Source organism: Leptonotus elevatus, chromosome 1 (genome assembly GCF_054856555.1).
Source record: "Leptonotus elevatus isolate MCC_2025b chromosome 1, RoL_Lele_1.0, whole genome shotgun sequence".
In the NCBI taxonomy this organism is placed as follows: Eukaryota; Metazoa; Chordata; class Actinopteri; order Syngnathiformes; family Syngnathidae; genus Leptonotus; species Leptonotus elevatus.
This window is the reverse complement of record NC_141239.1, coordinates 54693646-54764806: the sequence shown is the minus strand read 5'-3', so window position 1 is coordinate 54764806 and position 71161 is coordinate 54693646. Positions and strand designations below refer to the sequence as shown.

The following is a 71161-nucleotide window of genomic DNA, read 5'->3' as shown; positions in this document are numbered from 1 at the left end:
AAGTGCTCTCTGAAAAAAAGAGTAACATTGTTTTATGTAACAAAGCAGCCGCAGTTATATGGCCAGGTCAAATACAAAACGAACCGGACCTGTGTCAGTGGATCTGACACCGGAGGATGTTGGTTCAGACAGAGAGGGAAACAAAGCTGTTGTACTGCTGGATGTTTCTCTTTAAGATGTCGGAGCAGGGGCCGAGGACTCTCTCAAACCGTGGCCGATCCAGTTTGACACACTTGAGGGGTCCACATGCAACAACAGTGGCGGCACGAGGCCGGTTCATCAGTAGGGCAATCTCACCTGAAAAGAAGATAGACACAGTTTAATACTGGCGTATAAAATGTTGTTCCACTCTGCTATTTTAATTTATTGTAAACAATTTTTATCCACCTTATGGTCAGCAAGTTATTTTTAATTACAAATGTGTACTTAAACTGTGATTACAAATTACCAGTCTTAAAAGCTGAAAAGGGTCAACTGGAAACTGTGCAAATATGACGATGACTTTTGAATTCTTAGTTCTCTGTTCTCATGTTCACACGTGAGTTACTTAAGCTCATCATACACACCAGCCAATGCAAACAAATTACAGTCGGTGGCTGACTCTGGAACACCAGGTGACTTGCTGCAATGGCAAAACAGTAACCCCTGGTGTTCTTATTGGAGAACAACGTTTTGAGGTGTGGTATTATTTAACCACAAACAAGGCACAACTGCCAAGGGAGGAAAAAAGTGTCCTGGCTGCTGTGGTTATATGGTGCAAATACAAATCGGAAAAAAGGATTGAGTGTGAATATTTGAGAGGCTGTTGAAAAGTAAATCCATTCGTTATCTTGACAAAGACTCTCCATGTTTTGCTTTTTAGCCACAGTTACAAATAGGGGTGTGAATTGCGTAGTGCCTGGCGATTCGATCCGTATCACGATTCATAGGTAACGATTCGATTAAATGCCGATTAATCCCGATACAAATCTATAAAATGATTATTGCGATTTTTTCTGGAACAAAAATAAAAAAAATAATATTCAAGCGCACATACTTGCACGCGCATGAGCTTGACACAGAGGCTGCAGTTACGTTTTAGGCCAGAGGTGGCAGTCTCAAGTAAGAAAGTGACTAACTCCACAATGCATCTTTAAAGTAGGTATAAATGTATTTGGACACAATGTATTTGGGATATTTCAAAGTAGTGTAAAGTCCATCTGTGTATTTAAGATTTGATAGCTCCAAAGTAAACATTCTACTGCAGCCATAGTCAATTAGCAGCCCGCGGGCCACGTGGCCCAGAATCAACCCCCGGGTGGCCCAGCTCACATGAATTAAATTGCATTCAAAAGGGTATCTTGGTTTGCAAGATTTCAGAAATTCCTACGCTATTAGACACAATGAATGCAACACTCTTGTAGCCTAGCAAAATTATCGCCACATTGTAGAGCATTGTTTTGAAACGTGGCTAGTGGTGCGAACATGAATAGTGCCAAAATACAAAATTCAACTTTGAAACATAAAATTTGTAAATTTGTAAAGTTTCAAGTTCAGATATAACCAGAAACGATAACAGCTTGGTTACTGTGTTTTTATGCATTTTTTGATATGCCTTCGTCATGTTTCCAAATTTGAAAGGGAGATGAATAAAAAGTGAATTTTTTTATCCTTATTGATTTGAAATTTGGCATTATCAGCAAGTAAACACTTGGTGCCTCAAGTGTCTGGCCGGGCGACATTTCTTGATTTGAACAACTGAATTTGTAATTGTTCTGTTCTACTGGTCAAGTTGTAGATGACTAACGTCAGTATCTGAGATGGGTCAGGCCAGGTCTTCTACTACTTGACTAGAACTTACCAAAGTAATCTGACGGTCCAAGTCTGCCAACCTCCACAAACTCCTGATCCACGGACCGCCTCTGCAGCACTGCTGCTGTTCCCTAACACCACATAAAATGTTTTTATTTCAAACAAATGTAATGTGAAGATGCATGATATATACCGGTAGTAGGTGGACTGTCTAATATCATCATCTTGATGTAATGTAAATGCAGTCTAAAAGTGTATCTTTACTTTATGGCGTATGAAGAGTGTCTGACATAATTGCTGATAATTGCTGATGATTGCTGGGTGAATATTGAATCGGAATTGTGCACTTGGACGTGTAGTGCAAATCCAGTCTCAGAAGATGGTGCGTACCTCCAAGATGATGAAAAACTCGTCACCAGGCTCTCCTTGCACAACAATTTTCTGGTCATCCTCAAACTGCACTGTCTCCAAGGCATCAGCCACAGTCAAGCGCTCCCATTTGTCCAAAGACTCTGTTAACATGGGAAGGAAATATCAAGCACTCACTAATAAAGTCTAAAAGAAAAGCCAAATTTGTAACATCCAAAACTCACCTAAAATCGAAACTTTGCTTAGGAACTCCTCATACATCTTACGTTTTCTTAAAGTGCTTCCCTATAAATCCAATTCAATACATCATTGATATGTACTGTAACATATCGCTGGCATCGAGCCGCAACCTTAAACCTCAATTTCAGGAGACCCCAAGAATGCATGTTTGTTCAACAATTAACATTGCATCATCAACGAGAGCAAGCCATTAGATTGGTCAATAATTTCATAAAAAATAACACTCACCCATGTGAACTGGCCAATAGTATAGATTTTTGGAAAAATATAAAATTTTCCAAATTGTGACTTGAGGTTTCGGCCCAACACCAGCGATATACATATAGATAGTAAAACGTAATACACAATGCAGTTATTACCAATGCCATGTGTAAAAAGCACTGCTTACCATGAGTATTCTCCTGTAACTGTCTCTGTCAATACCCCACAGCTTGACATCGGAACGAGCGCGAACAGAAGCTGCGCGAGGGGTCCCATAGATCAGAGCAAGCTCCCCAAAACTGCCACTCTCACCAATGCTGGTCACCCACTCATTGTTCACATATACCTACAAGGAAATGCACAGAGCTTGCACTCACTGATCCACCACAATTAAGTAACATGTACAGTATAATTGCACTTGACCTTGTTTGATGGTACAGCCGCTTTTGGAATCTTTGAATACGGCTATCGAGGCCTAAGTATTTAAACTGAGCATATGTTTGAGTGGGCTTTTCTGGAGGAATTCTACTGAGACTTAATACCTCCCTCAAAAGTATTGGAACAGTAATGTTGTTTTTCATGATTCATACATATAATTAAAGGACATCTGAAAAAATCTGTTATTCATATGTGTACCACCCAGTTTCAAAAAGGTTAGTAACCCCTACTGCTGAGTGTTTTTTCTGCTGTACAACATACTTCATTGAAGATTAATTAGCCTGTTCCAGAAGAAGCTATGCAGACCCAGGCCATGACTTTACCTCCACTTAATTTGACTGACCGGCTTTTAGATTGGAGATCACACACAACAGCGCTTTTCATTCTAAACGCTTAAGTGGTTCCATCAATTTGGGCAAAGGTTAATATTTGTGTCATCAGTCCATAAAATGTTCTTCCACTTTTAATGAAATTTCCTTGCTATTCCACTTGTTAATGAATAGAGGTTAATGCTGACGTTAATAAAATAATGTTTCATTCCAACTCGCAAAATGTTTCAGTTGGCATCGGCTTCTGTTCGCATCAATCAACCCATTGTCATCTGCAAATTAGTACAACAGTGGTTTATTCATTTTTCCAGGCCTTAATGATGATTGTATCAACTACGGCCAATGTTTGTGCAATGGCTCTGATTGACATAGGCAGCTCTCTAGTTCTCATAAACCCAAATGTGAAAATGAGCTGCATATTACTTATTGTATCAGTAATCAATGTAACAATTTAACTGAGATACAAAACACACCTGCCCAGTCAAGTTTTTCTTTTTGTACTTTTGCTCATGAAATATTTGTGAAAAGCTGGAAAAGCCTCACAAAAGATGAATGAAAACGTTTAGTGATGTCAGTGGGTTACACACTTGATGCAGTTATTGCAAGGAAAGGATTTGTGACACAGTATTAAGCTTTACCAATAAGCAAAACATTTCCATGTTCATCAAAAAATATGCTACTTTTGAATTCATTTCATTATTGGATTTTGTGTACAATGTGATTAGTCGCAATTAAAACTGTTAACCATTGCCCTAGCCTTACAAATTATGTGATCTTCTAGTTTAAATATTCATAAAGGTATTGGCTGGATTATTCCAGTGAATACTTTATCTTGTTTTATGGGGGAAGTCGCTGTCACCTGCAAATGAGACATTCCTCCCCTTTGTGAGCCAACACGTGAACAAATTTCTCAATTTCATGTTCCTTCGCATGACATGGCTACATGACATGGCTACATGACATGGCGCGACGCAGATTTCAGCCCCTATAAAGACAGTAAAAGCATTGACTGTGTTTTCACTCGTAGACGCAAGAAGTTTTCCAAATTACATTTGTCAATTAAGGCCGGCGAATCGCCACACAGAGGCTCCAAAACTTTTTTTTTAGCTAACATTTTTCTTTGGTGACAATATGAGGCAAACACTTTTATTATGATCCTACATTTACACTTTTATAACAAGGTTCTCACAGAGTACCCAGAATTGAATAACGTAAAGAATTTGGTTTCAAACACAGTCTAGTCAAATGTTTCATTGGCTGTATTCGCCCTTCACATCAGACTTCAGAGAACGATACAATATACTGGTGTGGGCATTTTAACAATTGTGGCTTGCTGACTGTTTCAGTGTGTCCCCTTTTAATCACCTCAGCAAATGTAATATGAGTAAAATACAAAAGTAATCTTACATCCATTTCTCCCTGGTCGATAACATAGAAGTTGTCTCCCTCATCACCTGAAACAGGAAAAGATACTAGCGTCAGAGCGACTAGACACTATACTTACATTGCATTTCCATGTAACTGAATCAACAATACGGCTTTGGGATAGCATCTTTACATTATCTGCAAATATGCATTTCAGGCACTGCTAGAAGAGCATCAATGTAAACAAAATTGCACTTTACACATTACAATATACACAAATAGATAATTATCAATATGGATTACGGACTGATATGAAATCTTCTATTGTGATTGATTTTTCATCCCTATCACCCAGCCCTATCATCACAAAAACTGCAGACCAAAAATCAGCTGACCTTGAATGATGACTGTTTCTCCAGCAATGTAGTTGACAGAAAACATGGCATCAAATATGTCACTGAAAGACCAAAAAAAATGGTTTGATGAGCAGGAAATGTTCATCAAAGATTGTTTTGCGTTTTGTCTAATGGAATGGTGTGATACCTTCTCTCATTGCTGTCCAAGTGGGCAAAGAGGATGTTCTTCTCCATGGCTTTGCCCAGAGCCGCCATAGTCTTGTAGTCTTTTGGAATAACCTGGTGGAGAGAGAGAGAAAACAAAGGGAGGGAGGGAGGGAGAGAGAGAGAGAGAGAGAGAGAGAGAGAGAGAGAGAAGAGAGAGAGAGAGAGAGAGAGAGAGAGAGAGAGAGAGAGAGAGAGAGAGAGAGAGAGAGAGAGAGACGTCTAGTGTGAAAATCCCCAATAGCCAAATACTGTATATATACATACGTACATACAATATAATTTATTAATTTGTTAATTTTATTTATTTAGCCATGTAATGTACATAATTGAGAACATATTCTGCTTTGCAATGCCAACCTGGCAGCAGAGTAAAATAATTGTACACAAAATGGACAAAATATAATGGGCCTAAATTATAACACTCAGCTTGAAGAATTTGCTTGAATGAACGTCATCTGTTGCAGGGAAAAGGGCCAGCAACTGCATAAGCTGCTGTGAATCTTTGATGTCAAACAACCTTCACACAAAAGGTGATCATGCAAAGGAACATATTCCAGGCTGCTGTCTGCGCACTAGGGACAGACCAATTATCGGCCGGGCCAATTATCGGCGTCGATATTTAGAATTTTGACAAATATCGGCATGGGCCATTTTGAAGAATCATATGGCCAATAATAGATGTATTTAAAAAAAAAGTTCACTTCAAGGAATTCATTTAAATGTAATTAAAAAATACAAAAAATTTTTTAACTTTTCATATATGCTTCTGACCCTGGGAACTCTCGGAACCTTCTGTTTTTGTTTGAAATTAAAACTAAGATGAGTAAAAAAAAAAAATGTAATACTTCAGAGATTTTGAAATACTTTATTCACTGTAGAAAACAATTGTTTAAGTTTTTATGTAACTTTTGAAAACATGCTACTGCCCCGCCCTGGGAGATCCCAGAACTTGTTATTCGATTTTTAAAACAAAGATGTCTATTGACTAGGATTTTTTTTTTTTAACTCCAATATTTTACAAACCCTAAAAGTTGCTCAATAAACATATGCTTTGCCACTGCTACTAGTTACAAAAACATTCCTTTGGGATAAAAAAAAGTATCTGCCTAAACCAACTCTTAACTTTTAATTAAGGATCCGTTCAATAGACCTTTACCTTTTCTGGCAAGAAAATCCAAACACTGGCCACACTTTCTGCTGCAAAACAGCCATTTCAGTACCATTTTCACTGTACAGACTTCAGACACTTTCTATTTAAGAGCATTTTTTTCCATTCAATTACCTCAAATTGCAAAGTATTTGACAGACAGAAGGGTTACTTTTTGGCAGTTGGTGACCAATCAATATTGTGCATTGCTGCCACCTGCTGTTTGTCTATTGGCTGCACATGTTGCTATTCAGCCTTTTACACTCCATGCATACATGCAAAAAAAAAAAACGCCTAACATGTTCAAAATAGAATGACCGCATACCAGCTTTTATATAAATAGGAACATTTAGGAGAAAAACAAGAAGCTTTCAATACCTAATAGAAGTCAAGTCACATCATCTTTATTTACATCGCACTTTCAAACAGCCACAGCTGTCACAAAAGCTGCAACGGTCCTATTCACTTCTATGTGCAAATTTGCAGCAGTACTTTATGACTCCTGACCTTTCTGACATAGGAGGCAGCGTCTTCCTCTGTGTACACCTCAGCACTGATGGCTCCTCTCCTGCTCCTGCCCCTCACCACAGGATTCATGGGTGGCGAAACTTCATCTTCACGAGAGTCCATGGACTTCTGCTGTGACACCATCTGCTGGACCTCCTCCTGTTAGTTCAAGAAGCATCATCAGTATGTTCATTTACATGACAATGACTTCTCATAAAGGTTATTTTAGTTAACTAAAACTAACAAAAAAATAATAAAATAAAATTCAAAAAACAATTTCATTAACAAAATTAAATAAAAACGAAAATGCTTTTAAAAAATGAAAACTAACTGAAACTACATTTTATGTTTACAAAACTAAGTATAATTATAGCAAAAATTTCCTTTGTATTAGTCTTTGGTAATCAATTTAATGCACGAGCCTATGGGGATGATTTATTTTGATATTAACCGGAATAAGGACATTTGAAAGTGTGTCACACAAAAGTGACGTCATCTAGCAGCAGCCAATAGAAAAGCACCTTCAGATGACGTTGCTCCTATGGTGTTTTTTAAATATTGCGCACAAGTAATACACACTTTAAAAAAAACAAAAAAACTAAAACAACATTTATGAAATAACTAAAACTATTAAAAACTAACAGAACCACCCTGAAAACTAATTAAAACTAACTAAATTTAAAAAACTAAACGAAATAAAAATGATTGCTAAACATAACTAACTCCAATTATTTCTTATTCTTGATCATAAAATCAAAATAAAACACAGTTTTGTTTGGTTTAAAATTGTCATTCACCCATCCAAGCCATCTTCTAGTACTGTTGGGTCACAAGTAAGCTGAAGTCTAGCTCAGCTTTTCAATAAATAAACTGTGCATGTTAAAAGATATATGGTGTTGTTGTATGACTTGTGTTGCAGATTTGTTAAGTTGACAGCAGGCCGAATCTGTCACATGCATGTCCGCCACATGCTTGTTATTAAGCCAACGGTGTGTGACAATGCACAATCAAATCACTATGTGTCTACGCTCTACAGCAACTCTGGCAAGTGTATGTCCACCTTAACTCCAACATTGTATGCTGACACGCTGCTCTCTTTCACTTATGTATACACACAATGGGAACAATGTGGCAGTTGCTATATAGTCAATGCAGCATTTTTAGAATGGATGCATGGCACAGCCCTGCTGAATCACATAATATAGTCAATTCAACTAATGTATATCAGAGTTTTTGTGCAAGAAACAACCTTCTCCAGTCTTTCAAAGAGGTCCCTGAGGAACGCCATGGGTCGTTCGGGCCGGGCTGTGCACAGCTGGACGATGCAGTCTTTGAGCACCTGCTGAATGTTGTGCTTTTGAACATAGACTTCGCACTCCCGCACCTTGCGCTCATCCTCATTGCTTGTACTACATGAAGCCATCCTTCTCTTGTGATCTACAACAGGCGAAGACAGAAATTATGAATTGAAGTTAGCAAAAAGGACAAGCTTAAAATAACTAGGGTACCATTCTTAAAAGTTTCCTAGTATCAATAATGACAGGATTAAAGTGCACTTGAGTTCTGTCATGAGAACAGATTGTTTTTAACCTTCTGCAGTTCTTGGACGCTGGTCTACTTATAATTTGTTTGAGTGTGAAATTTGTTTTCCTATGGAAAAACAGCCCAACTAGAAATAAGCTAAATCTGAAACATTTGGTTATCAAATCAAAATAAATAATTTGATAATTGATTACCGGCAATCGTTTAGCGACAGTGTCTAATTTAAAATGAGTCAAAATCCTCAGAATTTCAGCCTCTAAGCAGTAAATATTCATCAATTTCTGAAGTCCTCCATGGATGGTATTGGTACATTTTCAAAATAATAATATATAATATAATAAAACGTTTGCAAACATCTCTGCTTTTGGAAAACAATGATCACCAACCATTTTTGCCAATTTTCCGACAGATGTCATGGACCAAACTAAGAAATGAATCAAAATGTATGTTTGTGCATTTTCTGCAATGTCAATTTGAAATGATGTACTGTTTTTGAATATTTTTTTTACAATTGACAACATACTCAACAGATTAATCACCCTAATTTTTTTTTCAATCATTAGTGCAGCCCTGTGCATATTTATTTAATTATTTATGTAATTATAGTCATGCAAACATGTAAAATGGTCAGACAACAGTGTGCAGTTCTACCCCTGGTAAAAATTTCCTAGCTTCCTTTTGCCGTTATATGGTCATTAAGACAGTTTTCCTTTTCCACCTGAAAATACCAGTGCTCAAACTAGGGAAGAAGAGTATTTAGTAGTATTAAATATGGGTAACTCCAGAATTGGAGGACATTTTACGTCTCATGCATCAAATTTTAAATAATCCACATACAAAACTACTACTTAAAATGCCATTTCTGTTTAAATGTACTTATCATGAGACCAAATCTAAAAAAAAAGTTTTTTTTTTTATTAAACTAAGAGAAAAAAGAATGCTTGAAAATATTTTTTTAAACACCAACTAACTCTGGAGTACTTGTAGGCCTACACCATGCCATTTTTCTCTTGTCCCACCCCCTTACTGACCAAATTGAATCTCAAATAACACAGTTAAAATACAATTTAAATATGTTTTGTATTATTCGTATGTATTATTTGTTTCACTGCTCTGTCTTCTAAATGTGGTGACAATTGTTTTAATTAACATATTTCAAAATTCAAATAATTATTATTCATGGAACATGTGTCCCACAACATGCACACAACCCTGTTACCATAACCTTTTTAGCATGGTAGAAGAAGATAGCAGTGAATCAGATGATGGTGCTGGACTTGACATCATCAGTTTTCCAAAAGAACGGGTAGAGCAAAGGTATGTCCTCTGTTCTATTTTTTCACATTTTTATAACATAGTTAGCTTTGTTAGAATGTCTCACTCCACCCAATGCAACTCTGTTATGCATATGATCAGAATAAGAAATGTTTTCTTTACTTATTTACATAAGTAACGTTGTCCTCTTGGTCAGCAGTAACAGCTAGTTAAACAGCTAGCTTCTACTCCTGAGAGAAAGCTAACATTCGTCCAGATTTGCAACCATGTTACTTGTTGCTGTGTTTAGTGACGGGGTTGCACTGCATTAACAGGGTTGTGATTATTATTATTTTTAAATCGTACCAGTGATCTGTAAGATGAGCAACTGCAAGCCTTTTATAGTTTAGTACCTATTATTGATTAATATGTAGTGAATGTTTATTTTTCAAAAATGTTGAAGTACATATGTCCTCCAATTCTTGAATGACTCATTTACATTTCAATGTTATTGCATAGTTCGGTTGAATTTGGTAATTTGAATTATTTATATGCTGTGGTTTCTACACAAAGTTCTCAAGTTATAACGAAGAACCAATGAAGTGTTGTAATGACTTGCTAACTAACTACTTAGTAGCTGAAGTCGCTTTCATGTACTATCGCTAACTTTCACCGGCTAACTTTCTGCAAAAGCACAATAATGCTTTTTAGCAGGTTAAACCGCTCACCGTTTGTTGGTAATGAAAATCCAGTCAATGAAGTAATAACGAAAAAAAAACATGTTGCAAGTCTGAAAATAATTCGGAGTAGACATACATTATTGTGAATTTTAATTTCTGAACAACGCTAACTTTTAAACGGCATATGCTAACGCCACAAACGACGGGGAACGGTCACTACAAGCATCTTCAAACCCCACTTCTTCTTTTTTCTTATTCCTAAACATTTACACGTTACAGCTAAAAATGCAAACTTGACAAAAGTCCTTACCAAGACCCGTTTCGAGCGTTCGGTGTTTATTTTCTTTTCGGGCCGTGGAGAACTACTTCCGCTTGCACGGTTTCACGCTGACTTCCTGTTTTCAAAAGTACTGTACTGCACACCCTATGAGCACTTTCACTGTGAGGTGCTTGGTTACATAACATTCAGAAATTCAAGCCTCCGTGGACCATCCCGTGAAAACAAAATGGTAGTTACAAGTTCTAAAATCTATGGAAATATGATCAAATATATTACTACACGTTATTTATTTATTTATTTATTTATTTATTTATTTAATATTTTCCACAATGAAGAGTGGTTTTGTTGTCTGTCTCATAGTTCAGAGGTTTGGTTTCGAAGCCAGGCTCCATCTTGCACGTTTTCCCAATACTTGTAAGGATTATCTCTGGGTATTTTGCTTTCTTGTGAGGGTTAAATTACCTAATCCACCTTTTAATAGGCTGCCATCATATCACGTTGCAATTTAAAAAAATATATATACAAAAAACAAATATAGTTATGCTTGGTATGACAGAGAGAGAGAGAGAGAGAGAGAGAGAGAGAGAGAGAGAGAGAGAGAGAGAGAGAGAGAGAGAGAGAGAGAAAGAGAGAGAGAGAGAGAGAGAGAGAGGAGAGGGAGAGAGAGAGAGAGAGAGAGAGAGAGAGCGAGAGAGAGAGAGAGAGAGAGAGATTTGACATATATAAAATGTAATTAGTAAACAACAACAAAACATTTAATACTTTATCTTAAGTACATCACCTCCAAACAGCCTCTACACTACAATATAGCTGACAGTTAACAATATAATCACCAGCTATGCTAATTTTTCCTCCCTTCTTTGTTCCTCACATAGTGCAGTTGTTTTGCGTAGTCAGCGCTATAGTTGTTGTCATGGGCCAGCATTTCTGGCATTTAATGTACTGGACAGATTAAATTGACAAGGCAACATAGAAGCACAAATCTGGTTGGACCAACAACAAACAAACAAAATATTCAAACATACACTAAGTTCGGGAGCCAAGAGACATGCTATGAAATGAAGATATTAAACCGTTGGAAATAAATTAATATGTTCACGTAGGTTTTAAGATTTATGGTAATTAATTGAGTAGGGCAGTGTGGCAAATGATTAGTATATCTGTCTAGCAGTTCTGAAACTTGATGGTTCAAGTTTTTGTTGGGATTGACAACAATATTAAACACACACACACACACACACACACACACACACACACACACACACACACACACATCTGAAATGATAGCACCTGTACCCCACTAGTAGGAGTGTTGTGAATGTCTTTCTATCAATATGAGATGCTACCTCAACATTAAACGCTGACACTCAGACACACCCACTTTTCTTTCACTCCCTTCAGTAATAACACAGTCTCTTCCTTGTAGTCCAACTGCTCAGCTCCATTCGTGTCGACTGCCCAGAGTCCACGAATATATGCAGCTACTAACTACTGCATTGCTCATCTGAACTACACAAAACGTAAGTTGTTTCATTGTTTTCTCACATCCACTCAGCTCATATGTTTTCTTATTTGCTTTTGTTATTTGATCCATAACGCTGAAAAATAAATTCATTAGCAGTGTATTCTGCTTGGAGCTTGTGACTGTAATTACTTCTGCCTCTACCTGCTTAAGGAAGACTGAAAATGAATACTCCTTCCATATAGTGACACTTTGACTAACAAATCAATTACAAATAATCCAAGTTTTCTTGTTCACTGTGAGGACAAAGTTGTATAGTTAGCAAAGGCAACACAAACTCCTGTTTGCACAGTATGTGCCACTCCTCAAAAGGTGTGTATTATTATCTCAAACAATTATTCACAAGAAGAGAAAGCAGGCAAGTCTTCTCAGAAAGGACAAAATGTCAAGTGCGTACACAGAGGAAGTGATATTAAGTTGTGGTGCCTTGTAAGAGTGCCAAAAGATATTGATAAAAACATTAAGTGCATGTTGTTGCTGTTTTCTCTCCCTTTCACAACAAAGTATCTCCCTGTGCTCCTCCCTGATCTCATTCTCAGGAAAGCATCTGGGCTGGCAGCCACATTCCAAAAGCTTCTCCCATCTTTGTTCAGACATGTCACGCTACAGTTTTGGTCTGGAACCACTTTCTTGCCACACCTGGAATAAAGACAGGACACGTAGGTGAAACACTGTCAACCACTTTTACACTTGTACTTTCTATTGGAAATACATCTAAATTAAACCTTTGTGGACATGCACAATTGCGATAGCTTCAAAACTGGGTGGGCCAACAGACTGATGCATTTTCTCTATCCCGTAATTGCATTAATGCTGCCTGTGGAACCACAAGGAATCTGATTACAAAAACAGCAAATGGACTAAAGAGGTTCACTGATGGGAACACAGATGTATACTGGTGAACACTGCTGTGCGCTTTGTTGTGTCTTGTTTTATACACTGTTCAACAGACTTTACAAAAAAAAAACTCCTAGTTAACTGACTACACCACTTCTGATACAACAATTTAGTGTCTATATTTGATGTGAAAATGAAGGTGAATGAAGGATGCAGTTACTAAAATGTTGTTGTAGATAGATAGGCTCAAGATGAGCAAACCATTATTCTGCTTGACTTATATAAAATGGGTTGATAGGTTAACATGCCGTCGTTGCTATGTGAAAAACACTTAAAAAAAATTATTCTCTTTTTAGTCTGCATTCAACTAAAAACATAAAAATGGAAGAAAAAAAAGGGCGGGGAAATGGACATAAGTGTTTTTCACTTAGTGGCGACGATATGTAAGGTTGTATTATCCCATTAGGTTGCAATGTATGGCCATGACTGGATTTTAGAGTATAATTCAACCTTCTTTGGCACATGTAACAATGAATTCCTACCACTGATGCATTTGAAAATTAATACATTACAAAACTGTTGTGAATATTTGTTTCCATACAGAGATTGCAGTAAGCCCCAACAACAATGTGGTGAACATTTATGAAAAGAAAGGCCGAGACTGGATCAAGATCCATGAGCTGACTGAGCACAGTGGCCGTATCACAGGTACAACTCACTTGAGAGTGCCTGAGGGAAGGGTGGCTTCAACTTCAAATGTTTAACGACATCTTGTTCCTGTATTTTTCATTAATTACCTCTCCCAAGTCGCATTGTGTGTCATTGATGCAAAATACTTGCATATTTTCACACTTAACTCATTGAATCACAGCCATTTTCATTGCATCAACCCCTTCAATACAAGCCGTTTTACTGGATTTTGACTGATTTTGCAAGGCCCACAGTTTATTGTTTTATATTGCATGGAACCTACGAAAAGAAAGATTAGGCTCTTCTTTTATCAGAAAAAAATTGTATTTCTATCTGTTTCCGTTCTTTAGTTATCAGTGTTAGAAATATAGCTAAGTTTTGTCCAAATTCCAATTCTTGGCAAAAAAAAACAGAAAAAAAGCTTTTTGTAAAACAAATATTTCAAGCACAACTTTGACTTTAACGCTACTACTTTTTTCTTTTGTGACAGCTCAAACATCGAAATAAGGTCTTCCTGCTATAAAACAACATTCCAAAAAGTGCTTTGAGAACAAAATAACAGTTTATTGCACGTAAAAATAAACAATTGGCTGGTCTGAATCCAGCTCTGCCGCAGCATCCAGTGGTCCGCGGGTCGACGTGACCAACGAAACGAGCCGTAATCATTCGATGGCTGCTTGTTGCGTTTGCTTGACGAACGAAGCCATTCTTTGATGAGGCGATGAGGATGCTTTTTTTTTGTGCCAAAAAGCAATCCTCCAGGTTTAACTGTTTTGTTCTCCCTTTCGCTTATTTTCTACTTCCTGTCCGCTACCTCCGCGCTAATACACCACGCTAGTGACAGACAACACTCCCAGTCCCAACCTACATTTACTCCTTCTCTTCTGTAACAAGATCGTTACATGATACTTGCTGATCTTGTACTTGGTGCTGCCTGCTGGCCATTTTGTTTTTAATAACATTGCAGTCAAGCCTAATCCTCCAGTCAGAAGCTGCGCCAGACCCTCTTGTACACTCTTGCATGAAAAAAACACTTATGACGTATAAATACGTCATATGTACGCGGTGACTATGACTTTTATGATGTATTAATACGTCTTATGTATGGAAAGACTGAAATTGACTTACAGCAAAAAACAACACAAACAAAATATCCATTAAACCATATGTAAGAATTATTGGTTTTGGAGGTGGGATTTCAGAAGTGTAAAATAAATAATATGTGCCAGTGTCATGAATGAGAATTTTAGATTATGCCTCGCCCTCTTGTAATATCTTACTGTACCAAATTGTCTCCAGTGCTTTTTCAGCAATTTATTGACTGTTTCTTCAGCCAGATGAAACTCTAACATTGACTGTCTTCATACAAGTATAACATGTTCATACTCAATACACAAACATTTGTATATTCTCATGCATGAGAAATAAAGGCATTGAAATACAATGGAACGTTTAGCAGCAAATATTTTGGGAGGAATTTTCAATATCTACCCAACTTAAATGTTCATCAGTCAACTTGTCACTAGCAACAGATTAAGCATTGACTTCTAGGAATTTAACTTCATATCATGAATTGAAACTCGTCATGTTCACAGGCATTGACTGGGCCCCTGAGTCCAACCGCATCGTCACCTGTGCCTCTGACCGCAATGCCTACGTGTGGACTCTCAAAGATGGCTCGTGGAAACCAACGCTGGTCCTCGTGCGAATCAACCGCGCAGCCACCTGTGTAAAATGGTCGCCTCTGGAAAACAAGTTTGCCTTGGGCAGTGGAGCTCGACTCATCTCTGTCTGCTATTTTGAGAAGGAAAATGATTGGTAAAAGCAAAATGGAAAAAACTGACCTTTTGTTGAGTTCTCTCAGTTTAATTAAAACATTTTTTACAACTTTTTGCATTCTTTCCACAGGTGGCTGAGTAAGCACATCAAAAAGCCCATTCGCTCCACCATTCTAAGCCTGGATTGGCATCCCAATAATATTCTTTTGGCAGCTGGGTCTGCAGACCTCCAATGCAGGTATATATTATTCCATATTGACCTATGTAGGAGGGACGTGCTCTTATTAAGTAAACTCCAAGGTTTTAAATATGGCTATATGCTCAACTGAAATAGTAAACCAGTGCTCAAATGATAAAATAATGACTTCTTGTTGGTGGTGGTGTTTTTTGTTTGTTTTTTGTTGTTTGTTTTTTACAAAACATCAACCAGACATGGTGCTGAGTATTATTCAGAGCATGGATTATGAGTGTCTAGTATTTTGAGTGTAGATAGTATTATTGCATCTTAAAATGTAAACATCATTCCGTACAGACAGACAGCTTTCTAATCAACATAAAACATTTTTAACAATGGATAAAGACTATTTACTTAGACAAATCATTTTCGGCATGGGAGTTGTTGTATGTACTGTAAAATGTTGTGAAAATATAATTTTATTAAATATATCAAAAATAACCTTCAACATTTCCAACTCACCAAATTAAAATGTAATTTACCTCGAAACTTTCTGCTTGGCTTTAAAAAAAAAAAAAAGAATTTTCTCAGCCTACATAAAGGACATCGAGGACAAGCCTGGACCCACAGCTTGGGGGGCCAAAATGCCTTTTGGAGAGTTGATGTTTGAGAATAAGGACTGTGGAGGCTGGGTGCACAGTGTCTCCTTCTCACCTAGTGGAGACCAGCTGGCCTGGGTGGCCCACAACAGCAGCATCTCTGTAGCTGATGCTGCCCGGGGAAAGGAGTAAGTACGACTGAGATAAAGAGACACAGCATCGATACATAAAATAGGTCCATGACATTTTCTTGTAGCCCCACGAGAAATGTAAACTGAGTGGTTTATGCTATTCCATTGACGGACAGCTGATGGCAGTAATCTGCTTAAAATAATAAATACACTTGTGAAATAACACCTCAAATTACCTTAAATGCTTTTTCATTATTAATGATAATATTCGTGATGCTTCTGAAATAACACATTTTCTGAAATGACCTTTATTTTTGTCGTTATTAATAATAACATTAATCTATGTAGACACTAAATGTGTTTCTTTTTTATTTCTTTAAATCTTTGCATGTGTTTATATAAATGATGACTTCTTCAACAATACTATAGAAAATCACAATGTCTTATACCTCATTAGATATTTTTAGAACATGACCTGGTGCCAATGGGCACCATGTTGATGACCCCCTAAACAACAGATGGTAATAAAAATATCTGTGTGGTACACTCACATATGCACAATGATTGCAATGTATATTACACAGTTTATTTAAATACATTATATTGGTTGTACGTTCATTCATTCATTCATTTATTGTCTTCCGCTTATCTGACATCAGGACATGGGGGCCGCAATCTTAAGCAAGTTGAAGCCCAGACTTCACTCTCCCTAGCCACTTCATAAGCCTCTCAACATCCCCATTACAGGTCTAACTGTCATTGCCCACATGAGTATAGAAGTCCCCCTACAGAACAAGGGAGTCCCCAGTGGAAGCGTTCTCCAGCACCCCTTCCAAGGACTCCAAATAGCATGGGTACTCTGAACTACTGTTTAGTGCAGAAGCACAAACAGTTGTCAGGAGCCATTCCCCTACCGTGACCCTGCCAGTTGCATAAAGCCCCAGACAACTTAGTTCCTAGGATCATTGGGACACACAAGTCCCTCTACTACAGTGGTGTCAATGTCCGGTCCTCGAGGGCCTGAGTCCTGCATGTTTTTAAGGTTTCATAATTCAAGATTTTTACAAGATTGCGGGATTTTCAACATCTTTGTTGTATCAGTGTTAAGGGGAAAGAGAAATGAGAAATATGAAAACTTGAAGCTAACATACTGCATTTGTCTGTTGACATACTGTTATTTGGTGATCACTTTGTTTGTCCAGGGCAACACAGCTGACCATTGACAGTCTTCCACTGACCAGCATCCTGTATGTCAGCCCAACTGAGATTGTTGCTGCGGTAATTATTCACCTTCCATGTGCATGTGTGTGTGTGTGGGGGGGGGGGGGGGGGGGGGGGTGCGTGTGTGCGTGTGTGTGTGTTATATATAATAGCCTTTTGACCGAAAGTTGGTTGATAAGGCAATTACACCCACTGTGCAGTTTCTTTCAGCTTGTTTGAGCTTTTTATTGTTGCCTCTTTTAACTAAATTCACAGTGTGAAAATCTCAGTGCCTTGGTTTTCAGCAGGAAGTTGGTCTCAACAAAACTTCACTGCTAATTCTGGGGTAATTTGTGTTTGGAGATTATCCACTCATGCATGTGCATGTGACGCACAGATCCATCCATCCATTTTCTTCCCTTTATCCAAGGTCGGGTCGTGGAGGCTCTGGCTTTCCTCAGCCACTTTGTCCAGCTTTTCCCTAAGCACCTCATCTGGCCCCTCTCGATGCGGAGGAGCAGCAGCTCTACTCTGAGCTATTCTCTGATGACCAAACTTCTCATGATGTCGCTAAGGGAGACCCTGCTTAGGAAACTTATTTTGGCCACTTGTATCGCAGGGATCTTTTTATTTTGGTCATGAGCCACAGCTTGTTATCATAGGTGAGGGTACTAGAAACGGAGATAGACTGCTAAATCGAGAGATTTGCCCTCTGGCTCAACTGCCTCTTTACCACGGTGGACCCATACAGAGTCCACTTCACTGCAGATACTACACCAGTCCGCCTATCACGCGCTTCATTCTCCCCTCACTTGTGAACCAGACCCCAAGATACTTGAACTCCTCCACTTGGGATCTCATCCCCGACCTGGAACCTGGAGAGGGCACTCCATATTTTTCTGACTGAGGACCATGGTCTCAGATTTGGAGTCTGTGATTTTCATCCCAATTGCTTAACACTAAATGGCTTCAGTAAGAGTTGGACATCGTGGCTTGATGAATCCAACCATATCATCTGCATAAAGCAGAGATGCAATGCTGAGGCCACGAAATCTGCAGACAATGCGGACCAACATTTGACACTTGTCATACGGGGATGGAACAGCCCATATCAGGGGGTTCAGTACACCGTATTGCCAAAGTGCCCAGCACAGAACTCCAAGAGGGACATAATCAAGTGCCTTCTCCAAGTTTAGATTGGGTGGGGAACTCCCATACACCCTCAAGGACCCTGCCGAGAGTGTAGAGTTGGTCCACTGTTCCACAGCCAGGACGAAAACCCCAATGGTCCTCCTGAATCCAAGATCTGACTTGGCAACGGAGGCTCAGTTGGAGCACACACTCCAGTCCACAATCCAGAGGTACCATCCTGGATGTCTATGCAATGTGGTAGACACGTTTCCACCAGGACAGCCCCACAACATCCAGAACCTTCAGGAACTTCAGGCAGATCTGATTCACCCACGGGGCTTTGCCACCAAGGAGATTTTTAGCGACCAAAGAGTTTTTTAACCACCTTGAGCCCACCTCAGAGATCCCCAGACTCTGCTTCCTTAAAGGAAGGCATCAGTGGAATTGAGGAGGTCATTGACGTATTCTCCCCACTGACTCACAACATCTCGAGTCGAGGTCAGCAGCACACCATCCCAACTCTACAGAGTGTTAGTAGTTCAGTGCTTCCCCCTCCTGAGAAGCCGGATGGTGGACTAAAATTTTCTCTAAGCCATTCGGAAGTCGCTTTCCATGTGTTACCAAACTCCTCCCGAGTTTTGCCTGGCAACCACTGAAGCTGCTTTCCACTTAGTCACCCGGTACCCAACAGCTGTCTCTGGAGTTCTATTTGCCAGAAAGGCCTGATAGGATTCCTTCTTCAGCTTGATGGCATCCCTTACTGCTGGCGTCCAACAACGGATTCTGAGATTTCCGCCACATCAGGCACAGCTACCTTATGGCCAGAGCTAGTCAAACTCCTCAACAATGGAGGTGTGGTGACGGTGGTCCGCTGACAATAGAAAACGATAACCAGGTCAAATAAAACAAGTGGCGTCAATACGTAACGTGTACACTGTTGTTTGGTGCGTAATCACAAACAACAGTCAGCTGATATAGTACAGTAACGCTGTGCAAATAGTAACAGAGGTCACGTTTAACAGGGTAAAGGCATGTACAAAGCAAATTGAACTGAACTTGAAATAACTGAATTTCCTGCAAAATATCTAAATAGGCACTGAACAACAAACACTTAACATACCTGTAATACATGTTCTTCTTACAAAGTATGTTATTAACACAATAGCTGTTATTTTAACACCATATTTCTATGATATGGTATTTCTTTAACACCCATTTATGTTTCTCAGGGTCATGACTGTTGCCCCTACCAGTTCACCTATAAGGCACCAGGCTCTCTGGGATTTGTAAAGAAGCTCGACATTCCCAAGCAATCTTCCAAAAGTGGCATTTCAGCCATGCAGCACTTCCGTAACCTGGATAAGAGGGCTACTGATGAAGACAGCAATGAGTTGGGCACCCTTCATCAGAACAGCATCACGTAAGGGGAATTGCTGTTTCCCACTTCACTAACATTGACTTAAAAACAATAAAACATTTTTCATTTTGATTTGAACATAGTGTATCAATATGCTTATGCTTATCCGCATACAGTATATGTACTGTATATTATTAGAATTATACTACATGTAATCACCACATATAGTATTATAATTCTGCTATAATGACTTCTTGTGGACTTCTGTCTATGTATGTACTCCCCATCCACATTTGTTTTGCGCACATCTCTTGTGTCCTGTAGGCAGTTGTGTGCTGTTAAGGGAACTGCTAAAGTGGAGAAGTACAGCAGTGTGGGACTGGATGGAGCCATGGTCATGTGGGATTTTAAGGTATGTGGCAAAATGCTATTAAAACAAAGAATAAAGAAAAGTAAAATGTTTGTATGCATTCAAACAATGGACAGCTTTCTGTTCGTTACATAACACAATGCTCACTACACCAAAAAGGACAAAATATGAATGAACTGATAATAGAAAATGATCACCAAGTCAAATGAAACAAGGGATATCAATAGGTAATGTGTACACGCTGTAGATGAGTAGTGTGTTAGCGTGTTATATGACTTTACCAAGACCAGTGAAACCTTTCCAATGCTTTCCAAGAATATGTTTAAGCATTGTAATAAATCAATTGGGTTCTGAAAGTGCCTGGAATTCCTTTTTTTTTTGTTATGGTACTGTGTTATTACATTTAGGAAAATCATGATTTGTACAGAATTTCAAATCACCTGTCGACCATTCCTGCCCAACTTTATTTGTAGTTTTACATTGATTGAGGAATATACATTTTGTTATTTTTTTACTTGATTGTCTGCAGTTATGACCGTAGTGACATCAATTTATTACTGTCATCACCCAAATGAGATGGATTCTAATTTGTTTTTTTTGTTTTTTTTTATAGCACTGAGGCGCAGCAGGCTGCTTGTCATCGGTCTGGTTCCACCAATCAAAATTTGTGAGAATCCTCTGCTGTTGACAAAAATCTATCTGCAAATGACCACAATGAAAGTGACATAATTCATTTTGGTTATCGGGAAAATACTGTCACAGCCATTTTTTCAATAAAATGCCATTGAAATAAATGGATGTCATATAACCTTTTCTCTATGATTAGATTCAACCTCAACTCAAGCCACAGTACGGTACGGTCATTAAAGAACTTTAAAGATCACTTGAATGAGGCCCATGCACGGTTACATGTCTTCAGCACTCTCCCGAGCCAGAAAGAAGGCCTTAAATTTGATTGCTTTCTGTTCTTTATAGTAAGCAATCAAATGTACAGTGTGCCAAAATAGCACCCAAAGGTTAGCCACTCAGAAAAGTCAGTGATGTCTTAAATAAAGGGGAGTTTGCAGTTTTTAGCTTCACCTCCATAACATGTCAGCACGGCGACATACAGCAGACTATGCTAAGCATCAAAATATTGTATCATATTGATAAAGAATATTGGTAACAGCCGCTAGGGAACTTTTTTTTTATTATCTCTGGGAGCACGAGGATCCACTTCATGCCAACAGAATATATATATATATATATATATTAATTTGGGGAAATATGCATAACTCAAGAGTTGAGTTGGTTTCGGTCTGAAAAAAACTGGTATCGAACAAGTTATTGTAATCGTATTAGATATTGAAACTTTTCTTTTTTTTTTATTGATGGACCTCCAAACATGCATTCAGTCATAAGCACAGCATTTTGATTAAATTATTTTACTGGCTTCGTTTAATACAGATTAAAAAACACATGCTCTCCTTCAAAGTGCATAAGACAAAGCGGTGCACATCTCTCACTGACGACACATCCGCTACAGAAGGTATTCTCATATTCAAAGTATGCCATAATTTCCAGTGACATTCTAAAGTCTCAGGAAAACTCTATGCTCCCTGATTTACAGTCAGCCTCAGAATTCAGTGAGTCACGCATCTTTGGTGGCTGCACACAAATTTCCAGGTTACACATGGTGGGTATGTCAGAAGTCTGGATGGAAGAATGGCATAGTTGAAAGGTATGCAAGCCCAGTACATAAAAAACAACTACTTATACTCGAATGGGAGGTTAAGACCAACTCACACCAGCCTATTCGTGTGTAAGTAAGAAATTGTTACAGTATATTCAGTGTTTTAAGTTGAAAACAAATAGGACTAAGTGTGCTAGTTTGACTGTAGCGCATCAAACATATATGTATATAAAATTGTATACAATACTAATGATACTTTTCCATATTGGACTCCAGTGCTGCAGAAAAATATGTGGTCCTTCAGAATTTGTGACCCTATAGTGACACCATCAAGGGCCAATATTCTCTGCTAAAAATAAATAAATAAATCACTAAAAATAGATCAAGTCATACAGTACATGTAATTTTCAACACTGTAACAGTTACAAAACAAGCAATATGCACATATAAGAGCAATTCACATCTGAAAAATCTGGACATATTGTAATGCCCTCAAGTCACTTTTACACTTAAGTTGCTTTGTTGCAATAAGCCGTAACAGAATACACATTCAATCAACTGCTGCTATCGGCATTAATATATATATATATATATATATATATATAAAGTTCCTTCCTTTACTCATGCATCTTTACTGACGTCACAAACACTAATCACAAAGCCCGCCCACACTCAACATTGCGACGAATGAGAAGGCGTGTGTACAAACTTTTGAAGGACACTGCATTTTTAATTGTATTCTAGTTCATTTAATTTGTTATTTGTTTTTACTCTAAGCTTGTGCTGGAGAAATGCAGCCGCATCTCATGAATGGGCAGACAAAAACAAAAGTCCTCTTACTCCAACTAGCCAATGAAAAGACACCACTGCACGTCAGTCCAATCATAATCCAACGCAGTGACAATGATGTTCCACTACAAACCAATCCCATGAGGCTGGTTTGAAACGTCACGAGACGTCACGTTGTCAGCTGTTCTTGTTTTGCTTCTTTTCCTCCCTTCTTTTTCTAGAAGGTCTGAAAACCGTCCTCCCAATATATCCGGACTGAAGCAGAATTTCAGCATTTTTCAAACGGAGAAACCCTCCGACTCTGCCACGAGGATTTACACGTAGACCACCTGGTCCACTTTTCTGCCACATTGGAGTCGTCTTCCGCCGACATCGAGCGAAGAGGTGCTGCCGATCCCAGGCCTCCAATCCACGGCGGAGGGAGGGAAGGAGGTCGCTGGGATTCGGGATGGAGTCAGCGGTGGGTGTCAGTGGGCCCGGTGGACCGGACGGACCGGGAGTCCGGTTTGGATGCGCCTCGTTCAACCAAGACGCCACGTAAGGAATCAGACGGGAGTGGATGACTTTGTTCGGTTCTTCCCGTCTTAAATTTGTCCCCCATGTAGTCCAATGCTTACACAGTCGCTTTACGAAGTGTATTCAGAAATGCCAACATTCCACCTAATTAGGGGACTCGTGTTTTTTGTTTTGTTTTTTTCTGCCTAAGGCAAACCCGCAGTGTCAGTGCATTCCTGTGTTTACATCATACGTACTGCACAGCGGGCGGATCTTTATAAAACAGCTTCACGATGCTGGTCATGTAGGCCTATGAGAAAGTAACCGATGTATTGTATTAGCCTACTGTTTGTCATTATGTTATGCATGTATATTAAGCCAAGCCTATATTAGTCATCACAAAGGATACTTACTGTGCCACTTTCAAGTATGCTTACTTTAAAGCTAAAAGCTACTAACTTGTAGCCTGTAATAATTTGTAGCTGAAATAGAATCACACACATACTGCATGTCTTTTTTTCTTGCTCGCTGGTGGCAGTCTACCCCGCTACTGGGTGTAACTTGTGTATCTATAACTGGTAATGGAGGGAAACAACTTAAGAAATTTTAATTGTGTAAACAGTTGCCCTCATTGCATATTGTACAGGAGGACACACAATTGGTTTGTTCCCTCTTAAGTTCTGAGTATATTTTCTCACAACTACCCTTGGTAAAAGCCTTTTTTTAAATGTGTAATTATTATTTAAAACCCTAAAGATGTAACATGCAGCAAAAATGATGAATGTGTCATTTCAAATCACCTCTCGTACCGTCTTGGCCAATGTGTTTGTGAGGCTCCTAAACAAAACACAGGTAGCATGGCAGAGGCAGGGCTACAGTAAGTTTAGCTACATTTTCAAACAGTGAATTCAATTGGAGTTCTTACAATAAGGTTAATGGCTGGTGGAATGCTGACATTTGAGTCAAATATACTTTGGGAGAGCTGGTTGCTCCTCTTAACTCACTGCACTAGTTTTGCACAATACACTTGGTAGACACATAGGGCACATAACACATACTTGGGGGGGGGGGGGTGGAGACACCGTTTTCGCCCTAGAACTCCCCTCCAATTTTAATATACCCCACATTTAGGAGGGGCGGGTGTGTCGGTGTAGGGAGCCATCAGTTGGGGCAGTCCGCAGTATTAAGCATTGCTGCAGTCCCCCATCTGTATCCCCGCCGCCCCCCCCCCCCCTATTTTTTTAATGCACCACATACACTCACCGACACGTCTGGGAAGCAGGTGGATCGGAACGGGGGGATATAATTTCCCTCTGCTCCATCTCACCTGCTCCCAATTTTAATGCACCACACACACTTGTATATACAATGGGTGGGGTCACATCCACGGTGTAGGGGTAGAGTTCGCCAGTCGGCGAGCTGGCGAACTCATTAACAGGGTTAGCTTTCACTAGGTACGCGTGACGACCGAGACCTTTCCACGCCGGTTCGGGGGTGCCGCCCCTCTCCCGGGGGCTCCCATCTCCCCTTCCGCCCCCAGTGCTCCGTCCCACCACGCGGCTGGAGGTGGGGTGGGCGCGGGTGCCCTCGCCACTCTGCTGTCCGGCACCGATGCCTGGGTACGGGGGGTTCCCGGGGTACGGGTGGCTGGGTGGGGGGGTGGTCTCAGGGGGGTGTCTGGGGGTTTGAGGGCCTGGGGGCGGCGGGGCCTGGGTTGTGGTGGGTGGCGGGTATGGGTGGGGGCCGGCGGGGTCATGGGGGGAGCGGGGGCTGTGGGCCGGTGGGGTGCCTGGTGGGCCTGCCATGCCCCGTTCTGTTGTGTTGGGCTTGGGGCGCGGGCCGTGTTGGGGGGCGCTCCGGGCTCCTGGGTTTGCTCCCTGGCCGGTGGCCCCTCCGGGGCCCGGGGGTTGTGTCTTGGCGCTGTCGCGGCCTGGGGGGCCCTGGGGGGTTGTGCTTGCTCTGTCCTGGCCGGGGTCGACGGTTCCTCTCTTTGGTGGAGGTTTTCATGCATGCCAGATCCACCACATCAGCATCTACCGAAATTCAAACACAATCTGCTTCTTCCTCTGGTCATTGAATCGGTGGAGACTGATGTCTGTGGATCTCACTCTGCTTCATCTATCCTTCTTTCCTCTCATCAGTCTTTCCTTTGATCTCTTGAGGTCTCCCCAATTTGTTGGAATTTAGATGCTACTGGGGTTGGTGAAAGATTCTGGTTTGTAACCCTGTGGGTAGTAGGTGGTGTCTGGTTGGTGCTTGATTTCACTTTTCTTTCTTTACTTTGATCATTCCTTCCTCGGGTCTCCTGACAACTTCACGACTAGCGGGATTCTGAAGTATTCGGTTTAGGTGAACGGTATGGGATTTTTAATAGGTTTTAGGTGAATTAATGAGCACACACGCACATATGCACATATGCACTCACACACTTGCACACGCATATTGTCACGCACATACAAAGAAAATAATAAAAAGAGAGAGCAATGATGATGACATGTCGAATCGGTAAGAATGAACAATACTGAGCTCTCTCTCTCAAAAAAAATACTTTTTGTGATCCATATTTGCCATTAAATGAGCTCCCTGCCATTAAAAAGCTGTAAAGTGATATCGTCTGACCTCTTTGAAGCCAATATCATATGATGTTGGTCTTCCTTTGTAATCAGATCCAATTTTAGAGTGGTATAGTCCAGTTTTGAGACATTTTTAAAGTTGGATATACTGTAGCATGTTCCATGTTTGGCTTTGACTTGGTGCAAAATATTAGAATGCACAGACTGCAGCTGCCACTTCGTTCTCTCACAACCGAGCTAACAAGTTTGTTAAGCCTTCCATGACTGTTTCTGTCCCTATTTTGGAATTATCAGGTAATAAGGCTATTTTGACAAGACATGGGCAAAATATGCACTGCTTATAAGAGAGCCCCCCCCCCCCCCAAAAAAGCACTCCAAAGGTATTTGTTAAATTAGTTAAAGGCTAGGAATTGCCTCATAATTACGTGTGAATGGTTATAAGCAGTCAACAGCCATCTTCATATTTTACAAAGGCAGTTTTCATGAAACAAACAGCACTCTTTACATTATGCCTTCTACTTTCTGCCTACTCTTTTCTGCATTTGTTGCATCTGCTGAGTCTTGCTGTAAACAGGATGAGGCAGAGCAGGAATGTACAGATCTTGCACTGATCAGGAATGACACCACTAAGAAAATGTGTAAAAAGGAACGAATATCAAATACAGTATATTTATTTGCTCAGTCCACAGATGTTGTATGTAGTAAACATGAATATGAGCAGCCAGGGTTGGTAACATAAGGCTGGTCAACAAGGTGGTTTGGCAGAACTAATAAGAGCCTACAGTGGGTATCAAAAGTATATGTTCCAAGGTCAGGTTTCTGTAATAATAAGACTACGTAACGTAAATAATTATAGAATTTTCACCACCATTAATGTGATTTTTAACTTGTGCAATTGAGCTGAACTAAAATCTTCTGTAGAGGGGAAGTCAAGGTAAACAACTGAAATAATGTGGTTGGATAAGTGCACACCCTCTTATAACTGGGGATGTGGCTATGTTCAAAATAAACTTGCTCAGTGGGAATCAGCACATACCTGCCACCATTTAAAATGCCTCAGATTTGTATTTGTTTTTTATTTTGTAGGAGAAGCCTGAATGTGTTGTGCTAACACTGACTGACTGGTATTGTGAATTGTTGGTAATTCACGCCACCTTATCTAAGGCCTCAGTCGCTGCTGCAGAAAAACATCCCCAAAGCATGATGCTTCCACCACCAAGTCTCACCCCAAGCACGGTGTTCTTTTAGTGATGTGTTTGTGCCAAACATATCTTTGGAATTATGCCTAAAAAAATGCAACAAAATCTCCCAAATACGTTGTGCTCCAATAAAACCCAGGTTGACCTTTTTCACCAATCTGCACCCCCTGTATTCGGAGAGATACACAGACTAATGTCAAAACGTGTGAATTCCAGGACTGCCTTTTAATCATAGGGCAGTAACAGTTCTACACAGGAGTCATCATTACTCCACAATGAGCTTAATGATCAGTCATGACAATTTTTATTTCAGTCCCCACCCAACCTTGAAAACAAACAAGGTAGTCAGTAAACAGAATACTAACCTTCCTCAAAATTAGGGTTGGGGAATCCAGGTCCAGAGAGAACAAACCCTGAAACAGTTTGACTATAGACAAAGGTGCGTCTACTCAACAGGTGCTTCTATGAGTTCGTTTACCTACCAATTAAGTAGAAGCATCTGCGGCTAAAACCAATCTTTTTACTTTCTGGACCTAGATTCCCCAACCCTGCTCACAATCAAACCAAAATGACAGCATAACACATAGCACATATAGCCCATTTGGACACCGGCGTACAGTCAAGTCACACCGGAAGTTATGTCACATGGCCACCATATTTCTTGTTTGGAGGATGCAGCCTGTTCATTTGTATACAGCTCTTAGGCTGTCCAAATTCGCAACAGTTTATGTGATCCACAGAGGCGACATGAGGAGGAGCCTTCAAAGGCTTCGAAGAACTCTGCCTGCAAACTGGCCTTTGTTAGGACCCAGCCTGTGACTTTGGACACAGCCACTGAGTGAGACATTTAAAGGGGTCTACAGTTTACTAATTGCTTGTGTGTACATGTTTTGCAGGTCATTGGCACTGGGAACAAAGACTGGGTACAAGCTCTTTTCTCTGACCACAGTGGATAAACTGGACTGCATTCATGAGAGTGGTTGGTATAGGTCTTATTAGACCTCCTTACTGTCATGGCTTGGCATGGATGACGATCCAAATAGAGAGAAGCTCGAGAAGCAAGACAGGAGTGTACATAGGGTGTACTGAATAAATGCTAGCAAAGATATAGGTGAAAAATCTAAATACAAACACAACAAAGTCCTAAAAAAGTCTCAACTCAAAGTAACCAAGAAACAAAACACTCATCGCTACAAGTATCAATGGCAAGACAAGGGCATTAGACTTGGGACAGTGACAATGATCCGGCGAAGGCTGGAAGGAAGCATGGAACTAGATACAAACAAACACCGGGACAAAACGCGGCATCTGACTGGTTACTGGGGGAGGGGGGGTTCCTCAAAAAGTGGAATTCCTACACTTCTATTCATGTAATGTATGCAGGTGATGATCTAAATGAAATTCCAATACACCAAACTTGTCTTTGAGTATTTAATACAACAAATAGGAAGTTAAAACACTATGGTTGAATACAAACATTAATGCAGGGTTATGCCTCCGTTAGGGTATGTACTTTCATTGTTTTTTTTTGCGGAAGATGTTGCTGATCAAAATGAGTTAAATGAGGAAGAGGAAGGCTCCGTCACAGAGCCCTGGGGCACACCTCTGGTGACTGGGGATTGCTGGATGGATTGAATGAACTGAATGTAGTAGAAGTAGGGGGGCTTTCACTTTGAATATGTAATGAAAGAAAAGTAATGAGTCCTGATGTCATCTGCACAAATAAACAGGATTGTGTAGCTCACTAAGCATTTCATTCTTATCCTAAGAGAACGAGAGGTATTATTCTGGATCTTATCTGCTTGTGTAGTTGTAGTAAGCAGTTCTGTGTAAAGTTGAGCATTGTCCTTATTATTGCCGTATGTCTGCTCCCTTCTGTCCTACCAGATGCTTCCAATGTCTACATTGTGGAGCGTCTCTTCTCTAGCAGTCTGGTTGTTGTTGTAAGCACCACCACGCCGCAGCGCATGAATATCTACCACTTCAAGAAGGGCACGGAGATTTGCAACTACAGCTACCCCAACAACATCCTGGCTGTCAAGCTCAATAGACATGTAAGATGGTGGTGATCTCAAAACTTTGTTTGAAGCCATATGAACTGGGTTTGTCTTGCTGTGAGCTAGTTAAATCACATCCTGACGCCGTAATCTAGCATTTTTGTTTCCTTTCCATTCCACTCTTAGATTACATTGAATACTGGCAATTCAATTCCACAGACAGACAGCGGCATGTATTGTTCCACTCTACATAAGCAAGTGTGTGTCTTTAAGCATGTCGGTGACGCTTTGAGATATTTGCTTTGTCCTGTTTTAAATTTGAAAAGTTCTCCACTTCTTTTATCGTATTGTATGGATAGATGGATACTTTGTCGTCTTGAATTTATTTATTTTTACTGAATAACTACTTAGTGTTACCATTACAGTATTTGGATAATGGGATGGGTGGATTGATAAACATGTATGGTTCAATTATTTATAATTAAGCTATTCTAGTCTAGAGTCATGTCCAGGTGTCACCTTTACGTATTTAAAAGAATGTGTTTGAGTGCCTGTCTAGCATCTAGAAGGTAGCTGCCTTGATTCCCAGTTCCCTCTTGATTCTGGGGGAGGAGACCTACTAAAATTTCATTTAACAATGCTATCAGTGTGAATGAGCTAAACATGCTGCTTTACTCACCATCATCATTAATAGAGCCTACCAATACTAGTGTCAAAATACAAATTGTGTTTCTATAGCATAACCACAGAGTGACAGCTATGGCTGTTTGAAAGCGCTGTAAATTAAGATGACTTTTATCAGAGTATTGCTTTGTTTTTCTCATGCAGAGGCTTGTTGTGTGCCTTGAGGAATCCATTTATATCCACAACATCAAAGACATGAAGCTGCTTAAGACTCTGCTCAACATTCCGTCCAACCCTTCAGGTAAGTCTTACCAAATATTGTGAAAAGTTATCTTTTCAGGTATCTTAGGTTACCTCTGATCCCATTTTCCAAATTGTTATTTTAGTTTGGCGTTTAAACAACATCGGACAGTGAAGACTGCCATAAGTCAAATAGAGTAAACCACATAGTGAATTTGGATTTCAGTTTTGCCCTCGCCTCACCATCCCCCCAACACACACACGCGTTTTTTCGGATATCTATCAACTGTTGACCATTGAATGGCGGAACACTTATTAGTTTGACACTGTTAATTTGAAAGAATGACAACAGGAAGTAGTTGTTGCTGAATTTTACTAAATGTCATTCCACTTCTATCCTTCTTCTTAGGCCCACAAAAAGTGACAGATGTAGGTTCTTTTTATAATGTACATCTTTCTTTGGCCACGATTATTGATGTTTATTGTGAGATTGTGTTATCATTGTTCTTTCTCTCCCTCAATATGTTTATCGTGTTTAAATGCGTTGTTATTTTTTACAGGTTGAAGTTTACAGTAAAAAAACTTAATTGTCGTAAATACTATTAAAGCATGCCTAGGGAAGATTTAAATGAGATAGTTCTGTACTGCGGATTTCACTAATCGCAGGGGTTACGTTCCAATGGAGGGGGGATTATTGTATACACTGAGTTGAGTATTACAAATACAATTTCAAGACCAGGTCAAGTAATTAGTATGTGTGCACAGAATAGTTACCTGGCACCTGTGTTAATGGTAATTAATCATTTTGACAACATTATTATGTGTCAGTGAAATTCAAAAAAACAAAAATATATATTTGGGGGGGGGGGGGGTTACAGTTATTTACGTATACCAGAAACATGTTCAACCCTGAACAGTGTTTTTATTTTTTAATCAGAGGACATACAAAACATGGTGCGGTTGTTGCTTGCTACTTTGGATAATACTTGTAAGTTCTCAATTTGTGATGACCACTGAAGACTCATTACTCCTGAAACTAAAAATAATGCATATGCAAATTTGTATTATTGTATGAACAATTGTTGTTTTGACAATGTTGTGTGAAATGCAAAGTTACAAGATACTACTAGATTGGTCTTATGTACCCTTATTTATTCCCATTTGCACTAAAATCCCTTCTTTTCAGGCCTCTGCGCTTTATCTACCAATCACTCCAACTCCTACCTGGCATACCCTGGCAGCACGACAGTGGGAGAGATAATAGTTTATGATGCTGAAAATATGGTAAGAAAAAAGTCTGAATGGGGAAAGCAAATATACTACCTCCTGAAAGCACCTGAACAGGATGTGTGTGTGTGTGTGTGGGGGGGGGGGGGGGCAACATACTGTACCTATTGCTATAACGCCAGTGTTGGAATTTGTTCTGATTATTGGTTATGATGGTCTTGAGCAGATGATAAGAGTTCACTGAGAAAAGTTTTTCATTTAGCCAAGTAGATGACATTGACAAGGTGTCATGGCTAAGTTGTCATCCTTTCACTATAGTTGCCATTTTATATACATTGGCCCACAATACCATATCAGTGAATTTGATCCATTGGCCCCACAATGCCATATCAATCAGTCAATTACGCACTCTGTATTGTCATTTTCATTCAAAACTTAGCTCAACGTGCTCTCTGGAAAGAAATTAAAGGTAAATAAATACACATTTGTGCTACACTACACATTATACTTACAAACACGAACAAATGTATCTTTAAGTCATTTGCCATTTTTTTCCTCTTCCACAGTCAACTACTCTTTTTCTGTCATGGTTGAAAATGCTTATTGATATAAAAAAAAAAATTTAAATACACATGCCAATGTGATTTGTCATTTTTATCTGAAGTAAAATCCTTCTGGTCATTTCAGAGCACAGTTACAATGGTCCCGGCACACGACAGTCCTCTGGCAGCTCTTTGCTTCAATGCCTCAGCCACCAAACTTGCCAGCGCCTCCGAGCGGGTAATCCAGACCAAAAGATGCATCATCTTTACAAGTCAAATCTGGCATGTGATGGTTTAATATTGATTTGTCTTAATTAGTCTCTTTTTTTTAAAGAGGGGATTTTAGAGGTCTATATGCAAATGAGTGCAAACATACTACTAACCACAAAAAAGTAAATTCATGAAGACTTTTTTAAATTTAAAATGTCATACACTGTACACACGCACACACACATTTATATATATATATATATATATATATATATATATATATTAGGGGTGTGAATTGCCTAGTACCTGGCAATTCGATTCGTATCACGATTCGATTCAATACCGATTAATCCCGATACGAATCTATAAATTGATTATTGCAATTTTTTATTTTTTTAACTCAAATTTAGAAAATACAAATCAGTAAACTTGTACATGTACACTGTAAGATTTGTAAGAAAATTTATTTATTTATCTGAAAATTCAGGCTTATATGCCACTGCATTTAACTAACAGGTTGCAGTCTGTTTCATGTTTGAACAGCACTGAAATAAAATATTAAGGCTTAATGTTCCATTAGTATAACATTCTTCCACGCTTAATGTATGAATCCTAACCCTAAGTAAGACGTTTTGTTGAATATTCCCATAAAAAAATGTATGTTTAAAAATCGATTCCGCCGCATATCGACTCAATTCGAGGATTGCGCGCTGTAATATCGCGATATATTGCCGAATCGATTTTTTCTAACACCCCTAATATATTATATATATATATATATATATATATATATATATATATATATATATATATATATATATATATATATATATATATATATATATATATATATACATCCATCCATCCATCCATTTTCTTAACCGCTTGTCCTCACAAGTCGGGGGGGGGGGAGCCTATCCCACCTTGCTTAGGGGCAGCAGGCGAGGTACACCCTGAACTGGTTGCCAGCCAATCGCAGGGCATGTGTATATATATATATATAATGAGCTGATACAAAAACAAAACACAATATTGTGTTTTTGTACATAACATAGCAATGCATATAAACAACCTACAATCACTTAATACTGAGGCAATTACTTGCTAATGCACGCATACATCGAGTTCCTCCACATATTGACTCGATTCACAAGCATATTACGTTCCCTATTCATCTAACGATTAGCATGGATTTTAAACATAGAAGGGGCAAAGCATACCTTGTGAAAATGAAACTGCACTAGAACTGCACAAATGGAAATCAACCTGACTTTTTGAACAGATGTGCTGCCTTTAATATCGTGACATGACGTCGAGGATATTGTGGCAGTTTTAATATTGCGATATTTCTACTCATTAACTAATAATGATGGGAAAATTAAGGTTCATGAATCACTTGCGACCTTTTTTTACTACTCTAGATTTTAAAAAAAGGTTAGTGCAATGGAAATGAATCACATTTCCACTGCATCTTTAAACCAAGAGCACCATTAGAGCAGTAAAAAAAAAAAAGTGGTTCATGAATCTTCATTTTCCCATCACTACTAACTATTCTCATACACACGTATCCATTTATGGATGAAGGAAACTCCATGTTAACAGCGTATCCATTGATGGATGAAGGAACCTCCGTGTTAACAGTGTGATCGGCGATCCCGCTTGCCACCACACATAACTCCATCACAAACATTGAGCTCTCTTAAATGGAGGTCCTCTTAGGCACTTATTTTGGATGTTTTGGATGTTTTCCTCTTCCAGCACACCCCAAATTGATATTATCAACTCTGCAGAAGCCTGATAACGATCCTGATCGTGTGAATCAGGTGTGTTGGAGGACGGAAACATCCAAAACATGCTATTGCCCTCCAGGCCCAGAGTTGGTGACCCCTGGCACATACATAAATGCATACAGTACTGCTGTTGTAACATAAACCCTGACAGCATTCACTGTGTAGCTTTCCTCAGCATCTGGTAAACATCTGTATTGTTCTTGCTAAGGATGCTAAAGATCACCCTGACTGTCCCTTAGGGCACTGTAATCCGAGTGTTTTCCATTCCTGAGGGCTTCCGTCTATTTGAGTTCCGCCGTGGCATGAAGAGGTCAGATATCTATCAAATTATTATTATCTACATACTGCACAATTTATAAAATCACTGCATGACCTGCACGAATGTTTGTGTTTTTTAATGCCATCACTCTGATTAAGACTCAAATTACCGTTACCATGTGTATGTGTTATGTCTTGTCTGCAGGTACGTCAACATAAGCTCTTTGTCCTTCAGCCCAGACGCCCAGTTCCTCTGTGCTTCCAGCAACACCGAAACAGTACATATCTTTAAACTGGAGCAAGTGGGACCAAGGTACACACACACACACACACACACACGCACTGAAATTAAAATGACAGGCAAACTAATTAAAATTAATCTAACCTCATCAAATCTGATACCCTCATCAAATGTTGCGAACTATCATGACATAACATTTGACGTAAACTGCTCGTGACATAACAGTGATGGGTGTGGTGAGGTACATGGATGTTGAGGCATTAGTATTACAGATTAAAACATTTATAAGATAAAGAGAGTGGCACATTTGCCTTAAAATGAGCAGCCAGACATTTAAAAAAAAAGTGCATTCTTTGCACAGTATTTGGCAGCCATAAAGAAAAGTTACTTCCAGGGGTTTCGAGGGATTATTGGCCATTGCAATTTCTTACTAATCCTAAAAGGCTACTCATTAAATTAGATTTTTCATTTTATCTTACCTTAACTCATTTGCTCCCCAAAACGTATAAATACGTTCTATTTTAAATGTTTTAAGTGTCCCAAAGACGTATTTATACGTGTTTTATGTGTTTTGTTTTGTTTTATGCTAGAGCATACAGAAGTTGTGGAATTTTCAGCAGTTTGGTGAGATGAATGAAACAAAAACAACTTGGGTTTCTTTATATTTGAAGCTTCAAATGTACACAAGTCTTACAGAGCAGTCTACATAGTTGTGGTCTGTAAGAGAGTGCACAGTGAGAATCACGGGAATAGTCTTTATGCTGCCGAGTTAGGAATTCGGGAGGAAAAAGGGAGGCAGGAAAGCAAGCAGTCTGTTTTGAGCAAGCTTATCAGTTCAAGGTTACTTTGGTATTGCTTTCTGTCCCAGGTACAAAAAGCCCTTTGTTAATGAAAATACAGGTGTCCACAATACAGTAGGCTATAAACTTATGTTAATATGTGCTGAATAATTATTTTCCATAACATTAGTTATTACAAAAACGGCCAGCAGGTGGCAGCAGAGCAAAAGAGATCAACCAGGGCTGTGTTGAATAAAGCTCATTTACCCACAGCTCTATACAGATTTGTGAATAATGATGAAATTTAGCTATATTCTAATGCTAATTTCTGTGAAATGGAAACAGATACAAGATAGACTTTTTTTCCTGATGAAAGAAGAGACTCTAATCTTTCTTTGAAAATGGCTCAGAGTGAATGAGTTAATCTGTTTCTTCTAAATTCCAGTAAATAAAGTATTTCTTGATCAGTCCTATATTCCGAATGAATGCTAATTAAAAAACAAAATCAATATGAAGCAGACCAGAGAACTAATATGGATTTTATGTAACCATTGCTTTTACTTTATGCATGTATGCATCCCTGCAACACACAGTAAATACATTGAATACTGAAAGAGAATAAAGCTTGATATGATAATGTACTTACATGTTCAATGCATTGATTTCTACAATGATTCAGAGGGATTATTCCACACAGTTGACAAATGTATGAATTAGGGCTTAATTTAAATTCATTAAAGTGGTTTAAAAAAATAAACTCAGTTAACTCCATGTGCAGCCAAACTTGGAGTAGTCACTGGTGGGAAGATGAATAAACATGGACGATAGGTAGTTTTACTTTCTGATTTACTTGCTTAATGCTTGTTGGAGAAGTAATTTGTAGACTTTGCAGAGCCAAATTGAAATAGCATATTAGTTGTACGTAATGTAGGGGAGTTATACTAATGGTTCACTGATTCAGGTGAACGAGCTATCTTCACACCGGTGTGTTGGCCAAACACCACTCAGAGCAAGGTTCCAAATGATACACTAAACAAGAGTTAGCCTTTCTTTGCTTTACTCCAAGTTTCTTCATTCAATTAACTTCCATATCCATACAACATTGATATAGGATCTCTTCCATCTTCATACAATATTTGTTCAGTATTTGTGGGCTATTGGTGTAAGGTGTGACTGTAGGTGTGTGTGGTTTGTGTGTCTGCATGTGGTTTTCTAAAGAAAGACAGAAAATAGACCAATGAGCAAATGTATGCAACTTAGGTTAAGGCACTCACATTAAACAAGGCAAATTAGAGACACCCAGAATTCACATTATGGCCAGTTCTAAACAGAGGCAAACTCCCTCAAACCAACTTTTTTGTTCCCTTGGTACAGTGGAGATGAGACGGCCACTTGGTCAGCCTATGTGGGGAAGATGTTCACAGCAGCCAGCAGCTACCTACCTGCTCAGGTATCTGGTATGATGAGCCAGGACCGCGCCTTTGCCACAGTTCATCTCGTCACGTCGGGCCAGAAGAACGTGTGTGCACTGGCCATGTAAGCTTCTTTTGTTGTTGTTGAAACTTAAGACATTTATACCTGCCTTTCGTAGTTCACATAACTTCATATTATTTGTCTGCAACTTTAAGGTGATGATAATGGAGTCTTTAACCAAATGCTGCTAATTTGGTCTCCTCATGGGTGCGCTTATGTCACAAGGGATGCGCTGCTTACGCATATCTGCACGCATTGTGCATATTCCATCTCCTGCGCATTCCCCTCGTGCAAAATGCGGCTCCCAATAGAGGATGAGGCCCTTTGCACAATGTGTGTTCTGCATTTGGAGAGGGGTGGTGCTGTTCAAGCAAAGCCATGTTAGAAACATTTTAGTAGCATACAGTTTATGCAACATGCTATTATGTCCATCCTAATGTGTGTGCTGCAAAGATGTATTATGTGGCAAGCTAATCGATTTCAAGCAATAATCACAAATGTGCGATGAAAAAATCGAGCTGTTAAATAGTCGTTGAATTGGTTGAACACCAAGTTGGCAAGATTTGTTTGAAATGACAATCCGATTTTTCAGGATCCAGAAGCATCCACGTTTGCTGGTGGCAACAGCTGATGGCCAGCTTTTCATCTACAATGTCAACCCACAGGATGGAGGAGAGTGCATGTTGGCACACAATCACAGGTCAGGCCACGGTGCTGGGTCCAGGGTTTGTATTTTTTTTCCCAAAATAGTTTTAGTATTAGTGTTAATTTTTTCTTCTTTTTTGGGGATTCTTTTAATGCACTTTCATTAATGTTTTTTTTTCTCTCAATTTTAATTTTACTTATTTTATGTATTTATTATTTATTTAACTACAGTAACCATAGCTGGGTCATATGATAATATCCATCCATCCATTTTCTGTATTGCTCATCCTCAATAGGGTCTGAGTATTCACTTTCACTCATCCATGATGATTATAATTATAGTAACTAATGGATTGGATGTAAATTTAAAATGTACAGTGGCCCAAATTACATTCACTTTGCAACAGTACGATCAAATATTTGTTGGAAGTTTGGCGTTCGGTCTGTCATATACAACATCAGAATACTGTTATTATTTTTTTTACATTTTGTTATCTAATTAGCTAGCTATTTTTTCTGTCGTTTCCTTCTACTTATTGTGACACTTATTCTGAAAGGATGGCAGTGGTATTGTATGTTATTGTGAAATGAGGCAGACTGACAGGCTAAGCAGAAAAGGCGCCATTTAGAGAGTATCGCCTATTTAACCACGTTTAGCGTTTCTGTTGCTACGTTGTTGTTGCATTACTGTAGCATGGTTAGCTCAGCTGGCTTACCAAGCAACTTTTTGTTAAGAAAGGACTTTGATTTCAAACTTCTCATGAAAGCCACTCGCTAGTTAATGTACATGGCCGCCAGTTGGTTGGCTGCCACATGCTTATTACATCACTCTACATGGTACACGCATATTACATTCTAAAGAGTGTAATACGTGTGCAGTGTTTTAACATTTGCATTACATTTGTAGTTAATCACATTTAATACTTAACAGTTGATGACAGATTAAGAACATTATCAACACGATGTTTATTACCCCACTCTACTTTTATTCTACAATGAGTCAAGTTTAAATTTTAGCTTAAACAATGCCAGAACAGCAAATAAAAACATGAAATTAATCTCAGTAGAAAATGTTGTTGTGAAAGAAGACCAAATTGAATTTTGACCAGTGTCGGAGAATGAATTGTGGTCACACTCTATATTTAAGAACATTCATTGCGACACCCTTAACTCATGTAAACAGGGAAAAAAACAGCAAGAAAGAGACCGATGGAAATACTCTTGTTCTACATCAAGAAAATGATAAGCTGTGCAAAAATAAATGTGCTCTTCTTTTAGGCTTTTTGGTGTTGATGATGATCTGATGCCAGCACAGGCGTGTCCCTCATATGCTGCAACTGTTGCCTTACCAGCTTCTAGTCCCATCACAGCGACTCTTACTGGTTAGTAGACATACAATGTCGATCAATTAGTTTGTCTATGAAACAAAGGGTTCACTTTTTCTGTCCAATGACATTATTTCTCTCTCGTATGGAATCCATTACAATTACAGTATATGCCGATTGCCAGTTAATGTAAATGGGGTATATGCCACGGAGGAGGCGGGACTTCCGACTTCCTGGTTTTCACACATCAACTTTGTTTTCATTTCCTGTTTGCAACGTGTGGGCCGCGTCCCAGTGCTTGCCCTTCCACCTTTGTGCCCATCCGGTGCGAGTGTGTAGTGTTGTCTGTCTTGTCCGAAACATTATAGAGAGTTGAGACACCCTGGCAGTTGGGGGGCGCAGGGGTGGGGGTGTGAGTGTTGGCCGGAAACGACGCTGATGTGTGAAACCCGGAAGTCCGTGGCATCTACCCCATTAGGTGGTGACAGCCAATAGCTACTTTCCTTACTGGGGAGTTGGCAACACTTCTCTAATCTACTGTTTGAATGTGATATTTTACAATTGGCCACCAGATGTCGCTGTGGGGAGATGTTTCAAACGTCCCAAAAGATCTATTCTTTTTCTGAATCAATTTTTGCAAATTATTCGATCGTTTCAATGTTCCATTTCTGTCATGGCAGGGTTGCACTCACAAAAAAATATTTTAATCTAAAAAATTTAATAACTTAAAGGAAACCGGAACATGGAATAAAAAGTCCAAAAAACTAAATCAAAGTTACAAACACATGGTACAAGACTGACCTGGGAACGTGACAATTGATAGCAAACACAAGCAGACGCAAATGATCCAACAAAGACTGAACAGAAACAGGGAACTAAATACAAGCAAACTTACGAGACAATAATCACCTGGACAAGACACAAATGGCTGAGGGAGCTTATTGGTAGACACAAAGGACAGGGGGGAGAACAGGTGGACACTAAACCATAACGAGACAGACATGAACCACAAGAAGACAATACACAACAGGAAACAAAAGCAAATAGAAATCTAAAACATCATGACAGTGGTAATACAGTATTTCTCTCATTGGAACTTATTCCAAGTACCTTGGTCTGCCAATTCTGCTTCTGGAATAAGGTCCATCCATCGTCTTTCTTCGTCTTTTTCATGTTGTTTTGATACATGCAAAGCCATTTTTGTTCTCTAAATTATCAAAAAGTGTCCGTCTTCTTCGCTGATTCTTCTTCTACGCTTTCCGATAACTCCCTGTGGCTGCGCTACAGCGCCACTCCAGACTTGGCATATACATTACAGCCATTAAACGTCCTCAGCGTCTTCTTTTGGACACACGCAAATCTTGAAATGCTTCTGTGTGTAAAGATTGGTTTGAGGAACGAAGCCGGCTTTGCTTCCGTCTGGACGGGGCCTTAGGGTGCACTCACACTAAGGCCATTTCTTCCATACCGTACTAAAGCCTGATTGCCCCCATGCCTTGTAAAAATTAAACTGCACTAAAAAACTAGCCACCAGAGGGTGCTAGAACTGCACAAATCGAAATCAACACAACTTTTTCAACAGATGTGCTGCTTTTAATATCGTGACATGACGACGACGATAAATTGTGGCAGTTTTAATGTTGCAATATCACAATATTGCTGTTATCGTGACATCCCTACATTACTCTAACCAAACCGTGCCCGGGCCCAGTTGCCTCCGAAATATACGTCATCACATTGATTCACGCAAGAAGAAGACGTCATCATGAGGGACTGCACTTCATCATCAGGCCCTCTTAGCTTTTTTTTTTGTGCTTTTTCCTGAGAGAGCTCAGTATTGTTCTTTCGGTAATTTTACCGATTCGACATGTCATCTTCATTGCTTTTTCTTTTTTCTTTTTTTTCATGTGCGTGAGTATGTGCATGTGCTAGTGTGTGTGTGCATGTGTGCGTGCGTGTGAGTGTGTACTCATTAATTCATCTAAAACCTATTAAAAATCCCATACCGTTTACCTAAACCGAATACTTTAAAATCCAGCTATCTCTTTGCACCCGCATTTTACGTCGCACGTACGTACTCGCCGCGGCTGTGCGAATGTGCGGCCAACCGTACCGTTCTCTGTCCCACCTTTCCTAATCGTGCTAAACTGGGGATGAACCATACTCAGGCGCGGATCGATTGCGCTCATACTACCGGACTTTAGCAGCAACCGTGCTTGGGCAAGGTACAATGGCCGTAGTGTGAGTGCGCCCTTTGACTTACCTCTCCCCAGCCACTTGGTCCAGCTCCTTCGGGGGGATCCCAAGACGTAGACACGTTCCCTGTGTCCAAATTCATAATGCTGAATTTGTCGGCTGCATGACGTCACTCCCGGCATGACTCGACCGCACACACGGACTTACACATGAATGGACTGTCGGTCAATGCGCTACCGAAAAGCAGCATTGGCAGTTGAAAAAGTTTACTGAATTGTTTATCTGTTTCCTTCATTTCGTGGCGGCCGTTGCTCAGGGTGTAGTGACGGTCGTTCAGTAATCGGAAGGTCGGCTGATCCCCGCTCTCCCCAAGTCATGTGTCATTGTGTCCTTGGGCATAGCACTTCACACACATTGCCTCCAGTGCTACTGACACTGGTGTATGGAAGGGGCGAATGTTTGGTGGTGGTCGGAGGGGCCGTAGGTGCACACTGGCAGCCACGCTTCCGTCAGCCTGCCCCAGGGCAGCTGTGGCTACTTAAGTAGCTTACCGCCACCACAGTGTGAATGTGTGAGTGCGTGAATAATGTATCCATTCCATTGTGAAGCGTCTTTGACTGTCTAGAAAAGCGCTATATAAATCTGATGCATTATTATTATTATTATTCATTTGTCCTCCACTCAGGCTACTCTGAAGATGGTGGGGCAAAGAACGGCGAAGTAATCCCAGAACACGAGTTTGCTGATGGGCCCGTGTGTCTGGATGATGAGAACGAGTTTCCGCCTGTGAGCATCTAGAAGTGCTAACTAAGCAAGCTCTGTAAAACCCATAACATTCTCCTTTGTCAAACTGATGAGAACGTATTTATTTAGCATGTTTTCTACAACCAGTAGTTTTGACACTCGCAAACAGAAATGAAAACAGAGATGATTTAGGAAATAGGTAAAAGCCCAATAATAATGGATTCAGGAAAAGCACACTTAAAATGTACCTGTGGTGCTCAGAAGGAGATACATTAGGTTTAACAAGAAAAACAGCCTCACTGCTTTTATTGAAGCAAGCTTATAATAGTTCCTATTTGTCGAGACACCATAACACCTAGTGCTCACAGCCACACAATCCTGCAAGGAGTGAAGCCGTGACATCACCACGTTGAAAGCCGTCTTGGCTCAATCGTCCCACCCCCCAATTCAACGTGGCTTTTTTTTTCCACAAATCTGAGTCATTCTTGCAACTCTCCAATACTGACAAAAGGTTCGTCAACCCGTCACTGACGACGCCCGTCTTCTGATAGATGCCATGTGACAGACGAGGAGCCGTATGCGCATGCATGGAAGTAATCTTCCACCTGTCTAGTCACGTTATGTCCTTTCTGTTTAAATAAATAATAATAATTAAATATCCATGTCTCTGACTTACATCCATAGGGATGTGACCTGGTGTATCACTCAATAGTAACTATGGCTGCGAGTGACTACCTGTCAACATGACATCACATTTGCCCCAACATGGCAACGAGCATTAAAATTAACCAGCGGAATTATTTTAGCAAATACAATAATGGGATCAACAGATAATTATCAAACTTTACAATATTGCTCTGTTTCCCTATTAATACAAACACAATTCCCAAAAAGTTGTGACACTACAAATTGGGAATAAAAACCGAATGCAATTATGTGGAAGTGCCAAATTTCAATATTTTGTTCAAAATAGAACATAGATGACAGGTCAAAAGTTTAAACTGAGAAAATGTATCATATTAAGGGAAAAATATGTTGATTATAAATTTCATGGTGCCAACAAATCTGAAAAAAAGTTGTGACAGGTAGCAATAAGAGGCTGGAAAAGTCAATTACAAGAAAAAGTCCAGTTACCACTAATGAGGTCCATTGAAATCTTGATTGGAGTATAAAAAGAGCTTCTCGGAGTGTCGGTGTCTCTCAGAAGTGAAGATGGGTAGAGAATCACCAATTCCTCCAGAAAGATAGTGGAGAAATATCAGAAAGGTGTTTACCAGCAAAAAGTTGCAAAAAAGGTTGAAGTAATCATCATCTACAGTGCATAACATCATCCAAAGATTCAGAAAATCAAACAATCTCTGTGTGTAAGGGTCAAGCTCGAAAAATCATACTGGATGCCCATGATCTTCGGGCCCTTAAACGGCACTGTACCGCAAACAGGAATGTTTACTGTAAGGGAAATCACAGAAAGGGCTCAGCAATACTTCTAGAAACCATTGTGAGTGAACACAAGCCACCGTGCCAGATGAAACTCTACAGTACAAAGAAGAAGCCATTTCTAAAGCAGACCAAGAAGCGCAGGCGTTTCTCTGGGCCAGGGGTTATTTAAAATGGAGTGTGGCAAAGTGGAAACCTGTTTTATGGTCAGACGAATCACGATTCAAAGTTCTTTGTGGAAAGCTGGGGCGCTATATCATACTGACTAAAGAGGACAAGGACAACCCAATTCGTTATCAGCACTCAGTTTATAAGCCTGCATCTGTGATCGTATAGGGTTGCCTGAGTGCGTGTGGCACGGGCAGCTTACACATCTGGAAAGGCATCGTCAATGCAGAAAGGTATAGTCAGATTTGAGAACAACATGTGCGCCCATCCAGGCATCATCACTTTCAGAGAAGATCTTGCATTTCTCAACACGATAATGCCAGACCACATGCAGCACCAATTACAACATCTTGGCTGCGTAGGAAAAGGATCCGGGTATTGAAATGGCCAGCCTGCAGTCCACTTGCAATCTTTCACTTATAGAGCACATTTGGCGCATCATAAAGGGGGAAGGTGCAACAAAGAAAGCCCAAGACAGTTGAACAGTTAGACAGATGCCTGTTAGACAAGAATGGGACAGCATTCCTATTTCTAAACTTGAGAAACTTGTCTCCTCGATCTCCAGACGTTTGCAGACTGTTGTAAGAAGAAGAGGGGATGCCTCACAGTGGTGAAAATGGCCTTGTCACAACTTTTTTGAGATTTGTTGACACCATGGAGTTTAAGATCAACATAATTTTCTCTTAAAATGATACATTTTCTCCATTTAAACTTTTGACCTGTTCTCTATGTTCTATTCTGAATAAAATATTAAAATTGGGCACTTCCACATAATTGTATTTATTCACAATTTGTATAGAGTCCCAACTTTTTTGGAATTGGGTTTGTACCTCGAAATGAGGTACACTTAAAGAAAGCAAAAAATAAAACGGCACAAATTCAATTGCATTTGTGCGTTGTTTGGACAAAAGCGGTATTGGCATTCTGAAACTTCAATATATTTTTAATTTGTACAAAATACACTGAAAAAGCAGGTTGTTTGTAATAGTAAATTTTTGTTTTAGTTATTTTCATTTTATTCATATTTGCATTGGGAAAAAAATTGCAAATGGTAACACTGTAACCCCATCTCGGGTCAAACTGTCACCATCATAAAGCCAATGTCAAATGTACAATTTAAGAATTGTTTAAAGTTTTAAGATTCCCAACTGTCATACAAAGTCTAAAACTCGATGAAGTTTGTTGACAGAAGGGAGTGAGCAGATTGGCTTCATGAGTCCGATTTTTTACATTCTTGTCACACAAGTGTAAAATGGAGTTATCCAGTGAGGTCCCCAGTATTATGTCATGTAAGATTATGTTTTTTATTTTTGGGAAATTATTGCGAAAACACAAACTCAAACCTAAAACTTTGTGCAACTTTAGAGGCATATTTTCCCAGAGAACAAAAATGTGATCTTTATCTATCACTAGAAACTTGCCTTTCATATACTGTTGAGACAAAACTAATCACTATGTTGATGTGTTTTGGTAGATTAATTGTTGCCGTGATGGGACCGACGTTGGCCAGGGGAGGCGCTCGTGAGGTGGTTGAGTTCACAAGGAAGCGAGATGAGCAGGAATACAAGATGTTTTTTCTTTCAGTGATGAAAAAATAGAAGACTTCAATTAATATTTATTTGAGAAACAAGGCACTAACAATTTAAAAGATTTCTTACACCGTAGTTTCATAAATGTGCCACTTTGGTAATACAGTATGTTCCAAAACGAACGGTATGAATCGATTTCTGTCAAAGTGGCCTCAAACCTTTGCCAAGCTTCCTCAAAATATCACCTGTGTGATTGATTGGAGGTTTCACTTTATTCAGTAATGATGGCAACTTGAAAGGAAATCAGGGAGTTTATGCTTAAGTATTTTGTGAATATTTGAGGTGCATGCTGGGACAGCAATATAACCATCAACCATTTTCAAAACTCTATTACTTGACAGATATTTTATTACAGTCTATTATTGTAGCAACATGTTTTGCCTAAAAAATATCGTTAGTTATATTCATAACATAACTCATTTTTATTCTGTATTTTAGTTTACTGTGTTGACATGAGTCAAGTGTTGATGTCCTCAATACAGGTCAGGAAATTTGTATGTACTGTATGTATGTGGTTTGTGACTATTATCATTTATATGACAAAGCAAAGTATCTTGCTGATTGCACAAGACCAAAACAAATAAACAAGGAAAGTGGCATAAAACTGGTAAATGAGTTTTGTTTCATTGTTCTGGTTCATGTCACTTTTTTTTTTTTTACTATATAAAAAAATATCTACAGTATAGGTATATTTACATGTTTTATGAGAACAGCTGTGGGTTTATTTAGTTAAGTAAACAAGGTCAGTCCCAGGTCCAATTCCAAAAGATTTACTGCTTATGCAAAGGTGTTAACCATTATTGTGTTGCATAAGTATGTTGAGCTGTCAGCAAAAAAATGATTCATTCCAATTTACTGTCAGAGGTTCAGCATGAGTTGGTGCCATTATTTTTTCAACAGTGGTCACATACATATACTTGACATGAAAACTAGGTCATGTTATCAAAAACTGCGCAAATATCGTTTAAACCCAGATGTGAAGTTTGATCAATTCAGCTCATTCAGTCAATCTATTAACATTGAAACTCATGTAAATAGAAGTCAACATATACTGAAACACCAAATAATTTTCATCTGTTCAGGCTTTTCCTGTTTTGTTGGTTTTCTAGCAGATGCCTGAAGGTTTAGTGCTTACACTTATTTTGAAGTGTTCTAATTTCTTACGCCTTGTCCAAAAAAAAAAAAGATACAGAAGGTGGCAGGAGTTTGGAAGAGTTGTAAATAGCAGTGTTTTCACAAGCCCGAAGTAAAAACTTGTCAGGAATGCGTCCGCAAGCTTGAGGAACTCGTACTTGTTAGCGGGGGCTTGAGGACGCTTCTGGCTCAGCAGTCACTCGAGGACCCCATACCATATGTCTCGATTACTTGTTCAGAACAAGTTGTTCTTAAAACATGGATGGCCATATTCAGACTATGAAGCCAGAAGTGCCACATCATTTCATCTATCCGCATTTATCAGCCAACCTTCTTTAACCATGCTTAAAACACCTGCATGCTATTCGGCAGTGGATTTGTAAGAGCTGCCCATTGAATTACAGATATTATCCTTAATTTGGAAGCATAGAAAAAAGGTTGTGGGGAAAAAAGTAGTACGCAAGCGTGGCGTCCCTGATCGTGTAACGGTTTACTTGTGTGACATCTGTGCAGGTATGTTGGTTCAAGTCCCGCTCAGCGATGTGTGAAAGGTGATGTATTGTATACTATATAGGTCTGCCCTGCGACGGACTGGCAACGAGTCCTGCAGGGTAAAGTCTACCTCTTGCTCGGAGTCAGCTGAAATAGACCACAACTTGATCTTCACAGGATGAGCAATACAGTGAATGATTTCAATGACATGAACACATTAGTTTTGCATTATGTGTCGGTTTACGTAAATGCATATATTAGAGTTTGGACACTACACAATACTAACTAATTACAGCAACACACAAAAACAATATGCCTAAAACACCATTAGCACTCTGCTCCTCCATCCTATATAATATTAGGTGTCTTCATGGGTGAGTAGATTTGACTTTATTATGAACTTCTCATACTCAGACTACTTAGAACAGGGGTCAGCAACCTTTTTGAAACTGAGAGCTATTTGTTGGGTACTGATTCGAGTAAAGGACATTTGGATCCACACTTCTGAAATAACACATTTGCTCAAATTACTTTTATTCATTTGATTATTGTGTATTATTCATAATAATTACTGTTAATCATATGAAGACAAACAGGGTGATAATTTCTCGCAACAGGAAACATGTCTATAAATTTGCAACACTATTTTATAAATCTTTGCTTGGAGACCATTGATGTGATGTGCAAGTAATACATGCAGGTGTTTGTAATTGGATGAGTGGATATTCTGAATATTCCCTGGTCCTTGGGGGCTACCCGGTATCCATGGCCACCATGTTGGTGATTCCTAGTTTAGAATGTTAATGTTACTTAAAACATGTGTTTTAAATTACAGACATTACAGGTTCTATGGCGGACTGAACTGATTTACATCATTACATTATTTCCTGTGGGCAAATTTCTTTTGAAATTCGAATAACTAGGAAGTCACAAACAAGTAGTGTTCAACTTTGCACTGTATCATTTAAAAAAAAATGGTAAGCATGACACAACACTAAGTCATGTCTGTATCATTATTACTTATCACATTTCATCCACATTCAAGTCCAACAGTCAAGTCCAACTTTATGATTTACATGCTCTCATTTTTACTTTTAAGTGTATAGATTACAGTAAAGGCCCAATAAGGCCTCAACAGAAAGCTTTTTCGTAATCAGCATGTGCTTGTTAATGCATTATGTAACAGAGAACATGAGACATACTGCTGGGAGGGTTTAAAAAACAAACAAACTTGCAGATAAAGAAAATATCAATATGAATGACCAAAAACATACTGTCACCCTGTTACATTACTAACATATTTGAAAAGAACAAAAACGGCCTTGCAATGCATTTAAAAGAATTGACCACGTGGAAAGTGATGACATAACAAAGCACAGGAGTTATTATAGGACAGTCGCTTGCGTGCACTTTTCACTCGTTGAACTTGGACTACGTAACAGCAGTTACTTTTGACTGCTCTGAGATAGCAATATACCTGACCTTACTTATATTTAAAGCCAAACACACCAATTGTCTCCTAGCTTGATGAGTTTTATTTGCAATTAAAATGATTTAAATGACGATGCATTGGTTGAAATAGTTTGCCATTCAAAAGTACCCCAGTTGTCGTCTAAAACAAATAAAAATAGAATGAAAATGATTTGCAAATCCTTTTCCACCTAGTTTCAACTGAATACACTACAAAGACAAAATATTTAAAGATACTCAATGGAGTAATTTGCCCCAAATTATCTTTTCAATAGCCTTTTTGTTTGACAATTTTTGACTCAAACATCTTCTAATGAACAGATTAACACCTTAGCTGCTCATAATGGGTACTTGTGCAAACCTCTGGCCAATAATTTTTCAGACTGGAATCGGGTTAGGATTTCCCACCTTCTGTCTGCGGATGTGAGGTCATGCGCCCAGTGCGTATGTGAAGGAGGGAGTGTGCAATTTCATTTATCGGCCAGATGGGGCAGTAGTGATACGAAATTCAATTTCCTGCATTGAGCAGCTTTAATGTTCAAATTGATGAACATCATTGGGAATTGATTATGCAAATATATATAATAAATATATTTGATGCCTGCAACAGGTATAAAAAAAAAAAGAAGCTAGGACAGGGACAACAAAAGACAGAGAGTTGAGGAATGCTCAAAAAACACCTGTTTGGTACATTCCACAGGTGAACAGGTTAATTGGAAACAGGTGAGCATCTTGATGGGTACAAAATGAGCATCCCTGGATGACACAGTTGTTCACAAGCAAGTTGTACAATTGCAAGGAATTTTGTATGGCTGTTCGGTACCATTTTTTTCAGCCATAATCAACTCTTGAGTAGTCACCGATACTGATACCAAATACCGTTAACACTACTACATAGAATTCCCCCAAAAATGACAAATAATTTTAAAGAAAGACCTATATATTCCAATATAGTATATTTCCTTTAAAAAATTGTTTTTAAATTAATGGCAATTTTCTATTCCTCTCATTTTTAATTTCTAATTCCTGATCGTAAAACGGTCAGAAGAGAGTGGCCGATACTGTCATGAGTTCCGATACCTCAAAATCCCCGATCTTGCCCATCCCTAGAATTTAGACCAAGCCAATTCACAAACAACAGCGTGGCTTCGTGGTAAAAGAGTGTCAATACTATGGTTGAAAAAAGTATTTGACTATTTCGAGTAGTAGCTTAATTATTATTTTTTTATGCTCAGGTATTTTATTTCTGGTCGGGTAATTTATTTGGTATGCAAAGTCGAGAAGACTGTTAAGACAGCCACAACAGCAATTGTATTTCTGTATGACATTAACACGATACACGCCAATTTTCTACCATCTAATAGGTCATTTATTTGTTGTTACTATAAATCGCTGGCATAGATGAACAAAAATACATTACTACATAATTTTTTGACCAAATAAGTGAAATTTGATCATTTCCCACGGTATTAAGTACCTTAAAAGTTCTCATGTGCCTGGCCTGGATCACTGTTTTAGAATCACTGCTGTAGTGTACAGTATTTAGTCAAACATATGTTGTAGACTAGAAATATTTGACATTTTAATCTGATTTTCTAGACTCATGTACACCCATATGTCAGTCGACACCCCTGCCCCCACCCCTACCCCTCTGCCCCACCACCGCCACCCATTAGCACACCCCCCAAAAAAAAACTAATTAGGCCATTTGTCAATGGTTTTGAATGGGCATTTCGAAGTCCAATCAGATTTGAAGGCTGGCCACACATGCCTGCATCTCATCTCTCTCTGCCTTTGACTGAGGTTGAAGCAGCCGTGTACTTCAGGGCACTTTTGAGTAACATACAGAAGTGTCAGCCTAAGCCAATAGCAGGTGAGTGATTATAATCTAAGTACATATACACTGTCAGATGTAGGCTACTTGAGAGAATTCTTTAAAAAATCATTCTATTCAGAATATGGAACTGCTTTAAATTTTAATTTCACACCCACAAAAGTTTTAAATAGTTATTTTGTGTATTTTTTATGATCGTATACTGTATTTTAAAAATGCATTGTTGAGGGGGGGGGGGGGGGAGATTCCAGCAAATTAATCAGCTGTCAAAGTGAGTAAAAATATGTATTGTAGTTTATTCAAATTCTCCAGAAACTTGTCCAATTAAGCTTGTACCAGCTTTTGATTAAACATTTTGCCAAATGTGACAAAACACTCGCCGGCTTTTCCAACCGGGTGTGATTGTGTCCGAATGCTGTTGGTTTGTAAACTTCCTTTGTGAATGGACCGCGAATGTCGAAGCAACATCTGGTGCTATTTTGTTCTTCATCCCGCACATCAGCTCACTGTTGAAGCACTGTGTCAGTGTCACTGTGTCAGACTCTGACTCATGTTTGAGAGGAAATGAATTGAACTTCGGAGAAGGTAACGCTTTGTTCTAATTACTAGACTTTCCACATCGTGAATCATTATTTCTCAGATCCGGCTACCTAGCGCACACGACGAAAGCCGGTGTGAGCCGGTTTATTGCTTCTCAACTGGAGCAAACCTGTTTAGCTCATAGACCTCAAATATACGTAGATCCATCCTTGAATGAAATGGCCCCTTTGCGGGGATGCGTAAGCGCTTCCGCCATATTGAATGTGTCAGCTCTGCCCATAATCTGCTCAAATCAGTAGAATGAACTTCATAAAGCGAGTGTACAAAGTTCATGCCTCTCATTCATCCACGCAGACACACGCTAACATACATGGGAAAATTACACCAAAAAAATAGTATTTTATTATTTCAATATTTAGCCTATCATCATAGTAACAGTAACAAATGTAGCTGTAAACATAAAATAATATGATGGAGGTTTTTTTTTGTTGCAGTTAATAAAATGTTTAATCTGTATCTATAATAGCCATATCCTGAAATGTAGACAATGTGAATTTAAGAAAAAATTGCTTTAGTGATTTAAAATCTATTTAACTACCAATAATGGCAATTACTAGCTGGGGATCTGCAAAAAAATAAAAAATAAATACATTTTTATGGCTGTTTTGGTTTTCAACTGCTGTCTCAGCCGTCTTTGTCTTTGGAATATCTTGGATGAGAAAAGTTAGCTAAGCATCTAATAACACTTTGAATAGGTGATTTGGAACAATTTCATTGCAAAAAAAATAGTTCTACTAGTAACTAGTGTGTCACAAAATCCGTGCTATAGGGGCCCGTCCGAAATATCAGTAATCTCAGTTTTTAAGCACCTCCAGCATTTTATTAGATTTATTTTCTCAGCACTAGCCTGGGAGAAAAAAATTCTGGAGCCATGCCTGACCCTATAGTCGGTCTACTAGTGTGCTGAGTTGTCTTACTCGGGAAGACAATGAGCGCAGTAGTTCATGGATAATTAGACACACTTGCTAGGAAATCCAACAAATGCCTTAACCGGCTTTCCATATACAATTATGCACTAGTGACAATTCCGAAACTTTGCAAATTTCTGATATTTCTGCAATGCAAATGCTTCTTTAACATAGTGAAAACAAACGGCGTATTGTATTGCTTTTGCCTGTGATTAGTATACAAACCAGGCAGATTGTTATAGTAGTCAAACATGTCATCACATTTTGAAATTAAAAGAATCCTCACAAATCAAATAACAATGATCCAGTCCAATGCTTTTCAATGAGCAGAGAGCTTCCTTTCACCGAGTTGACTGCCATTTTGACTTGTGACATAGGCTCGCAATTGTCAAATGCGACAAGTTGCCTGCGTAAGATGCCAACATATTCTGCACATAAGAATTATTTTTGGAAAATAAATTGAGTAAGCCTACTTAAAAAGAAGAAGTTATAATAGCCTACACACCACATTCAATTGAAACCGTAATACCAAATAAAGTTTATTTTTGCTATTGAAGTAATTATGAAAAAGCCGGATCATACAAAGTGGTTTTCTACGTTGCATTTGTAGCTCTTGCGTGCTTTTCTGAGCTGCACGTAACCGGTTTCCGAGCTCTGCGCGTTCATGGCAGAGAAATTTGCGCGTCCGCGTTTGAATACCAGCTCGAGCCGGTAAAGAGCTGCCAAAACAGGCAAGACTCAGAGTACAGTGACTGCCTGAGCGGCGACTGGAGGTGTAGACGAGAAGATGCTGCTGTTGCTGCTGCCGCATATGTAAATTAGACCAAATCGTTAATGCTGTTTCATGTCTCACGTGGAGCGACAAGTAACCTCGTTTTATGGGCAGACTGGAGTTCGACTCCTCATTATCGAGTAGCACCGCAAAGCGATGGGGAAGAAAGAGGAGATAGAAAATCTGTGTTAGTTTCACCAGAAGGCTACAGTTCCTCTGTTCAACTGCTTTCTCCTCTGGTCGCCTCACTGCCGGTGAGTAATAAGTTATCGTCGCAACGGCAGTTGTTGGATGCTGTCTATGGTCTCCGCGGGCTGCTTTGTTACTAGCGTTCGTGTGGATGTGCTTTGTCATAGGTACAATGAGCGTTTAAAACAGAGCACGTTTGAAACAGAGCACAATAATACACTTGTGCCAGCGTCGAGGTTTACATGTAGGTGATTTTTGGGTGGAAAATGAAGGTACATATCCCAATGTCTGTCATTACCCAATGCAAACGGCAGAGGACAGTAAAAGTGTGCTCAGGGCTGGTTTGAGTCATCCTGCAGCCTGCATTCAAGAAACCCCTGGGATGCCGCACACTTGCTCACCGCTCACCATCCCCCCTGCACTGCGGATGTCCTGACCACATGGTACACATTCCTTGAGTGGCCGCATTGGTGAAACATAACTACACAAAATAAAAAGTATTAAGCTCTATGAAAGCGTAGTCTGCGTACAAATCCCATCACAACATGACAGTGCATCCATCTCCAAAAACCAGATTAGATGGATAGATAGATACTGTAATTAGACAGAAAAACACAATTTATTTATATAAGGGTCATTCAACAGTACACAACAAAGTAAAGTCATTTGTTTTCTGCCTATAACTAAGGGGAAGTGAAGTCAAATACTTTCTTTACAATATGTTCCATAGTTTAAACGATACCGTGTTTTTGTAATTGTTAAAGAGAGGAACAACTGAAGAACATTTTTAAACTACTGAAATAGACCGTTATGAGCCACACAGAGTTTTTTTTCCTTTAAGAAATTAATTAAAGAAAAATAAATTTGACAAATTCTTCAGTGGATCATCAACCCACATTTGATAAAATGTGTTGTATTTGGGTGAAGGTATCTTGTCCAGTAATTTGTGCCTCTCAATACTCTGGTTTAGCTTCTCAAGGGCCCAATCATTATTAATAGGCATAACTTTCCATACTTTAGCAACTCTACTATCTTTTGGATAATACATAGATTAATGAAGTGCTGCGGAAGACATTTGCCTAATGTGATATTTTGAGCCAATTTTTCACACACAATGCTGTCTTGTGTTTTGCAAGTAAGCCACGTGATTGTTTTTTGTGCTAAATTTACGAAGTATTAATTAATATGTCAATATTCAAAGCTGATAACATCTACTGGTGTGCATCAGAAGTTACATTGGTTAGTCAAGGTTCACTTTTGTCTTGTCCCATGATGGTCTTAAGTGAAAGTAGAGCAATTTCTAATTACACAGCTCGCTACCCTTTCCCCAGCTTTGGGCAGATTTGTGTTTAATTTTTTGCACAACACAATTTTCTTTACATTCTCTTACCTACCTAATCTAGGCATTCTTATGGAACACTTTGGATGAGTCACTACTCAGAGATTTGAGGATGGAGGATTTGGGGAGGGTTGTGAGCTTTTTCGCTATCATGTCACAGTACATTTGAATGAACATACCTTGCCCAAAATAACACCAACTGCATATGAAATGATATTCCATTTGCTATGATTAGAATAGAAAAGCATAGAAAGCTTTTATTGTCATTGTATGTGAAGATACATTCGAATCAGGGTGCAACTCTCAAGTTTGTGTTTCAAGGGTAAACTATAAAATAGAAAAATGTAAAGATTGAAGATAGCAAGCACATGATTCAACTGTAGTGACATGGAACAATGACATTCTCCACCATAAAGAATTTAACAATTTGACAGGTTTGTCTCATCCAAATCAATTGCACGGTGTTATAATAAAAATAAATGTATACCACATTTCAGTCAAGCACTATTTTACTTCTCGTTGCAGTCATCATGGCTTCCAGATCCCAAGGTTGCCTGGGTCCAAATGTCTACTCAGAAGTGCCCGAAGGTGGCTGGGGCTGGGCTGTAGCTGTCGCCTTGTTCATGGTAGAGCTCTGCACCTTTGGGACCCTCAAGAGCCTGGGGATCTTTCTCCAGGATTTGATGAAGGAGTTTGATGAGAGTAACAGTAGGGTGTCATGGGCCATCTCCATTTGCGTCTTCATTTTCACTTTTACTGGTGAGTTATTAATGGCTTATTTGATCTTGTATTAAACACTAACAGTATTCAAAAAATCGAAAATCTGTTTAGAGCGTGTATCAGGGTGAAATAGCAGATGGATAGCGTGTTTTATAAAAGCAAAGGTCTGTGGGTACTTAGGAATGTTTGCAATATATTAGTAACTTAATGCTGATTAGTTTGGCAAGAAATTAAGGCTGAACATTCAAAATCAAATAGACATCGCAATGTAGTGGAATGCAATTTTCAAATCACAAAGGTGGCAATTCGGGGGTTAATCTGCTTCATTTCATTTGGTCGGTAACCGACATCGTTTTATGAAACCAAAAGTTTCATATGTTGAAGTGGTAAAGATTTGTTAGCATTATTGTTGTAATCTGACTTATGTTTACGCCATACTTTTGGTAGAATTTTTTCAAGTTGTAGAGAAAGAAAGAATGCAAGTCAAAGTGCTTAGCAACTTAAATGGAAATAGGTCAACTGTCTTTCATATTAATTAATTTGCCTTTATTTTAGCATAAGCCTAGCCTAACCCATAAAACCAAAATATTTATGTATAATGAAGCTGATATTGTTTATTATACTGCAGATTAATGTATTTCTTGTCTTTGTTTAAAAAAAATACATGGCAATAGGGCCGCATGTTAAATTGCAAACATAATGGAAAGTTCAATAAGAAGTTCTTCGCGTCATCTTCAAAGAAGTACGGTAGTCGTGGCAACTAGCTCTGAGTTTCTGAACGGTCGGAGTGAAGCAGTGCGCTCTTGTGTGTATTTCCACACCACGGGGAAGAATAAATTTTGGTGTCTCAGCTCTAATTTTCATATACTGTGTACAAGTCACAGGACCAGCATCTATGAAAAAAAATTATGGTCCAAAAACACGGTATATTATTTTTCACACTCGTTCAACCCTTAATGAAATAGACTGTGATGTGATCTCATTCTGTACGAAAGTAACTATCACCTGTCTGTTTCTGATCCGCAGCCCCTCTGTCAACCATGTTGAGCAACCGCTTTGGCCATCGCCCCACTGTAATGATGGGGGGTTTCTTGGTCAGCTTGGGTACCATTACCTCCGCCTTCACCAACTCCATCAACGAGATGTATATCACCATTGGCATAGTCTCAGGTAATTGATCTGAAGCTCAGCTGCCTCTGCATCCAGCTGTGTGTAGTCTGCCAGCCTGTCTGTCCTGCCATGTGACATTCACAGAGTGATGGCTGTACTGTTGCCGACATGCCTTGTCAGACACCTTGTTTATTTTGAACCAAAACGACTTCTAGCAGTGTCAACAGCCAAATTGCTTTCTTCCAGAACTATCCAATGAAGGTGTACTTCACTGCTGTAAATTGTGACACAAATCATTCTCAGACGTAATCCCATTGACTGCATGAAAGTAATAGATTCAAAATTCCTTTGCAGATGATGAGTTAATTTTAGTGATGCATTGAATATTCTGGACGGAATAAAATTCAAGCCGAAAGAATATGGCCGAATGAGCATGTTGTGGTGACGCAAGTCCAAAAAAAACCCAACAACATTGAATTAAACACCAAACACGGGAGTGAGTGTCCGCCTTGCTGCTCGCTGCCGTTTGTGAGTACCGGCAGCTTCATTGTGCACACCGGAGAATGAGAGGGTCACTTGGTAAACTATGTCAAAAAAGAGAGCGCTGCCGAGTACTGCACTACAGGTGAGCTACTCTTTCTCCTGCAGCGCCTTACTTTTTTTCTTTGATGAGAGCCCCTCGAACACTTACCACTATCTGCGGGTGACTGCAGATCTGTACAGGACGCCGTGTGTGACTTTGCAGTCCATTCCCAAAGCCGATTGGCTGGTGCAAAGAAATGTATTTATTTTTAAACCTTGGTGAACATGTAAATGTGCCGATTTTAAGTGTGCGCCGCACCGTGTCCCGTTCCTAATAGCCGACAAATGCGTCATCCGCACTGCACGCACCCGTGCCCGCCGGTGCGAAGTACTGTACATTGACTATAAAGTGCAATTGCACCGCCAGAAAATGCTCAGTTGCTCACCTCGCGTTTGATGTTTAATGTACCATTCACCAACATGTTTCTGATGTCTGTGGTGTGGACGCATTTCAATTTATATTGTGCTTTGTTAAAATGCCCGTACTAAATAGGCCTAAATATGTTATAGTAATATTATAATTGTAATTAATTATAATAAATGCAATGATAATAAAAAAAAATTGGCATAATTTGTTTTCGGCTTTTTGACCAAGCATTTCTCATTTTTGTTATTTTGGCCAAAAAATTCAATTTCGGTGCATCCCTAGTTAATTTGTGATGTGGATGTAAACTTTTTCTTTTCCTTTTGGACAGAAAGCACTGTTATCTCTCCCACCCTGACTGCCGTGTCTACCTTTTAACTGACTACAACTAACTCGACCATCCCTTTTCTCTTCTCTCCCCGTCTCTTTTTTTGTCTTTAAATGCCTTTGTCTTTTAGCTGCTGTTGTAGTAAAGCTGCACCCCCACAAGCAACCCGCCAGCACTGATACAGGAGTGACCTGACACCCTGACCTTAGACCCAACCCTCTAGCCATGCTGTGTTCCTACCATGCGGGCCAGTGGCTGTTATGCCCCCTTTTTCTTGTCTCCTCTTTGTTTACAGGCTTCGGCTACTGCCTTACCTTCCTCCCCACCGTCACAATACTTGCCCAGTACTTCTCCACGCGACGAACCCTCGTCACCTCTGCTGCTTCTTCCGGAGAATCTTTCGCCATACTTGCGTTTGCCCCAGGTGATGTTTTAATTAACCATTGCTTTCAGCTTTTAAGACAGAAAGATTTTAATTATATTCATGTTTGTATGTTACTTCTAAAATCATTCTAATAGAGACTGCGACCAAAATATGCGACCAAAATGTCTGCGAGTAAGAATTTCACATGGTAGCTGGTTGTGTTTCAGTGCATATAGTTTAATGTTCCTTCCAACACACTGTATTAGACATTGTGGTCAAAGATAACCCTCTTTTTCATTATATAATAATATTAATAATAATACATTTTATTTATAATGCCCTTTACATTGCAATATCTCAAAGGGCTACAAGTAGAAAAGAAAACAACGTACATTTTTATTTATATATACTGTAGATATATATATATAAAGAAAATGAAAACAAAAAGTTATAATTGCAATACTGTATGAGTTTTCACGCTTTGGATTTGCAAATGGACCACAGATAAAGACGTTATGCCATTCATATGTCATTTTAAGGGTTCATGTCATAATGGATCCACACATCCGCACTGGTCCACGCATCCCCATTGATAAATGCGTTGCACGCATTTGAAATCCAAATGGCAACGCTGTATTTGCGAAACAAAAGAGAGCTCTGTTTATTGGAATGTTGGAATTTATCAACACCTCAAAGCAGGCGTCCATTATTGTTGTTTGTTGCTCAGGTGCATGCGTGGTCAGGCACTTAAATGCATTCAGTCCACACGGTCTGAAGACCAAGGTTATAAGAGGTAACAAAAACAAATGAAATGACTATAACTAAAATTGAAAAAAAACATTTTCGTAACAATACTCAACAAAAATATAAACGCAGCACTTGTTTTTGCTCTTTTTTTTATGAGATGGACTCAAAGATGTAAAACTTTTTCCACATACACAATATCACCATTTCTATCAAATATTGTTCACAAACCAGTGTAAATCTGTGATAGTGAGCACTTCTCCTTTGTCGAGATAATCCATCCCACCTCACAGGTGTGCAATACCAAGATGCTGATTAGACACCATGATTGATGCGCAGGTGTGCCTTAGACAGCCCACAATAAAAGCCACTCTGAAAGGTGCCGTTTTGTTCTGAGTCCCCACTGGATTTTTGAGTCCCCAGACCCCCACCCCAATAAAACAAAACATCACCTTTCAGAGTGGCCTTTTATTGTGGCCAGTCTAAGGCACACCTGTGCACTAATCATGGTGTCTAATCAGGATTTTGATATGGCAAACCTGTGATGTGGGATGGATTATCTCAGCAAAGGAGAAGTGCTCACTATCACACATTTAGATTGGTTTGTGAACAATATCTGAGAGAAATGGTCATATTGTATATGTGAAAGAAGTTTTATATCTTCAAGTTCATCTCATAAAAATGGGAGCAAAAACAAAAGTGTTGTGTTTATATTTTTGTTGAGTATATAATAGAATAAAAATTACTGAAACTACAAAACTAACTGAAACTAACTAACCTTCATTTTATTCTTTGCCTATTCATTTCAGGCTAATTTTGTTGTATTTTTTTTCGGTATTTAGGAACATCCAAAAGAAGCAAGCTCAAACTGTTGTTTTTTTTTTTATCTTGCAATCGACAAATACTCCATATACTAAAAAAAAAAAAAAAAGGATGGGGGCACAGGGGACTAATCAAAACTAAACTAAAATAAAGTATTTTTGAAAAAATAAAACCTCCTTTTGTAAACACAAATTTAAACTTGCTGGATTTGAAAAACAAAAGTCAAACAAAATACAAAGCTAGCTATAATCAAAAATCTAGTCACCATGCGAAAGGACGGTGATAAAATCACCTCAATCATCTCCAAAAAGTGAGAGAATGTATGACTCAGTATTCACATACTAAATTCCAACATGTACTGTGTTCCCACAGCCTTCACGATACTGAAGGAGCACATTGGATGGCGGCACTGTCTCATTGTCATTGGGAGTTTTCAATCTTGCATTATTGGTTGTGGCCTTCTTCTTCGTCCAATCATCATCCGGCCAGAGCTTGAAAACCAATACAATGAACTGGCTATGGAGCAACTGCAGGAGGTTTATGAGCTGGAAAATGAACAAACCAAAACCTCCATCAGCTCAGGAGTTTCCCAGAGTTCAGAAGACTCAGGGGTCACATCTCTTTCTGCCTCAAATGGGGATTTGGGGATGGCGGGAGCGGAAATCAAAGTAGAGTGGGAGCTGCAGGACCAAGCGGGCCAGGAACTGTCATTGTCCACACCCTCGTCCCCTTTCAATGTGGATGCTGAACCAAAAGTATCAGAACCATCCAAATCCAAACTGCTGGACTTTTCCATCCTGAAGGACGGTGCCTTCATTTGCTATTCACTCTTCGGCCTGTTTGCCACTCTGGGCTTTTTTGCCCCTCAGCTCTACATCATTGAACTTAGTAAAAGCCATGGCGTGGAGCCCAACATGGCGTCCTATATGCTCTCTGTGATGGCGGTGGCTGAGATCTTTGGCCGTCTGTCCATCGGGTTCTTGCTGAACAAAGTCACTTGCAGAAAGACCCTGGTGTTGTTGTGGTGTGTTGTTTTCTTGTGCCTGGTGCTGGTGGCCTTCACCATCGTGTGGAACTTCTGGGGTCTGGTGGTCTGCTGCGCCATCTATGGCTACTTCCTTGGCACGGTGGGATCCACGCACATCCCCATGCTGGCCGAGGAGGACGTGGTGGGCATCGACAAAATGGCGTCGTCTGTGGGAGTATATGTCTTCATTCAGAGCTTTGCTGGACTTGCCGGACCACCTCTGGGAGGTATAACATTTTTGGGGGGCAGATCTCAATTTGGTTGGCCGTCATTGCTCGGCTGTCCTAAAGTGTGCTTACCTTTCTCTCCAGGTGTGTTGGTGGATATCACAGATAACTACGGTGCTGCCTTCTACTCCTGTGCTGTCGGGATGGGGCTCAGTGCCATCTGTCTTGCTCTGGTTGGGCCAGTCAAGTCTGGCTTGTGCCAAAGACGGAAAAGTCAACTTGTGGAGAAACCTTCCCAGGATAGCGACCTGCCCGACTTTTTGGAGGTGGACATGGCAGTGGAGGATAGCCCCTTCAAAACTTCTATAGCAGGAGACAACACATGAGCCTACAAGAGCGTCCATTGATCAAATAAAATAAATCAATAAAACACAAATACAACCCCGACACACAGCAAGATGCCGCCTGATTTCCATCACCTATCCACAGCTGCTGCTCGTTTCCAAACTCAGGTGTCGCTCACTCTGACAAGCTTGAAGCTCACTCCAAAAGGAGACCAAAGAGACAACCATGTTGAGCACATGGGTGCAAACTGTCATGGACACATCTCCATGTCTGCTGAGAAACCATTTTCACAAGCTTCTGGAACTCCCACCAGGACGATTTCATTGTATTTATATGGCGCCAAATTACAACAAAAGTTGTCTCAGGGCATGTTCCACATGGAGCAGGTCTCGAACCACACTCCACCATCTCAACCCCGCATGAGCAAGCACTAAGCAAGACTTGAATTGTAAAGTGCACGCACGATCCCTGCTCATTTAAAGGCATGCAACCAACCTATCCGCATGCCTGTCATCAAGGCGCAGAAATGACTGAAGAATAAAAGGACACCTCAAGTCTGAGTGCATATGATGCAGCGAGAATATAAAAATGTCAACTGACTTGTGCGTATTAAATGTATTACACTTCAAGTCACAGCAATATTGCATAACTTAATGGTTGAATCAGGGAGCGTCCGCTCGTCTTGTCAACTTGTGTTAGATGATCCTAAAGGCAGTGAGTGTTCTTTTCAAGATTTTGCAGGCCTTACAAACTTCATTACCTTAATTCTTGTTGTTTTTGCAAAAGGCATTGATTTTATCTGCACAATCTTGTGAATGACCTTGTTACACAACAGCATACGTATTGGAAAAGTAATTATCTGAACTCTCAGTGTTTAGAATACAGTGGAGCCCCGTATACTTGCAGTTTGGCACCAGTGGATTTACCCATTTGCAATTTATTTTCAATATTACGTTTTTTCTTGGTGCAGGAACCAATCCTTGTTTTTCTAGAAACCGCTTATTAGTGGTTTATCACCACTTACAGGAATTCTTTGGATTTGATTTTTTTTGTCAATGTATTTATCATGGCTATCAATGACCGTATATGCAGATTTTCACTATTCACGGGCCACCAAGAGCGGGATCCACTGTAATATAGATCTAAATGCAATGGTACATGTTGAAGGAGATGTGCGTGCATGTTCTATTATGCAAACATGTGAAAGAAGGGTCTGCCAGGAAGAAGACTTGGCAGTCTCATGTAGTCTTCACACCCTCACTTGAAGTTTAGTTCACAAACCCTTTTATAGTCACTGTTTACCTTTTATTTATATTGTTTTGAATGATCATTTGTTCATTTTTTTAGTGCCAGTCTTTTTTCTTCTTTTTTTACAAACACTTGGCAGCCAGCTGTCTGTTGAGTTATGTATTGATTTAATTCAATGTTTTGTTAATAAAACAAGACACAAGAATTCCGTGGTGTTTTTTCTTTCTTTTTTCAAACAAATGATTTACTCCTGTAACAACATAACACAATCCAGGGCTGGCAATACGTGCAGGGACAAAAAAGAGGGCAAGCACTCTTAAAGAGATACTTGACTCATTGAGCCATTTTCAACAGTAAGAAGATAATATTTTGTCTATAATTAATGTGATTACTTCTCTATTTTTCATGAACAATTAATACTTTAAAAAGAAAAAATGGGGTACTTGCTGTCGACTGAAGATGACATCACCTGTGCTGAGGAAACAGGTAACGACCAATCAAGGCTCAATTTGCTGACCAAACCCAGAAAACAGGTGAGCCGTGATTGGCCGTTACCTATTTCCTCAGCACAGGTTATGTCATCTTCAGTTGACAGCAAGTAGAAAAATTTGTTAAAGGTATTAATTGTACATGAAGAATAATGAAGTTATCAATTTAATTATAGACAAAATATAAACTTGTTATTGCTGAAATGGCTCAATGGGTCAAGTATCCCTTTAAACAACTCAACACACCACAACAATCAGCAGTTTGGCAGATACAATTAGTGAACAATTATTCAGAAAATACTTCAAGATGTTTAATGTCACTCCCAGTTGCAGTTAACAGTAACTAAATAAAATAACGTCAAGGTGTGCAACCTTGTGTTCAAAGCAACCAGCTAATTTCGACTTTGCGTCCACTAGCTTAAAGCTAACACAGCATAGATGCTTTCTGTTACGGTGCTATAAACCTTTAATCCAGGGATAGGGAACCCTGGTCCTCGAGAGCCATTGTCCTGCCTGTTTTCCATGTCTCTCTCCTCAAACACAGCTGGCTCAACTGATCAGCAAGCTCTGTAGAAGCCTGATAACGATCTTGTTCATCAATCAGGTGTGTTGATGGAGGGAGACATGGAAAACAGGCAGGATGTCACGGGGGGTAAAGTTTGGTGGAGGACCCAAATGCAGGGAAGCAGAGGTGATGGACAAAAAAAGGAATTTAATTATTCAAAACAAAAGCGAACTCCAAATGGCAGTAAAACAAAACGTAGGGAGGACAACAAAGCAAAAAAAACTGGCAGCATGACAGGAGGAAAATGACAATGAACCGACGCAGACAGAGGGGAGACAGGAGACTAAATACACAAACACTAATGACACAACAAGACACACCTGGGGCAAGACACAAGTGGCTGAAGGCACTGATTGGTTGACATGAGGAACGGCAGGATTACACCTAACAAGACCAAGGGAGACACACAAGGACAAACAGAACCCAATAATGACACAGGACAGCGGCTCTCGAGGACCAAGGTTCCCTACCACTGCTTTAACTCATTCACTCCCAGCCATTTTCACTGAAGCAAACCCCTTCGCTCCCGGCTGTTTTACTGGATTTTGACTGATTTTGCAAGGCCCACAGAATATTGTGTTCCATTGCTATAAAAACATGGAACCTACCAAAAGAAAGATTAGAGTCTCTTCTTTCATCAGGAAAAAAAAGTATATTTCTATCTATCTGGATTCGGGTTCGAGTTTCCCGCCCTCTGTCTGCGGATGTGATGTCATGTGCGCACGTGTATGTGAAGAAGGGACTGTGCAGATTCATTTTTCGGCCACATGTGGCAGCAGCGATTTGAAACTCAATTTCCTGCATTGAGCAACTTTAAGTAACATATTTAACACAAACAGTAATAGGCCTATTTAGTATATAACAATACTCAGTACTCATTCATAATTTATTACCTTTCTTCACTAAAAGACATATTACAACAATTGTTTTTTGGAGGAATGCTGGAACAGATTAATTTCCATTCATTTCAATGGGGAAAAGATGTTTCCAGATGCAAATGTTTTGAGTTGACCTCTCAACTGTACTTACAACTGTATTCAATATCAAAGTAAATTGGATCAGTTAATCCATTTTAAGATCCACTGATTCAAGACAAGGTTGAGTTGAGGATGTCGACTTGTAACAAACAACAAGCGACTGGAAGATGACGTGGCAAAGGCCAGGCACGTTGTCACATAGTAACATTTTTGTTTGCTGGTCTTCATGGATTCCTAATTTAGGGCAGCGGTTCACTTACCAAGAATTCTTACATTCATAATTATTAGTCGCTCTATTCCCGTGACAAAATGAAATTGTGATTAAAAGAGATTATTTAAAAAGCAGTGGAGGGTAGGTGGTGTAACTCCCACATCCACCACATGAAACAAGCTCTAAACATGCTATCAGACTAATGATACAGTGTTTAATTTTTTTTATTATACACGCCCAAATGATTATCAGTCATGGTGGAACAGTGTTTGAACTTCACAAATATATTCATGTGGAAAATAGGTTGACTCATAATATGAGTACTTATTATAAATACTACAGTTTGGCAATGTTTTTACAACAAATTTTTAACATTGGTCCTTGGTCATCTCCAATGAAGTCCACTTTGGCTCCAACAATGACTGATGATGCAATCTGACACTGATAAACCTTGACCTTAAAGCTCACATTTAAGTTATTTGGAGGTTATTCTGGGCATTTTTGCCCCTTTCCATTTGTATCATCCATCTTTTCAATTTATCATCAATTTTCCTCCTTTGGCTATGTCAAAAGAAGTTGAGTAATGGCTAAAGTCTTGTGGATCTCAAATTTCTGATACTATGTGCAACTGTAATCAAAGGAACATCATGTTGCTTGGAGATGGTTTTACAGACTTGACCTTTAACGTGATTGTAATTTTCCTTCTAATCACATGGGACAACTCTCTCCTTGACATCTTCTGGTCCATGTTTAGTGTGGTACACATCGCCAAACAGTGACTACTTTATATTACTTTTTCACCTTATTAATAGACTGACTGCTTACAAATTTGAAGATACCTGTGATGCTAATTAGAGGACACACCTTGGTTGAATATCTATCTCCAAATGAAAGTATAAGTCTAAGTCTATGGTCAAATTATTTTCAATCTTTTCTAAGGGTAACAATTTAAACACAATACCTGATTGGCATTGGTTAATTTTCTTTAATTTTGTATCTATTACTCAAAATGTAAGTTATTTCTGTGACCACTGTAGGTTTTTCTTTCATTCAGAGACGCACCAACAATTTTGTCCACGTGTAGCTGTAGTTCTTGACAGCTGGAGGGCTTTATTTGAAAATAACATTTCCAGTTTGGCTTTATAGTCTTGGAAGGACTTATTTTGCTTAACGATGAATTGACATACCCGGAATGATGCTTCAGGGTCAGCTGTGACTAAACAGCAATCCGTTCCACATTTATTTATTCGGAACAGCAGATGTAGCTTTCGCACTCAACTGAGTTATTTTCGTTAGTTTTTAGTTGCATTAGTTGCATGCTTAGTTTCCTTTCATTTTAAAAGTTTATTTAACAGTTATAATGCAATCAGACATAGATAAGCTACTAAGCAAAGCATGCAGCTGATCTTGAACATACAGAGTTTAGCAAATGCTAATTTACAACCCCCATTAGATGCATTTTATTGTTTGGAGTGTGTGAGTGTGGGGGGGGGGGGGGTAATAGTAGTAGCCTATGTGTGGGAGCGTTTCACAAGTGTGTATGAGAGCATTTAGAGGTCATCCTGAATGTCTCGCTTGACCGTTGAGGACAGCATCCATATGCCAAAAAACGCGATTATTTTCAGAAACTTGCGAAATGACCAAATAATTAAGAACAAGGTATATGTCAGTGATTACGGCCGTGAAGTCACGTAACGGATACCTCGTCCGTGAACGTGCGTGCACGTGTGCCGACGTTAGGATACGAAGCGGAAATCAAGGCACTAAACCTGAAGACGCTTCTTTAATGTTGTCTCTTCGCTGTTATTTGTGTGCTGCATGTGTCCTTGAGCGAGAACAATTAAAGTAAACGATCGCGCAGCAGTCACATGCAGCGGCGACCCCGTCAGAACGATGCCCTTCATAACTATCAGTGAGAACGCTGCATTGGTTATCACAAACATATATGTTTGAGTTTATGCCGAGACAAGTGAGCAGGCGCAAGAAGACCACGTTTCCACGGCAACGGGACGCTAACCGATTCAGCGCATCAGTGCTAGGGACTTTTCCTGTGTCCAAAATGAATTCTAAGTAAGAAAACTAACTCGACCAACAGCTTGGCGTGGATTCTGTCCTGGTTATTTGCATGTTTGTTTGGTTGTTTGTTTGTTTTTGAGACTTATTTGTTTTTTTCCCTGCACTACTGTTGGGATTAAAAAGGGCCATTTAACATCATTATTCCAACTGATGCTAAATGAGCTCACGCTAGCTCACGTCGGAAAAGGTGATGTGCTGGGTTTTGTTTCCGTCTCTGCTAGAAATACCAAAGATCTCAAGAGTACCGACGTTCAACCGGCGAAATCTGGCAAGTACAACAGTTTCTACGAGTATTGTGCACGTCAGGGCCGAACAGCTCCTTAGAGTGTTGCCTTCAGGGACACTCTTCATCCAGTGGGAACATGCATTTCATTTTCCACCTAACATTCTTTGATAGGTAGCAATGTTTTAAATAAACTGTGGTAGTACGGTAAATTTGCATGTGTATATGTGTGTGTTTTGTTTTAACATTTCAGGTGGGAAAAAAGGACAACATGGAATAAAAGGCCAGATATCCCAAATCCCTGGACTGTCCCCAGTTATCAGCACAGTCAGTAGCGACATGAAGATTGGGAAAAGAATGGGAGTTCTTGACACTGATTCTGACTACATCAAGCTTGCCAAACAAGGGGGCCATAAAGGTATTGCCATCATTTAAAAAAAAAAAAATTACACACTTCTAGTCCATATACTTGTGTGCTCTTTGTCCTCACGATACAAACAATTCAGAGCACTAGTAGAATGTATGTGTCCTAGTAACTAGTGGCACTTTTAACCTATTAGTACACAATAAAATCTTAGTAAATTATCGGGCTACGCCATAGTAGTCACGCACTGGCCTCCTATCAGGATATGGAATGAACATTGAGGCGGCTTTCCATAAAGCCATTTAGCCTAAGCATTTTTCCCAATATCCTTGATTTCCATTTTAGGCAAGGCAATGTTAGGCCGTTTCATTTCTACAGTAGGCTACATTTCATACACAAAGGCAACTCAAATGTGCTTTACACAAGCAAAGACAACAAGCATCAACAAACACAACAGTTAACAACATTCAGAAGCAAAGCAGAGAAAACAAAAGTAAATTTGCTAAAAGAACGTGCATTGACAATGTGAAAACACTAACAGAAAACTTTCAAAACATTTAAAGCTGCTGAATGCAGAAAATATTTCAAATCGCTGCTGCCACCTGTGGCCGAAAAATGAAACTGCACAGTCCCTTCTTCACGTAGCCTATACAATGCACATGACATCACATTCGCAGACAAGGGGTGGGAAATTCAACCCAAATGCAGGCTCCAAGTGGCGGAGTAGAGCCGTCACTTGCCTATGATGCAGTTTGGCGTGGGTTCGCTTCCCCGCCTGGGAGACCATGTTTGCATGAGTGAGTGCAAAAAAATCAACCCAAATCCAACCTGTAAACTATTGGAGGCTTGCAGGAGTAACCATTTTGAACAGTTAAGGTGGTAATCTGCTAATTAGAAGATGAGTGATATATGGTCTACATTGATCTGCTTTAAGAGTAAACACTAGTTTTCAAAAATAATTGAAAGGGGAAAAAACATTTAAAACTGTTTAGAAGACCTTTATCAAAGGTATAGGAAAAAGTTTTCAACCTGAATTTCAAAACATTTACACTCGGGGCTGACCTCACTTCTGTTGGCATCTTATTCCGTTTGTGTGCAGCATAACAGATAAATGCAGCATCACCATGTTTACTTTGAACTCTGGTTTCCACTAATTGACTAATTAAAGTCCGCAGATTTTACATCAATGTTCAATTTTAAGGCCCATGTAGTACACTCCTTGTCTTCACAAATTGGACTGCTTTGGCTTATTAGGAAAACTACTTCACTAGAACTTGTGCACAATAAGTACCATTGGTGATGCGCTAGATGTTAACTATTTTAATAATAATTTTAATAATATCACTGGTATTATTAGCATGCATTTGTGAACTAGTGCACAGTTTTGCCTAATACATTTTTACATAAATATCCAAATATATTGATATAATCTCTCCTTCAGTGAACTGGCTTTTTATACACATGCTTTTGCCATCCCTTCCTTCTACAGGGCTTCTGTCCTATGATGAGGCACATCCACCCAAGCCTAACTCATTCGACTCTGCAGATGTGCTGTTGGAGGGTCCAATAGAAGCTTTTAATAACCTAAGGTGCGTCTTGACACTTTTACTTTCAATCACCAGTAATGACCCAGATCATTTAAGGTCTAAGACTTTGAATAAAGGAGGTTCCATTCAATACCATGCCATGTTTTACCATCAGTGTCATATGCACAAAAGAGAGGAAAACCCCAAGCACTCCCTCACAGAGGCCACTACCTCCTTTTTGGACAGACAATATGTCCGCATGGGAGAGGGATGATGGCAGCCCACGCACGGAGAAGGTAAATATCCATTGCACACGCCCTTAAGTGACTAATATAGAATAGCAATCAAGTGAATAAAGTAAAGTAAAGTAAAAATGGAGTAAAAATCAGTCATGCAATAAAGACAGGTAAAACAAAATAACAGAAAAGATATATCTTAAAGAAGTACAGTAAGTGAATAAATAAATAAAATTAATAATAATAAATTAATAACACAAGAAGTAGGTAATTAAATAAGTGACTAAGTAAATAAAAAAATATCAATAAATTAATATCACAAAATACAGCAAGCATCATAAAACAATGAAACAATGCAGAATCTCATGGTGAGTCAAAGGCCAAGAATAAAGATGTGTAATGTGAAGGTCATGACTCATGAGGTAAAGTGACATTTTGCAAGAGCTGGATGGGATGAACAGATGGACGGATGGACGATCATGACCACATACGATAAATTGTCCTTACAATAAACCATGAAGACTTCATGTTTGGCAGAAAAACAAAGTCCCTGGCAAACCGTTGGTGCACTGGCAGTCGGCCAATCCAGACGAGGTGGGGAACAAATTCAGGAGGACGTAAGTTGTTTTGTTTTTTTTCTCACAAGAGGGCGCCATTGGATTGTCACATTGAACTGGCTGCTCATAGAATTCCCAGTACAGCCCATTAATTAAACACATGAAGTTTTCAAGTCATATTAAATGTAATGATTTATTGCAATTAAACTTTTAGTTTTCTTTGTAGATGTGAATTTTGTGAACAATTCATTTGTTCCCACAGTATATCTACCAAGAAAAGCTCTCCAATCAACATGTCAAAGCTGTTGAGTTTTGGTTACGTAGATGAGGACAAACCATCGACAAGTGAGACAGAGTCAAGTGCGACTTAATTGTGCGGATCACTCACAATTTAATTTTTAATAATTATAATGTGAAGCCATTTGTCATGTTGTTGTTTTAAAAAATGCATCTAACTCACAGATAATAAAAGGACTTGAAACCAAACTGTAATTTTTAAAGGGACAGCAACATAAAAAATAGACTTTTTGGCGCTTTTAGCCATGTTAAATGCTAATTCCTCACCAAAAACATAATCTAAGTGTTTTTTTCCTAGCCTTGCTCTCACAAGATGTATTCTCGCGGTATTTGTGAGTTCACAAACTCCCGAGAATCCTTGTACCGCTCCCATTGATTTCCACCGATACGAACCACTGGTGGTTCAGACCAATCACGGAGCGACATTTTATTTGGGGGCGGGATATGCAACTGTGACGAAAACAAGAAGCGCCAAAGGCGTCGGAAGAAACAAACCGAAACATGGCGACACCGGTGGACAAATGCGTGGACGCTGCAATTAATTCTGTTCTCGCTGAATTAGTCAATGCCAAGATATCAGCTAGTCACAACAGTCTCATGTCGGTGACGACATTTTCATCCTTTGTCGTGATTGGTCGAAATAAAAGTTAGGTAGACGTGCACACAATTCTGCTTCGTCCAATTAGCTCGAAGTGTTGTACGGCATGCCCCGCCTTTCCCGAGCAAATCAATGTGGAGCAGTTCCAGGCTGATATTGTGGAGAACTCCCTCGAGTGAAGCACAAATCAATCTGGCTATTGCCAGGCTAGTTCTTTCCTCCATTGGCCCCTCTATGAGAAATTCTAGGTCATTCTGCTCTCCAAGCACCAGCCCCTCCCAACCTGAGAAAACGAGCTGTTGGAACTTTTGGACGTCATTAGGTGCGGCCTCACTCCTGCACAAAAGTAGCCTTTATCAGTAAACATCCTTTCAAATGAATTCAAAGCAATCAATTATCCTTCATATTTGCAATGCCAAAGTGCAATGACAATTGGCTGTCTTAAAATCCCAGAAAGGGTTCTGGCTGTGTTAACTACAAGTAGTAGTGGTGTAGTGTTTAGTGCGCTCGCCCTGTAAGCAGCAGGTCTCCGGTTTGCGACCCACTCACGTTTCTTTTTCTTCCCTGTTCTCCCTTCCTCCACTACGATTTCTTGCGGCAAGGAGCCGCTTTGTTTCAAATGTTTATTGAAGAATTGAACATCCATCCAATTTCCACATGTAAAGAAGACCCGGTTGTACTACAACGGCTGGCCGGTCATGTGTGGCCACACATCCGGCTCGGACGAGGGGGAGCGGCAACCACACGGGTAGAGGCGGGGTTTTACTGAACCGGACGTTTTACTTCCGCATTAGAAAAATAGGCAGCAAAATACCAAATATTTCATTAAAAAATTACATCGCCGTGGTGTCAAAAGTAAGATTGAATCATTATATGCCTATAGTTAACTGTGGAAGGGCCTAAAATTCTGTGATGTAATCCCCTTAACCACAGTAAAAGCAGACACCGCTGAATGTGAAATTGGTACATTAGAGGAGCAGAAAAAACAGACCACTACTTGGTTCAGGATGTTGAGGCTCACTTCATTTAAATTAGTGGAGAAGAGTAAGCCCAGGCCAACTAAACTGTATTCAATGTTTAGCAGTAATTTGGAAATCTGCATATAAGGGGGTGTCAGAGACACAGTAGAGGGTTCCAACCTTTTCGGATCACCCAGAATGCACTGCTGGTTGCCTTACTGGTTGGGAAAGTACCACTACCAGTCATTTGTAATTTTTTTGGAGAGCAGAAGAATGACTGTTATGCCTTCTTCATGTGTAATCAATCGGTGGCTGTAATAGTCAGAGATAAAAAGGTGGAAAATGTTTTTTTCCAACTCCGGAAAATTACAAATCAAGGATTAGCCCAAAAGAAAAGCGAACAACGAAGACGGCTTTGGATCAAATGCAAATAACTTTCTTCTGTGGTTCACCTCGTTTAGACTACTCTGCAAAAAAATAAAACAACATGAAGCGAATGTCGTCACTTGTCATTGGATCTGCACACTGACGAATCTTTGCAGTCCCTAAATAGTTAATGGTTAGATCCAGGATCTCTCTTTAAAGTCTATTTTTTACTTTTAATTGAATGTATTCATGCTCTAAACCAATTTACGTCACAATCACGATCGAGGACGTTCAACGCTCCTGTATACATGCTAGCACATCGGGTCACCAAGAGTGACAATATAGCGAGTCAGGAGTTAGTGGGAAAATTGTAAAATGCCTGCTCATATATGTAAACAATGTAGTGCTTTGATTGAGCAGCCATGCAGTCTCTCTGGTGTAATTTAGATG

General features: G+C 39.4%; 5 protein-coding genes across 8 annotated transcripts in view; 4 read left to right on the top strand and 1 right to left on the bottom strand.

Annotated features, from left to right (window-relative positions):
* The window catches only part of prkar1aa (protein kinase, cAMP-dependent, regulatory, type I, alpha (tissue specific extinguisher 1) a), a 15049-nt gene extending 4225 nt beyond the window's left edge, over positions 1-10824 (bottom strand). Inside the window, exons 1-12 of one of the 2 annotated variants that reach the window (XM_086070363.1) lie at positions 10737-10824; positions 8200-8387; positions 6951-7109; positions 5277-5368; positions 5129-5190; positions 4776-4822; positions 2789-2947; positions 2385-2445; positions 2182-2303; positions 1841-1922; positions 90-297; positions 1-9 (exon numbers count right to left, since the gene is read on the bottom strand). The exon at positions 1-9 is cut by the window's left edge and continues 4225 nt beyond it. In XM_086070363.1, coding sequence (XP_085926489.1) covers positions 125-297; positions 1841-1922; positions 2182-2303; positions 2385-2445; positions 2789-2947; positions 4776-4822; positions 5129-5190; positions 5277-5368; positions 6951-7109; positions 8200-8373 — 1131 coding nt within the window. In that variant the 5' untranslated portion in view covers positions 8374-8387; positions 10737-10824 and the 3' untranslated portion in view covers positions 1-9; positions 90-124. Of the gene's footprint in view, positions 298-1840; positions 1923-2181; positions 2304-2384; positions 2446-2788; positions 2948-4775; positions 4823-5128; positions 5191-5276; positions 5369-6950; positions 7110-8199; positions 8388-10736 lie in introns of both variants that reach the window. The other variant, XM_086070362.1, reaches the window with a different exon arrangement.
* Positions 10825-12093: 1269 nt separating this feature from the next.
* Positions 12094-21290, top strand: LOC147184674 (actin-related protein 2/3 complex subunit 1A-A). Of its 2 annotated transcripts, XM_086070360.1 has the most exons (10): positions 12094-12226; positions 12768-12887; positions 13669-13773; positions 15351-15573; positions 15664-15771; positions 16289-16495; positions 17641-17716; positions 19999-20189; positions 20451-20538; positions 21110-21290. In XM_086070360.1, exons 2-10 carry the CDS (start codon positions 12824-12826, stop codon positions 21113-21115), a joined length of 1068 nt encoding a protein of 355 aa, XP_085926486.1. In that variant the 5' UTR covers positions 12094-12226; positions 12768-12823; the 3' UTR covers positions 21116-21290. The 2 variants fall into 2 exon arrangements, with proteins under 2 accessions (XP_085926486.1, XP_085926487.1); XM_086070361.1 differs by lacking the exon at positions 16289-16495.
* A 1836-nt stretch (positions 21291-23126) lies between these two features.
* wipi1 (WD repeat domain, phosphoinositide interacting 1) lies at positions 23127-45324 on the top strand. Its single transcript, XM_086070359.1, has 13 exons — positions 23127-23494; positions 28121-28203; positions 29112-29278; positions 30050-30146; positions 31272-31369; positions 32000-32092; positions 34094-34164; positions 34318-34425; positions 36507-36668; positions 37198-37305; positions 38529-38632; positions 41457-41557; positions 44595-45324. Exons 1-13 carry the CDS (start codon positions 23406-23408, stop codon positions 44643-44645), a joined length of 1332 nt encoding a protein of 443 aa, XP_085926485.1. The 5' UTR covers positions 23127-23405; the 3' UTR covers positions 44646-45324.
* Positions 45325-49571: 4247 nt separating this feature from the next.
* slc16a6b (solute carrier family 16 member 6b) lies at positions 49572-61473 on the top strand. Of its 2 annotated transcripts, none has more exons than XM_086070357.1 (6): positions 49572-49678; positions 53973-54206; positions 55194-55337; positions 56847-56975; positions 58854-59735; positions 59820-61473. In XM_086070357.1, the coding sequence occupies exons 1-6, from the start codon at positions 49573-49575 to the stop codon at positions 60059-60061; spliced, it is 1737 nt and encodes a 578-aa protein (XP_085926483.1). In that variant the 5' UTR covers position 49572; the 3' UTR covers positions 60062-61473. The 2 variants fall into 2 exon arrangements, with proteins under 2 accessions (XP_085926483.1, XP_085926484.1); XM_086070358.1 differs by lacking the exon at positions 49572-49678 and adding an exon at positions 51836-52173.
* Positions 61474-65333: 3860 nt separating this feature from the next.
* Positions 65334-68977, top strand: LOC147184671 (uncharacterized protein C7orf57 homolog). Its single transcript, XM_086085936.1, has 7 exons — positions 65334-65579; positions 65807-65853; positions 66062-66226; positions 67662-67761; positions 67874-67994; positions 68472-68551; positions 68754-68977. Exons 1-7 carry the CDS (start codon positions 65455-65457, stop codon positions 68860-68862), a joined length of 747 nt encoding a protein of 248 aa, XP_085942062.1. The 5' UTR covers positions 65334-65454; the 3' UTR covers positions 68863-68977.
* Positions 68978-71161: the final 2184 nt, after the last annotated feature.

Coding starts and splice junctions, on each gene's coding strand:
- LOC147184674 (XM_086070360.1), top strand. CDS start 12,824: ATGTCACGCTACAGTTTTGGTCTGGAACCACTTTCTTGCCACACCTGG. Junction 13,774..15,350: donor GCACAGTGGCCGTATCACAG/GTACAACTCACT, acceptor TCATGTTCACAG/GCATTGACTGGGCCCCTGAG. Junction 16,496..17,640: donor GATGCTGCCCGGGGAAAGGA/GTAAGTACGACT, acceptor TTGTTTGTCCAG/GGCAACACAGCTGACCATTG.
- wipi1 (XM_086070359.1), top strand. CDS start 23,406: ATGGAGTCAGCGGTGGGTGTCAGTGGGCCCGGTGGACCGGACGGACCG. Junction 28,204..29,111: donor GGACTGCATTCATGAGAGTG/GTTGGTATAGGT, acceptor CTGTCCTACCAG/ATGCTTCCAATGTCTACATT. Junction 29,279..30,049: donor CTGTCAAGCTCAATAGACAT/GTAAGATGGTGG, acceptor TTTCTCATGCAG/AGGCTTGTTGTGTGCCTTGA.
- slc16a6b (XM_086070357.1), top strand. CDS start 49,573: ATGCCTGCATCTCATCTCTCTCTGCCTTTGACTGAGGTTGAAGCAGCC. Junction 54,207..55,193: donor CTTCATTTTCACTTTTACTG/GTGAGTTATTAA, acceptor TCTGATCCGCAG/CCCCTCTGTCAACCATGTTG. Junction 56,976..58,853: donor CATACTTGCGTTTGCCCCAG/GTGATGTTTTAA, acceptor GTGTTCCCACAG/CCTTCACGATACTGAAGGAG.
- LOC147184671 (XM_086085936.1), top strand. CDS start 65,455: ATGTTTGAGTTTATGCCGAGACAAGTGAGCAGGCGCAAGAAGACCACG. Junction 66,227..67,661: donor CAAACAAGGGGGCCATAAAG/GTATTGCCATCA, acceptor TTCCTTCTACAG/GGCTTCTGTCCTATGATGAG. Junction 67,995..68,471: donor GCAGCCCACGCACGGAGAAG/GTAAATATCCAT, acceptor CATGTTTGGCAG/AAAAACAAAGTCCCTGGCAA.